Consider the following 52,300-nt stretch of genomic DNA (forward strand, 5'->3'; position numbering starts at 1 on the left):
TGTTCTCCTCCACCAGTCTTACACACTGCTTTTGGATAACTTTATGCTGCTTTACTCCTGGTACAAAAATTCAAGCAGTACAGTTTGGTTTAATGGATTGTGATCATGCATCTTCCTCTTGATTATATTCCAGAGGTTTTACATTTGGTAAAATAAAAAAAACCTCATAATTTTTAAGTCGTCTTATGTGGCTCTTATTTTTTTCCAGAGCTGTATGTTTATATATTATTTAAATAAATTATTTACTTATATGGATATAGGTATTATTTATTAGCCAGTTATATTAATAGTTTTGAAATAATTGTGTAGTAAGAAATGTGTTTAGCAACTGTTTCTCCATGAAAGAAACTGGGGGAAAAAAAAGGAAAGGAAATGCCACAAAATGGCATGTACCAACAAAAGACAGTCCCCAGCTTCAAATAAACCAAACTAAAACACAGCCAAACTCAAAGCAGGCTGAGCACAGCTTAGTTTTCTCTTTTCTTGCTTTCTTTTGAGACCTTTTCTTTACTTTTCTTTTCTTATACCCACTGTTACCGGTCACCCCTCTACAAAGGTGCGACAGAGAGGCCTGGTTTGACTGAGGTCTATATAGAGCACTGCCCATCACGTCTACAATGCAGAACATTTTTAAATTAAATTAAAAACACAGAATTTAAGGCATTGTTGTTGTGTTGGGTTCATTGTTCATGTAAAGACTGATCGAAAGAATGAATAAAAATTTTAGTTTTGTGACGCTGCCTCACCGAACCCCGAGCTCAGGGACACGAAGTCAGCGGGTAGGTAGTGACCAAGGGGAAAAAATGCAGTGAATCCAGTAGTTCAAATGGGGAGCTTTTATTTACAGTGAGTGTGAGAAAACAAAAACTGTGCAAAAACGGAAAATAAACGCTAGTTTCAGTACAGGTAAATAAACCAAGGCCGCAAGGCCATAGGTTCAAAACTCGATACCCAGCTCGACCCGCACCTGTGCCCCCTCTCAGCATCAGGTCAGTCATAACTGAGCCAGCCTCTCCAACCAAAGCTTACCCAGTCCCTCTTAATCAATTAGCCCCGCCCCTAATTTAATGGATCACACCATTTCTAGATATACAGGGGCAAATGGCTAGGCTTCAGAGGTTCCAAACATAACAGACATGAAATTATAACTATTTACATAAGGCCTTAAAAAGAACGATCTTACAAATGTCGACGTAAACATATACCAAGGCTAACATTACTTTTTGATATATAACCTTTAAGGAATTACTCTACCCCTTACCCCTCCCTGAGGTAGCCGAGGGCCCTTCAGCTTGCCCCAGAGACAAAAAAAGGTATAAAAAGGTAAGTATAACAGGTGTTACAAATAGGTATAGCAGGTAAGTAATACAGGTAAGTATCAATAGGTATAAAAAGTAAGTAATACAGGTAAGTATCTACACTGGTGATGAAGACAACTATTGTCTTAATCACAAGTTTCTCTGTAAAAGTTCTCAGATACAGAAACAAAGATTTGAGGGCCCAAGAGCAACAATCAACAGCGAGGATCTAAAATCAGTCCTTAAACTGACCCTCGATCAGCAGGTTTACTCCTGAAACACCATAAATATTAATCTTTATCTCTTTTTTATCATCTCTCTGTAGCGTCAGGGTTACAGCAGACCAACAGAGCACTGAGACACAGTGGAGATCTTCAGAACTCCTGAACTCCAGTACTTCTGAGCTTTTGCTCTGAGAGGAGAAGATTAAAGACAGAATGATGTTTAGCTCAGTATTGGCTTTATTAATACTTCTGAGCCTGCAACCTCAGATCAGGTAAGAGAGATATATCACTTTTATATATTATTATTATATTTTTGCACAATTTATAATACTCAAAAAGAGCCAAACGTAACATATAATACAGTGCAGATACTGGCAAAAACGAACAACAATGATATAGGCCTATATAAGCCTCTATATTAATATTATAACTTTATAGTTGTTAATATTCTAAAAACAAAACTATATAGGAAACATAAATTCATAAAAAAGTCAGTAAACAACTTCAATACACCATATAAAGCATATGAATACATGTGAATGTGAATACATTAAATTCGTTAGATACATTTTAAATACATTGTTTAATATTTCTAAATGTATTTTAGGCAACTGCAGTGAGAGAAAAGAGAAAAAAAAAATTTTTGGCCAATTTCATACTTTTTTTAAAATATATTTTATAAACACATTTTACATATATTTATTTCTTTTCTGTATTTGAGTGATTGAGTTGAGTTTGGTGATTTGTCACCAATTTTGTCAAGAGATTAAACAGAAATTTGTAATAAATAAACTACTATAATCTACTGTTAAATTTAATGATCTTATGATCTTATAATTGCAAATATTGTATGATATATGATTTTCCCATAAATAAATTAATTTTTCTTATATAGTTTTGTTTTTAGAATATTAAGAAATTATAAAGTTATAATATTAATATAGAGGCCTATAGATAAGCCTATATCATTGTTGTTTGTTTTTGCCAGTATCGACACAGTATATTATGTTACTTTTGGCTCTTTTTGAGTATTATAAATTGTGCAAAAATATAATGTTAATAATATATGTGTATGTTTTACATTAAAACATTGCAATGTTTATAAATCTATAAAACATTACAAAAAAAATCAATTGCTTAAAAGATCATTTGAGTAATGTATTTTAGCTGTTTTTTATGTTTATTATGTATTTAATGTATAGACATTCACATGTATCTGAATTTAGATAAGCCTATATCATTGTTGTTTGTTTTTGCCAGTATCTACACAGTATATTATGTTACTTTTGGCTCTTTTTGAGTATTATAACTTGTGCATAAATGTAATGTTAATAATATATGTGTATGTTTTAGTGTGTATACATTAAATACATAATAAATATGAGAAAAGCAGCTAAAATACATTACTCAAATGATCTTTTAAGCAATTGAAATTTTTGTAATGTTTTATACATTTATACATGGGAAACCATATAACATATAATATTTGCAATTATAAAATCTTAAAATCATTCAATTCTACAGTAGATTATAGTAGTTTATTTCTTACAAATTTCTGGTTAATCTCTTGACAAATTGGTGACAAACCACCAAACTCAACTCAATCACTTAAATACAGAACAAAAGAAATATATGTAAAATGTGTTTATGAAATATATATTTAAAAAAAGGTATGAAATTGGCCAAAAAAAGACAATTTCTAATTCACAGCAAAATACATTCAAAATACATTTCGAAATAAGAAACAATATATTTGAAATGTATGTCACGAATAAAGATATGCACACCTTTATATTTCTTTTCTGTATTGGCTGAAAGTTCAATATCTGTCATTTTTGACATTGCAATATTATTTTTGGTGTAATATATTTCTAATAGTGTGAAACATACCTGGTTTACCTAATAATTACGTAACAGCCTCACTGGAGAACAACATACACACTCCAAAGTCTGTAGACACTTTAGATTACAGAGTGTGTGTGTATAGTGTAGTGCTGCTCTTGGAACAAAGCCAAAACAAAACTATCATTTTATTTGTTCATTTGGAAAACACAGTTTTCCTTTACAATATGTCAGCCTTTTAGATGACGTAGCAAAATACATTTTAACAACTATTTTTAAAACCATCTTGAAATTTTTGTTTGTATTTTTATTATTATTATATATTTTTGATTTATTTTTTTGTTTTTTGTTTTTTACAGTGTAAACTCAAAGCATATAAGGCCTATTATGACTGTTATTCTTTTCTAGCAGAATAATAAAATTATTTACTTTTTTACATTAATATATATATATATATATATATATATATATATATATATATATATATATATATATATATATATATAGTGTATATATATTACATTTGTTTAAATTTTAGTTTATTCCAATAGTAATGTTTTGGGGTATTTTTGAATAAAAGTAAAAAAAAAAAACCCAAAAGATTGGAATACCTGACTAATTTTTTTATCAATTTAATTTACACTTTTTACCCCCCTTTTAAATAAAGTCAATCAACTACCTAAAATTTGCTTTTTTGATTTTGTGCTTTATACTGCTAGATGGCATCTAGATGGACAGACAGACAGACAAACAGATAAATAGACAGACAGACAGACAGACAGACAGAAAGATAGATAGATACATAGATACTTATGATTTTATATATAATGTATTTATAAATTCATTTTTAATATATTTCTTTACCGTATGAGCAGAAAAATCATTAAGTATGATATTTTTTGGAATTAAATACTGAATGTTCTTTATTACAGGGCAGTGGAAGGCCTGGATCTACGAGCTTATGACTACACCAAGTACCACACCATGGACGAGGTTATTTATATTATTATTATAATTATTTAATATCTGATCTGTCTCCAGTCTCCTTCACTCCTCTGATTATCTCCTGCTGCAGATCTCAGGCTGGATGCAGCAGATGGAGAAAGATTATCCTGAGGTTGTATCTAGTGTGATATACGGAACCACGTACGAGAAGAGGAACATCACCCTGCTGAAGGTGCAGCAGTTACCCCACATTTACACAACATCAGCAAATAAAGAGTGGGATTGTAATTTATCTTCACAAGGAAGTTCAGGCAGTTTACTGCAAAATTTTACAGACTGGATTTCCGATTTTTTTGACTGGACCTGAAGAGCTTAAGTAATAAAAATAAAAGGATTTTTTTTTTTTTACTTTTCATAGGTGTTGCACTTAAATAAAAAAACTTGTTATTCAACCTATTCAAATTTACTAAGTCATTATTTAGCTTCGACTTAGTTTAGTTTAAAAAAACTTAACAATTGATGTTTTTACAAAGCCAACAAATATTTTTTGTAACATTTTTAGTAACATTAAAGAAATAATAAAATATAATTTCGGGATTTCTCACATAGTTTACCCAGCTGGACAAATACTAATGTTACAGGAATATTAAAGGTAACATTCCCAAAACATAATATTAAAATATTGACACAAAGTGACGTTTCAGCGACATTACCAGAACTTTTTAGAAACATTCTGAGAAACATTAAGAAAACATGACAGATTAAAGGATGTGGTTGTGATTGGTTGGGTTGTGTGTAATTAAGTTGGCTTGGAAAAGCCAACTTATTGTTCTTCGTAATCTTCTTATTCCATTTTATTATTATTATTCTCTTCGCAAAATTTAATCACTATCTCCTCCTAGGGCTTTTAACGTAGAAACTCGAAACTTTACAGGATCGTCGGACCTATACCCGATTAGGTTGCTTGTGCTTTTTGAAGCGATATATCGTACGGTTTTCGTAAAAACTTCGTAAACGTACGCCTTTTTTTCCCATAGGAATGAATGGGGGAGAATTTTGAACGGCCGTGAGCGTCACAATTTTTGAGATACGAAGACGTAATTCGGCTGGTCTATAAAACTTACCGCGTTCTTTCCGAAAATATGCTTTACGAAATGATGCGACGTACGGTTTTCGTACAATTGTCGTACGAAGTTTTCCCATAGAAATGAATGGGGGCCCAGAGTTCCATCTCGCACACGAGCAGCTCTGCGCACGGAACCCCTTCTCTCCCCTGCTCCTCCAGTACTGTGAGTGTATGGAGGAGCTGCTGTATGGAGCAGCTATCAGTCAAAAGTTTGGACACCCCGGCACCCCAGCCAGGGCTTAGCAACCACCTATTAACTGCTTAGCAACCACCTTAGCAACCACCTGGAAAACGTTAGCAACTGCCTAGCAACCACTTAGCAACCACTTTAGAAATTATAGCAACTGCTTAGCAACCAGTTAGCAACACCTTAGCAACCACCAGGAAAATGTTAGAAACTGCCTAGCTACAGCTTAGCAACCACTTTAGAAATGAAAGCAACTGCCTCGCAACCACTTAGCAACCACTTTAGAAATGAAAGCAACTGCCTAGCAACCACCTGGAAAACATTAGCAACTGCCTAGCAACCACTTAGCAACACCTTAGCAACCACCTGGAAAACGTTAGCAACTGCCTAGCAACCACTTAGCAACTGCCTAGCAACCACTTGGAAAACGTTAGCAACTGCCTAGCAACCACTTAGCAACTGCCTAGCAACCACCTGGAAAACGTTAGCAACTGCCTAGCAACCACTTAGCAACCACCTGGAAAACGTTAGCAACTGCCTAGCAACCACTTAGCAACTGCCTAGCAACCACTTAGCAACTGCCTAGCAACCACCTGGAATACGTTAGCAACTGCCTAGCAACCACTTAGCAACCACCTGGAAAACGTTAGCAACTGCCTAGCAACCACTGAGCAACCACCTGGAAAACGTTAGCAACTGCCTAGCAACCACTTAGCAACTGCCTAGCAACCACCTGGAAAACGTTAGCAACTGCCTAGCAACCACTTAGCAACCACCTGGAAAACGTTAGCAACTGCCTAGCAACCACTTAGCAACTGCCTAGCAACCACTTGGAAAACGTTAGCAACTGCCTAGCAACCACTTAGCAACTGCCTAGCAACCACCTGGAAAACGTTAGCAACTGCCTAGCAACCACTTAGCAACCACCTGGAAAACATTAGCAACTGCCTAGCAACCACTTAGCAGCTGCCTAGCAACCACCTGGAATATGTTAGCAACTACCTAGCAACCACTTAGCAACCACCTGGAAAATGTTAGCAACTGCCTAGCAACCACTTAGCAACTGCCTAGCAACCACTTGGAAAACGTTAGCAACTGCCTAGCAACCACTTAGCAACCACTTTAGAAATGATAGCAACTGCCTAGCAACCACTTAGCAACCACTTGGAAAACGTTAGCAACTGCCTAGCAACCACTTTAGAAATGATAGCAACTGCCTAGCAACCACTTAGCAACACCTTAACAACCACTAGGAAAACGTTAGCAACTGCCTAGCAACCACTTAGCAACCACTTTAGAAATGATAGCAACTGCCTAGCAACCACTTAGCAACCACATGGAAAACGTTAGCAACTGCCTAGCAACCACTTTAGAAACGATAGCAACTGCCTAGCAACCACTTAGCAACACCTTAGCAACCACCTGGAAAACGTTAGCAACTGCCTAGCAACCACTTAGCAACACCTTAGCAACCACCTGGAAAACGTTAGCAACTGCCTAGCAACCACTTAGCAACCACTTTATAAATGATAGCAACTGCCTAGCAACCACTTACCAACACCTTAGCAACCATTAGGAAAACGTTAGCAACTGCCTAGCAACCACTTAGCAACTGCCTAGCAACCACCTGGAAAACGTTAGCAACTGCCTAGCAACCACTTAGCAACTGCCTAGCAACCACCTGGAAAACGTTAGCAACTGCCTAGCAACCACTTAGCAACCACCTGGAAAACGTTAGCAACTGCCTAGCAACCACTTAGCAACTGCCTAGCAACCACTTGGAAAACGTTAGCAACTGCCTAGCAACCACTTAGCAACTGCCTAGCAACCACTTGGAAAACGTTAGCAACTGCCTAGCAACCACTTAGCAACTGCCTAGCAACCACCTGGAATACGTTAGCAACTGCCTAGCAACCACTTAGCAACCACCTGGAAAACGTTAGCAACTGCCTACCAACCACTTAGCAACCACCTGGAATACGTTAGCAACTGCCTAGCAACCACTTAGCAACTGCCTAGCAACCACCTGGAATACGTTAGCAACTGCCTAGCAACCACTTAGCAACCACCTGGAAAACGTTAGCAACTGCCTAGCAACCACTTAGCAACTGCCTAGCAACCACCTGGAATATGTTAGCAACTGCCTAGCAACCACTTAGCAACCACCTGGAAAACGTTAGCAACTGCCTAGCAACCACTAAGCAACTGCCTAGCAACCACTTGGAAAACGTTAGCAACTGCCTAGCAACCACTTAGCAACTGCCTAGCAACCACCTGTTATATGTTAGCAATTGCCTAGCAACCAGTTAGCAACAGCTTAGCAACCACCTGGAAAACATTAGCAATTGCCTAGCAACAGCTTAGCAACCTTTTCAGAAATAATAGCAACCGCCTAGCAACACATTAGCAATCAAAAGTTTAACCAAAAGTTTTACGATTTCAGCATTTAAACAAGCGTTTTTAGATTTCAGCGTTTAACCAAACGTTTTTAGATTTCAGCGTTTAATCAAACGTTTTTAGATTTCAGCGTTTAACCAAATGTTTTTAGATTTCAGCGTTTAACCAAACGTTTTTAGATTTCAGCGTTTAATCAAACATTTTTAGATTTCAGCGTTTAACCAAATGTTTTTAGATTTCAGCGTTTAACCAAACGTTTTTAGATTTCAGCGTTTAATCAAACATTTTTAGATTTCAGCGTTTAACCAAATGTTTTTAGATTTCAGCGTTTTTAGCATTTAGCGTTAACAGCAAATCAATGACTCTTCACACTCTTCAGACGGAAAAAGCTTAGCGACCATTTTAACTTTTTAACGTTATTAGCGTTCTTTTCCAAGCCAACTTAAAGTTCGTTCACGAACTTTACCTTTTCTAGTTGGTGTATAATGTTTGTGGTTCTGAGCTGCAGATCGGGTTAAACAGCACAGAGCTGAAGAAGGGGATCTGGATGGATTGTGGGATTCATGGTAATGAATGGATTTCTCCTGCTTTCTGTCAGTATTTCATAAAACAGGTCAGTCTAATCCTTACTACTGATTTAACCCATACTATATGTGTGTATATATATATATATATATATATATATATATATATATATATATATATATATATATATATATACATATATATATACCTCAATTAATGCAAAGAAAACAAGTTCATATTCATTTTCAAGTTTTAATAGTTCAGAGATCAATATTTGGTGGAATAACCCTGGTTTTTAATCACAGTTTTTTCATGCATCTTGGCATCATGTTCTCCTCCACCAGTCTTACACACTGCTTTTGGATAACTTTATGCTGCTTTACTCCTGGTGCAAAAAAAAATTCAAGCAGTTCAGTTTGGTTTGATGGCTTGTGATCAATTATCTTCCTCTTGTTTACATTCCAGAGGTTTTCAATTTGGTAAAATCAAAGAAACTCATCATTTTTAAGTGCTCTCTTATTTTTATTTCCAGAGCTGTATATAAATACTGTATACTACTAAAAACATATTACACACGTTATAGTCAAGTTTCATTGGTAAAGATATAACTGCATCATTTTAAACATATGTTCCCATACTAAAAAGGACCATTTAAAAGTTTGGAAACACCTTTAAATGCAATGCTTTAAATTTAAAAGTGTTAAACAAACTAAAATACTCTGTGAAGCATTTAGGTGCTTTTATCTGGTGGGCTTGCTAACTGGTTAGCTTGAAATTTCTAAGGCCTGTAACAGGAACTTCCTGTGCAACAGAAATAATGGTACTGATGAGTGCCAGTTTCATCATTATAACATTTTTGACGATCCTTGCAGTGACTGCCCTTAAGGATACTTTTAAAGTTATGTTGAAATTGACTGATTCTCTCAAACACTTCATTAAGATAAAAGAAATTCAAGTAATTAACTCTTGATGAGTTCAGCAGAGCTGTTAACTGAAAGCCTGAATTCCAGGAGACTCTACCTCATAAAACTGACTGAGAAAATCCAGCAGAGAATCTAAAATATAAAACATATTCTTGTTTTTTATTTACCATATAATTGTGTGTTTTCCTTATAGTTTAGATGACTTTAATATTAATCTACAGTGCAGAACATTTAAAATGATGAAAAAAAAGCACTGAATTTGTTTTACACACATTTTCATTCATTACTATCTATTGTATATCTAAAATTGAACCTACAGATCCTGAGCTCTTACAAAACTGACCCAAAAATGGGTGAGATATTTAAGAACCTGGATTTCTACATCACTCCAGTTTTGAACAGGGACGGGTACACATACTCCTGGAAAGATAACACGGTGAGTTTAATCCTACATCAGAAATGTTACCACTATGATTGGGAGATTGCTGGTTCAAATTCCGATCATGCAGCTTAGCATCAGCTGCCAAAGCCCTGAGAGAGCACAGTTATAGGCCTTGCTCTCTCTGGGTGGGAACAGTAGAGTAGATGGCGCTCTCTCTTTCCCATCATCACTCTTAGGGTGATGTGGATCAGCAAAAGGCTGCATCTGTGAGCTGATGTATCAGAACCGAGTCGCTGAGTGTTAGCGCTGTGATGCTACTTGGCAATGCTACATCAGCTTCACCCTCCTGGTGTTGGGGCATCACTAGTGATAGGGGGAGTCCTAATGAGTGGTTTGGGCAATTGCTCTTGTACATTTGGGAAAAAATGGGATACAAAAATGTAAATAATGTTACAAAAGAAGGTGTGTTACATGTCATACTGCAACCAGCCAGCAGAGGAGCTAGACCATGTCACTAAAGCTAATAATTCTCCTTATTTTAGACTCGTCAGTGGAGGAAGAACAGGTCCCCAGGTACCGGCAACTGCACATGCTACGGCACCGACATCAACCGCAACTTTAACGTCAACTGGGGAAGTAAGTGTGAGAACGTACGACTTAAAAATTTACTCCTAAATCAGATAATAGTGTATTTGGTGGTAACGCTTTATAATACAGCCCGCGTTTTAAAGGGTAAGTACTGTGTACTTATAGAGTAAGAACAGTAAAATACTTTATACTACATAATACAGCCTGACACTTCCTGTTGTTTCTTGTCATGCCGCCGTGTTCTCCTTCCACACTACCGGATTCCATTTCCCAAAATCCCGTGAACAATGACATCAACAACACCCGCTCACCTTCACCCAATCACGTTACGCTCCGACGCTCTGACTCGCTTGTGTTCTGAGTTGGTTCCGGTTCATTCCCCTCTAGCTTCCTGTATTTAAGGCGGCAGTTTGTAAACAAACACCGTGAGGTATTGTCGACTCATGTTACTTACTAAGCGTTTTCCTGTGTACTGTTTTTGCTTTACGTTACGACCCTGTTTTCGGATTATCGGTTTATGTCTTTTGTTTTGCCCTTTCTGGATTTGATGTATGGTTGGACTGTTTCTCGGTTTCGAACTCGGACTGTATTTTTGACTACGTCTTCTGTTATCGGTGAGATCTTTGTTTGCCTGGTTATTCTGTTAGCAGTATCTGTTAGCCTTCCTGCTAATAAACCTGTTTGTACTTTTAACTCGGCTCGCGTCACATTTCTGAGTAATTACTGAGTAAATACTGTGTACTCATAGAGTAAGAACAGTAAAAATCAGGGAGGTGTGGGTTTATTAACCATTTATATAAAACCTTGTGGTTTCTGTGTATTAATGAATCAATTTTCTCTAAAATCTGTTATTATAAACAGATAAATATTACTGTATTTTAGTCTTGACATTACCAACTATGCTTTCTTTCTACTCTACTCCACCCTGACTGTTTATAGCTGCTCCACCCTCGACACTTTTAAAAGCATAAATCAAATTTTCATCTACTTTTTAAACTCATTAAATTATTAGAATAATAAAATAATTCCCTGGAGTGTGACTGGAATGAAGCAGTCATAACTGCCATGAACAAAAGGAAAAATTCAATTCTATTCTATTCTATTTTATTATTTTATATGAAAATTGCACCACAGGTTTAGGGAAATTGCAGGATCTCCTGTGCTTTATTTGTACCTACATTTCAGTATGAGTAGGACCCCATAAGTATTTTGTATTTTCTGATTTATAGAGAACAGATACACCATAAATGTTGGGTACCCGATAATATCGCCAACATTTTTAAATATCGTGAACTATATTAAACCCCGATATATCGTGCAATGTTACTCACCTCTAATTATCACATCAGGGTACGAGTTTTTTGCTGTTTTTAGCAAAAGAAATCTATCTATCCATCATCTATCTATCCATCTATCCATCCATCCATCCATCTATCTATCATCTATCTATCTATCTACATATCTATCTATCTATCCATCCATCCATCATCTATCCATCCATCCATCCATCCATCCATCCATCATCTATCTATCCATCTATCCATCCATCCATCCATCCATCCATCCATCATCTATCTATCTACCTATCTACATATCTATCTATCTATCTATCTATCTATCTATCTATCTATCTATCTATCTATCTATCTATCTATCTATCTATCTATCTATCTATCCATCCATCCATCTTTAAAAAAAGAAATCAATGTTTTGTCATATCGTCAAGAGTATCATTATCGCAAAAATACAATGAAATATCGTGATATTATTTTAGGTCCATATCGCTCAACCTTAGTACAGGGTAAGTTTTTGAAAGTTACCTAGTTGTTACGCTCTTGTTCCTGGTTGTACTTTATTTATGCCTACAGTTAAAGTACCTGTAGGACTGTAGGTAAGTATTTTGAATGTACTGCTTCATCCAGAGAAGTTACACCATAAGTAAAGGAAACCTACCCTCTAAAACTCAGACTGTATTATAAAGCCTTATCGATTTAGTGTGTTTATATTGAGCACTCTAACTCTATTCTGTTTATACAGCCGTGGGAGTGTCTAAACTGTGCTGCATCGGGATGTATTGCGGTCCGTCCGTCCTCTCAGAGCTGGAGTCCAGAGCCGTCACTGAATTTCTGGAGTCTAATCGGAACAGAATTCTGTTATTTCTGACCGTCCACTCTTTCGGTCAGCTGATTCTACTTCCCTACGGACACTCCAGTGTTTCAGTCCCCAACTATGAAGAACTGGTGAGTGGTTTTAGATCCAAATCAAATCTAACGCTACGTTCAAACAGCAGATAAAAGTGGCCCAAATTCAAATATGTTTATGTTCACATATGGCAAAGTTGAATCCAATATTTTGTCAAAAGTACAATACACAGCCAAATGAGGGCGCTGCTTTAGCCTCAAACCAAAATAAAATGCTTAAAAACGCTTAACAACAGGGCTCTAACTAACTTTTTCCACTGGTTGCACTGGCGCTCCTAACTTTTTTCCTAGGTGCACCAGCACAAATCTGTTACAGGGGTGCTATGATCACTGTCAGTTTCCGCTGCATATTAGTTTGTTTGTTTTTTTTTGTGATCAAAAGAACATAAATACAGTCAATTCCAGTCATGAATAAAGGAAGTTAACCTTTTACTGATGAGGGATGACTGTCTGTTTATTACTGAAGTAAGCATTTAGAGTGATATAGAAATTCAAGTTCCCATTTTTGTTTGGATTATGAAATAAAAAAACTGAAAATACTAGCCTTTATTTGTTTTTTTTTGGTATTATATTGAAAAACAACAATATTTATTGTTTTATTAAATTTCAGATTTTTTTTCTCAATTGAATATCAAATGAACGAATGATATACAGATTTGTCCAAACTGATTGGTTCTGTCTCATGAGTAAGGGGCTTTAAAGAGGAGGGGCTTTAAAGGACACTTTAAAGCCTGCATTAGTACAATAACACCAGATTTTGCTTTGTTATTTGCCACCTCCGGCAATTAAGTAATACGAGTAATACGTTTCTGGAGGAAACTGTTAAGCATGGGGGTGGAGGGATCATGCTTTGCACCATTTTAAAATTGCTTTGCCAACATTTCAATGGTAGATTGAGGAATGGGTTTAGTTTAATGATCTGTAGAACGCAGTTTTTGCAGATCGTTTCTGATGGTTCTGATAGATCTGATTGTGTTGTTGGTAGATGGAGGTGGGTCAGGCTGCAGCAAAGGCCATCAAATCCGTTCACGGAATGGACTACACTGTGGGCGCAGCGTCGGATGTGATGTGTGAGTGCTTTTATTTATATATATTGAGATTATTATGCATTTTTATGTCTGGTGAAATTCTGACTGTTTCACTGGAATCCACCATCTTCTCCTTCTCCAGATCAGACGTCGGGTTCTTCGCGGGATTTCGCTCGTCTGATCGGGATCCCGTTCGTCTTCACCTTCGAGCTCAGAGACAAGGGCGAGTTCGGCTTCAAACTGCCTGAAGATCAGATCCAGCCCACCTGTGAGGAGGCGTACCAGGGGGCGCTGTCCATCATCACCACCGTCCACGACAAGACCTTCACCAGCGCCGCGTTCACCATAACAGCCACACTGTGGACCACGCTGACCGCCGCCTGCCTCTCTACCGCCACCTGGGTGTAATTGCATGGGAAATGACTGTTGCGCTGTAAATTTACAGTGTTCCTTTGCTTTCTTTTTTTTCTGTTAATAAAATAAATAATTTTGCTTGAATTTTATGGTTAGCCCCAAATTATTAAGTCTTGTTACAGATCCTGGTGTGATTGTTGTAGCATGTTTTAGCGTTTTTTAGCAGGCTAAATTGATGTCTAACTAAGCTAGTTCATGCTTAAGTGAGAAGCACAAAACATACAGATTCTTCCCTCAAACAAAGTCTACTGGCTAATCCTGCTGTGCACTGTACAGGGCTTTTAAATAGCTAATGTAGTTAATAAGCAATTGCCCACGTTCTGTTGCATTTTTGAGCAGGCTAACTTGATCTCTTCCTAATAATTTCAGAAGGTAGATTACTTTTAATTTATATTAAAATATGGATTAAATCTCACAACTAACTCTCACTATGTCTTACGCCACTCTCCCCTTCGGCTGAATCAATTAATACAGAGACAATAACATCCAACTATCTGACTCTTATGTAGAATAATGTGTTTAATTTTTCATATTTTGCATTAATATTGTTTGATTTTTGGAAGTTCAATCGGTATTTAAAACGTAGCTCAGAAAGATACAATTGAACTAATATATTTTTTGAATACAAATAAAATGCCATTGTGATCATTTACATACATTTACATACATACAATTATTATTTTATTTTACATTACATTACATTACAAAATCACTCTCACATAAAGATAAAGAGATCTCGCCAGCTCTACAGTATTCTTTTTTTATGCAAATAAGCTGTTGCTGGCCACACCCCCTGTTTCTGCTGAGTGTTTATCACATGCTAATTTTAATTTTAGTTAACTTGTGCTAAATGGCAAAACACAAACTTGCTAACTAAGCTAGTTCTAAGCTAGTTAACTGAGAAGAACAAAACATACAGATTCCTCCCTCAGACAAAGTCTGCTGGCTAATCCTGCTGTGAACTGTCCAAGGATTTTAATTGGCTGTTTATAGTTGTTGATAAGCAATTGCCAAGTGTATTCACAGCAATCAATTTAGGCACTGAATTTAGGATTCAGCAGGCTAATGAAAGTTTTACATCATGTATTATAATTTTACTGTAAACATATTTAAAATATGGTATTACATACATGAAGTAGTTGAAATGTTTAAATGTTACTTAAGTTTATTTAAAATAGTTTCATTTTAGTAAAGTAAAGTACACTTAGCACAATTTAAGTAAGACTTTTGTATTATTTTTATACAATTAAAGTTAAAAAAGTTAAATATACTGATTAATAATAAAGTGGCTACAAGAACACTTTAGTGAAATATAGCATAATAATGCTTAGTATACATTTATTTACTTTTTTAAGTAGGGCATCTTTAGGGTGTTTTTTACATGTTGCTGGTTTTATCTGGACATTCTTTACATTTTGAGGATTGAGGATTTCCATCAGGTTTCCTCGGCGGCTCTGTTCCTGTGGTAGTTTCCTGTAGTGATGGATTCAGGATGTTGAGCTTCATTTATAAAGTGGGGGAATTACAGACCCACATTGTTCAGTAACTGAAGCTTTAATGCCAACTGAGGACATTTTGCTCATATACTGCTAACATCATTATCATCATCATCATCAGCCGGGGCTATAAGGAACATACGGTCAGAACTTCCCTATTCATTTTTCTATTCATGTATATTGTGATATTATATATAATTTCGTGGTTTTAATTCTAGTTTTTAATGAAATGAAGTTTGGGATTCTAATGCTTTATTAAGTAAGAGCATCCAATAGCATCCCACACATTTTCTATAATCAGCAGTGTTGGGCACGTTACTTTGAAAAAGTAATTTGTTATAGTTACTCATTACTTCTCCAAAAAAGTAACTGAGTTACTAACGGAGTTACTCCACTATAAAAGTAACTAGTTACCAGTAAAAGTAACTATCGCGTTACTTTTATTATTCGCCCGTCAAAAAAAAGGAAATTAATTATGTATTTACTATTATTAGAAAAATACCAAACGATAATAAACCCAAAATGTTGATAAAAATATAATCTAACGAATTACAAAAAATAAAAACGAAATTCTTCACAGAACCAAAGAAAATTACTAAAACATATAATACTGAAAAAAAAACAGAAAAAACGGAAAAACGCGTGTGGGGATGGAGTTAAACAAACCAAGCAACACTCAAAAGAAATATGTATATATAAAACAAAATAATGGACAAAAACAACAATCTAATAACCGTTAAAATTGTATTAATATAACAGTTTCACCAAAAGAGAATAGAGCTTAGATTGGGCCCAAAAAATCCGACCCGACCCAGCCGGAGCCCGTGCACGTTCTGCCCAAGCCCGAACCAACCCGAACCATGAACTGTCATTATGAGCCCGAGCCCGAGCCAACCCGAACCATAAACTGTCTGTTATCGGGCTGATTGAATGAGTGAAATATAATCAGAATTATGTTAATTAACACTGAAACATAGCATAAAACTATTATTTAATTTAAATGATTTTTAAGAACAGCTACACACAGTGCTGCAAGTCAAACGCGGAGGCGTTCACGTGCGCCCAGAACTACATGATTACATTTTTCATTTTATTATAGTTTGATTCAGTAAGTTTTAATTTGTTTTTAGGGTGGGCTTGCTAGTTTTTATTAGTTTTCACACATCTCATCAGAGAGATCAATCTAATAAACGTGAGAGAGAGAGAGAGAGAGAGAGAGAGATTTGCTTGTTCTGGAATGAGCTACTCACAGGTAAATGTTCTCACACACTGAATCTCCTGTTTCTCTTTCATCTGCCTTGCGCTCATATTGTAATCCCATATATAGTTCTGCAGTTTTTCAGTGTTTTCTGTCGTATTTTGCGGCTACACCGCCCGCTGTACAACAGCTCTTATAAATAAATTAAACACGAAAATTCAGTAATTTTAGTTTGTTTTAGTTTTATAAACACAAAATACAGTTCGAGATAGTTATGTTTTTTCCTTTTAATTACCGTTTTTATTAGATTCAGTTAACACAAATGTTTTTTCACTTTCAGTTTTCGCTATTTCGTTCGCTTTAGTGAACAATAATAATTGGTTACTTAGCAACATTGTGATTATCACACCAGAGCTTTATATAAAATTAAAATAGGAGCCCGATTTCGGGTCGGTCCTCGGGTAAGGTCGGGTTCGGGCAGAGAATCTAAGCTCTAAAAGAGAAAGCAGCAGCAGCACCACAAAAACCAGAGCAGCTAAAAAGAGCTTAACGTCCTTAATTCGGAACTTGGGTTGTCCACGGCAATCACTGAATTGATTAGAGCAGCAAATCGTCACAATTGTGCCTCACTTCACCACGCCAAACCACAGGCACAGCGGCCAGAAGCTCAAGTTCACCGGAAAGAAGAGGGGTTAACCAGGGCAAACCAAAGTTACAACAAAAAAAAGTTCATAGAGCTGCTAAAGTAACGTGCAGTAACGGGGTGTGGGAAATGGTAACGGCGTTATAGTTACAGTCAGAGTAATTAGTTAGATTACTCGTTACTTAGTTTTAACGCCGTTACTCCCAACACTGATAATCAGGGATACAGTTGCAAGAAAAAGTATGTGAATCCTTTGGGATTATACTTGGATTTCTGCATAAATTGGTCATTAAATATGTTCTGCACTTCATTTAAGTCACAACAATAGACAAATACAGTCTGCTTAAACTAATACCACACCAAAAATATGTGTTTGCTATATTTTATTGAACACATGTTAACATGTTAACATTCACAGCGAGGGGGAAAAGTACGTGAATTGCTAAACTAATGACTTTTCTAAGAGCTAATTGGAGGAGGCAGGATGTGATGAGATGTGATTGGATGTGTTGGTTAAAGCTGCTCTGCACTGCAAAAACAAACACACACCAGTTTTGAGTGTGCTGTTCTAAAGAAGCATTGCTGCTTGATGTGAATCTGAATTTGTGCCTCGAACAAAAGATCAAGCTCTCAGGAGACCTACGTTCAAGAATTGTTGACTTGCATGAAGCTGGAAAGGGTTACAGAAGTATCTCTAAAAGCCCTGATGTTCATGTGACCACGGTAAGACAGGCGCTCTACAAATGGAGAAAGTTCAGCACTGTTGCTACTCTCTCTAGGTGTGGTAAAGTCCTGTAAAGATGACTGCAAGAGCACAGCACATGCAGAATGATCAATGAGGTGAGGAAGAATCCTAGAGTGTCAGCTGAAGACTTACAGAAATCTCTGGCACATGCTAACATTTTTGTTGACAAATCTACAATAAGGAACACTCTCAAGATAGCAGCAGTATGTAGATGAGCACTGTCCTGCTGAATAAGGTCAATCCAGTGGTTACAGGACCTCATTAAAGGTCTCCTTCCGTTAAAATCCTCTTTTTCTTGTTTTTTTTGTGAAATACAGTAGGTCTCTCTGAAGGAGTTGTTTATGATGCTGCACATGATGAAACTCTTCCTCAACCTCATTGTCCTCATTGTCTGCAGCAGCTGGTAAAAGAAAATATTCAGAAAAAAAACGAGTCGATCAGGAAAAACACTGTGTCTACATCAACCTGTGAATTAGTATTCATGGCCCGCCCACCTCAGCTCGGGACCGCCCACAGGCAGAGCTGAAGCCGGGCGGTGACGCCGTCTCGTCAGATAGGAGCTAAATAACAGCACTAGGAACTGCATGCAGTTCATTCCTGTGTTATTTGTGCGAATAACACATCAGTGTTTATATACTTTACCCAGTAATTCAGAGCTAAGGAACAAATGGTTAGAATTAGTCTATGGAGGAAAAACACCACCAGCCAAGTACAATTGTTAATAGTACACTAGTTAAAAGTAAAAATCCACCCCGGGATTTTTTTTAATTGAGCTAAATTGCTGATAAGTCGCAGTTTAATATGATATATTAGCCAGATAATGTATATAAACAAACACTCTCTCTGCTGCTTCATGCTGTTTACACACTAAGAGACCCTAAGTCATTATCTTGAGATACTAAGTCATTATTGTGAGATATTAAGACTGATCCCTAGCGAAAAAAAGAAATTAAAGTATACTAATCATTATTATGCTATAGTGCACTAAAGTGTTCTTGTAGCCACATTATTAATCAGTATATTTAAAGAGTGCTAAAATGAAACAACTTTTTTTTGTACTTATTATACTTTAATTACAGTATAAAAATAGTACAATTCAATTGTGCTAAGTGTACTTAACTGTACTAAAATGGAACTATTTTAAAAATACTTAAGCAACATTTAAACATACTACTTCATGTATGTAACCACCTATTTGTGTAAATATGCTTACAGTATTTAAATTATAATATATTTAATTTAAGTTTTACAACTGTATCACTATTATATTATACACCAGTTATAAATATATATTAGAAATGTACTAAGAATTGATGTTTAATATATGTGATCTATATTTACATTAGAGTAAAGATATGCTTCTTGTTCCCGTCTTTTGTAGGTAGCAAGCTTCTAATATAACTTAGATGGACATACACATATATTTTAATATACTGTACTACAATTTTTTAGCAAATTTATTTAATTTCAATTTTACTTTCAATTTTATACACGTAGTAATTTTAATTTACTTTCTAAAAGTTGCACAATACATTGCACTTTAAGTGAACTACTGTAAGAGTTGTTTTTAACACACTAAAATGCTAAAAATGTACAGAAGTATATTTGGGAAAATGTATTTTAGAAGTATATTGAATAACATTAAACTAAAAGTGGTGATTGTTTTTTATAATACACAATATTGTACATTTTAAAAAGTATGATCAAAGTTTACTTTCAAACATTTGATGAAAGTATAATATTAATGTACTTTTAATATATAAATCTGTTTTATATTTTTTATTAAATATGCTGTTATTTTTTACAGAATATTTATGTTTTAAGTATAATTAAGTATATATTTTCTTCACCAGGCTAAGTATCTCAAAACGATGACTTACTTTCTCAAAATAATAAGATAACTGTTTACTTATTAATAATAAATAAAAGGGAAGGGGATTCCATTCAACACAACTCAACTGAAATTTACTATGCTTTAACTTCATTCTAGGCTTTAATAACTTGAAACATAAAGCTAAAATTAGTTAAACTTCAGTTTAAAACAATTTAATTCTTGATTTTCTGTTGATTATAATAATAAACTGCTGGAACAAAAACTCAGTGTTGATGATGAAAGGCCCGCCCTGACCTTTATTATCAGACGGGTGATTAATAAAAACTCATCATGGAAAGTGAGCAGTGTGAACAGGACGTACGTTATCATCAGCTCACACCCATAAATCCTCAGGAACAGCCGTGTGAGGAAAATAATGAGCAGATATTAATATTAATAACCAGCCCTGATAAATGTGCAGAGTTCACTCCTGAAGCTGAACTGAATCAGACAGTCTGATAACAGCATAACAGCACTGCGCTTATCATCATAACCAGTGACGACGCATCATAAACTAAATATATTTACCATCCGCACCCTTTATCCTTTATCCTCCTCTCACTGAAACTCCACCCCGGTTACATTCTCTGAAGAACAATTACACACAAATAAGCTAAAGTTATACTAAACGTCATTAAATTACAAAAAATTGTCATATATATTGCAGTTTAATGGCATTGTATTATACTGAAAATAGACTGAAATGCTAATTTAATACACTAAATTCTCATTAATTTGCATGGAATTCAATACAGGGCACTCTAAAACTCACTGCTGTCACTAAATAATTTTAAACTTTTAATGTCTACCATATCTAACCACCTTCAGACAGCCTCTACCTGTTTTACTTAATCTTATTTATTCTTAACTTCTCTTAGTTCTTTATTTCCTTATTTTATTTTATTTTTATTTATTTAATATAGTTTTGTACTATTGCTTTTTTACTTATTTCGATTTCCTTTTATTATTACTATTATTATTAATTATTTTTCTTCTTATTATTATTATGTTTATTTTTTTAGTTAAATTTTATTTATTTTGTTTTAATTGATTTATTCATTTGTATTTTTATTGTATTATGTAAAAGTTAGTTTTAGCTTAATTTTAACTGTTTTTTTTTGTTGTATTAATTTTATCTCCTCTTATCTCTTTTGATCACTTTTTTTTATCAATTAAACCAAATTTTAGGATAATACTTATTATTGTTTGTATACAATCCTATTTTTTTCAGCTATTTTTGTTAATTATTGACTGTTATTTTAAAATGATAAAATGTAGTTATTATTTTCTTTTCATGTCAATCCCTGTTTTTATAAATGCTCAGCTACACTGAAAATGAGTGTTGCCCCCATAGGTTACATAGAAATGCCATAACATTACACTACAACTACAATTACACTGAAATGACACATATATTACATTGGTTTTAGTTTTACATAATATTAAGTACCATTTCATTACATAGAAATGTCATTAAATTACATTAAAGTACAATTACTTTGTTATTTAGCATAAATTATACCAAAATGCCATTAAATTCCATTTAAATTGTATTACATTATGCTAAAATGCCATTAAATTTACTGAAAATTAATCACTTTAATTACAATGAAAAACAACTAAATTGCATAATGAATAAAAACTACTTATAAATGCAATTAAATTACAGTGAAATGCCAATACATCACACGCTATGGTATTGTATGACAATGCAATCCTGAAAAAAAATCATTAAAATACATACAGATGGTATTTTATACCTATACTAAAATGCTATTATGTTCTACTGAAAATCTATTACATTACAATAAATAGATATTTCATTATACTGACATGTTATCACATTACACTAAAATACTATTCAATTACAGTAGAATTCAATTACATTATACTGTAATGCCATTACTTTAAAATTAAATGCCATGCATTATGATGCAGTGCCATTAAATGACACCAAAATATCAATGATATATATTAAAATGGAAAAAAATACGCTAAAATGCTAATAAAATGCTCTGAAATTGTTACACATTAAACTGAAATTGTATCAATTTCTACTTAAATGTCATTACTAATCCCATATTGTTATAATGAAACACAGTTAAATTACATTCTATACAAAATGGATCATTAACATACATGAAATTTGTATTACATTATACTGTAATGACATTTAGTAACACTATGGTGGCTTTCAATTACAATGAAAGTGTATTAAATTACAGCAAAACATTATTACATTATACTGACATGCAACACTTACATTACATTACATTACATTACATTACATTAAGATGTCATTAAAGTACATTGAATTGGTATTAAATTATGTTGTAATGACATTTAGTAACACTTAAATTGTATTCAATTACAGTAAAATGCCATTACATTATACTGAAAGGTTACTGAAACGCCAATTTATAAAAATAGTAATACGTTCTATTTATATATAGTACTTATCTCAGCCCCGGGGATTGGGCGGTGGCTGTGTGGGTGGGGCTAAACCTCTGAAAGCTGATTGGGTGATTTGTGATTGTGTTTTATTGATGATTATAATGTATGCAGTGTTTCGTAATCAGTGGGTTTGGTGCGTTATGGCCTTCAGGATCAGTCATTAACCTGCAGTGTGAGGATCATTCAGCGGCTGCAGTAAAAACCCTGATTATAAAAGCCGACACTCAGGAACTTCTCTCAGGAGCTTCTCTCAGAACAGGAACATCTAAACCACCGACCATGCTGAGATCAGTCTTACCCGCACTGCTGCTACTGACCCTGCAAACCCACAACAGGTACCGTATACACTGCAATATTCCTGCTAACTAACTCATTTAACTCATTTAACTCAGTTTAACTCAACTTAACTCAAATTAACTAACGCAACTCAAATAATACTGCCACTACTGACCCTGCAAACCCACAACAGGTACCATTTACACTGCAATATTTGTGCTAACTAACTCATTTAACTCATTTAACTTAATTTAACTCAAATTAACTAACGCAACTCAAATAATACTGCCACTACTGACCCTGCAAACCCACAACAGGTACCATTTACACTGCAATATTTGTGCTAACTAACTCATTTAACTCATTTAACTCATTTAACTTAATTTAACTCAAATTAACTAACGCAACTCAAATAATACTGCCACTACTGACCCTGCAAACCCACAACAGGTACCATTTACACTGCATAATTTGTGCTAACTAACTCATTTAACTTAATTTAACTCAATTTAACTAACGCAACTCAAATAATACTTCTGCTACTGACCCTGCAAAACCACATCAGGTACCGTATACACTAGAGCATTCCTGCTAATTAACTCATTTAACTCATTTAACTAAGTTTAACTCAATTTAAGTAACCTTACTCAAATAATACTGCTGCTACTGACCCTGCAAACGCATAACAGGTACCATTTACACTACAATATTTCTGCTAATTAACTTATTTAACTCAGTTTAACTCAATTTAAGTAACCTAACTCAAATAATACTGCTGCTACTGACCCTGCAAACCCACAGCAGGTACCATTTACACTACAATATTTCTGTTAATTAACTCATTTAACTCAATTTAACTCAATTTAAGTAACCCAACTCAAATAATACTGCTGCTACTGACCCTGCAAACCCACAACAGGTAACATTTACACTACAACATTTCTGCTAATTAACTCATTTAACTCAATTTAACTCAATTTAAGTAACCCAACTCAAATAATACTGCTGCTACTGACCCTGCAAACCCACAACAGGTACCATTTACACTACAATATTTCTGCTAATTAACTCATTTAACTCAATTTAACTCAATTTAAGTAACCCAACTCAAATAATACTGCTGCTACTGACCCTGCAAACCCACAACAGGTACCATTTACACTACAATATTTCTGCTAATTAACTCATTTAACTCAATTTAACTCAAATTAACTAACACAACTCAAATAGTACTGCTGCTACTTACCCTGCAAAACCACAACAGGAACCACTTACTCTACAACATTCCTGTTAATTAACTCATTTAACTCAAATTAACTAAAATTAACTAAAATTAACTAACACAACTCAAATAATACTGCTGCTACGGATCCTGCAAACCCACAACAGGTACATTTTAACTCAAATTAACTAATAAAATGATAATATATCAAAAATTGACTATTTGAACTAATGCAAGAATCAAATTGATCTAAAGTCAACTGAAATCAATGCAACTCAAATTGTTTTAACTTTATTCTTGAGTTTTTTGACTTAAAAAATATATCATATTGGTATTGCCAAAATGTAATAAGTTAAATCGTGTAAATGCAATAATGATGCAATTGAATGTAAACTGTAAATTCATGGATAGAAACAGTTTTAAAAGTACTGCTACAAAAACATCAAAAAGTTTTTTAAAATAGCATGTATTACAGTTTAGAATTATATCAATACATTATACTATTTTAAATTGTACCCTGACTGACCACATTTCAAACTTCAAACATTTTAAACTTCAAAGAATTCAAACTGTCAGATTTAAAAAATTTTAAACTTTCAAAATTTTCAATTTAAAATTCAAGTGTCAAATTTTGCAAAGTATACAAACGTTATTGTATTAGTTAATATTAAACCGCAGGTTCCTCTGATGTTCTTTATGATCCTTCTGTTTTACAGTAATTCAGTTATCATGAATTAAATACTGAATGTTCTTTATTACAGGGCAGTGGAAGGCCTGGATCTACGAGCTTATGACTACACCAAGTACCACACCATGGACGAGGTTATTTACTGATTGATGTTTCTTAGATTTTCAATATATGTATTTTTAGTGTATTTTTAGTGCATTAGTATACTAAAATAGAGGGGTTGTTACCAAGTACTGGTCATAAAGGGTACCCAAACTTCAAAATATCTATGGGGTTCCAACCATTTACCATCTGTAACACCATAGTAACCATCTGGGATACCATATTAACTGGATGTAAGCACCTAGCAACATTACAGCACCAATTTTTTAGCCTCTTGAAAACAGCATAATCAAAAGGGATAACATAGCAACCACCCAGCAACATCACTGTAACCACCTAGAATACCATAACAACCACTTAGGGACACTTTTTCACCGTCTTCATTTACTAAGCACCTGGGGACACCATAACCAAAATGGGTACAACAGAAATCGGAATAACCTTGCAACACCATCTTAGGAACGCCATAGCAACCAAAAGGGATACCTTAGAAATGACATCCACCTAGCAACACTACAACACCAAACACTACAGCACCACAAGGAAAACCGCAGAAATAATCTGGCAATACCATGGCAACCACTTCGCAACACCACTGTAACCACCATAACAACCACTACCATAACAGGATCTACATCCACTAACCATTTGGGAACACCATAATATAAACATTAACTAGCAACACCACAGCAACCACCAAGAAGCAAAAGTGATACCTTAGAAATCACCTAGCAATGCCATAGCAGCCACCTAGAAACATCACTGAAACCGCTCTAGCAACACCAATCTAGTAACCACTGGAAAAGACCAAACCCCAAAAAGGATACCACAGAAGCCACCTAGCAATACCAAAGTAACCACCTAGGATACAATAACAACCACCTAGAAACATTAACATCATCTCCATGTACCACCCAATGGACAACACCATAATCTAAAGAGATAGCATCTAGCGACACCATGACAACCATGCTCAACACCACTGTACCCACACTGCAACACCATCTACATTTGCTAATCACTTTGGAATAAACAAACACACATGGTTCTGAACTTTTGTCAGCACCTGAGATACCATAGAAACCACCTGAAAAACCATAACAATCAAATAGAGACACTACAACACCAATCTACTAATTACTTGGAAACAGCATAACCAAAACAGGGATTGCAACACCACAGCAACCACCTTGCAACACCATTGTAATCACTTATCATACAATAATAAAACCACATTGCAACACTACATCGCACATCTAGCAACCTCTTAGGAACACCATGACAACCAAAACAGATACCTTAGAAATCACATAACAACACCATAGCAACCAAACTCTAGCAACAATATTAATACGGTTATTTAATTTAATTTAGTCCAAAGCAGGTGTTTGATCTGAATTAATCTTTTAACCTCCTCTGTTTTCTATAATCTTCTTCACTCCTCTGATTATCTCCTCCTGCAGATCTCAGCCTGGATGGTGCAGATGGAGACGGATCACCCTGAGGTGGTGTCCAGTATGATATATGGAACAACATACGAGAACAGGAGCATCAGCCTGCTGAAGGTATTCAGATATTTTAAAATATTACTATATACATTAACAATTAAAAGTTTGGGATCACTGTCAAATGTTCTCCAGACCATCATTCTGCCTCCACCATGCTTCACATATGGCATTTACCATTGGTCTTGCATCTTTTTCACTGTTCCTGCACCTCAGAAATGTTCTTCTCCTTTCAATCATCTAGTGTCCAATGTCTTTTCTTGTTGGCCTGTGTAAAATATGGACGAAGTTGTTTTTTCAAAGTTGATGAATTCCAATTAGTGCAACTGTCAGCACACTCTAAAATATTTATCCTCCTGCACAGTTGTGCATCAGGGCCTCCCACTCCTTTTTCTGTCCTTGTTAGAGTCAGTTTGTGCTCTTCTCTGTAGTCTGTAGAGTGTAGTTAACAGCATAGTAAGATTTTTTAAGTTTCTTTGCAAGATCTTGCATTGAGTAGCCTTCCTTTTGATTAACACAGCAATAGACAAGATAGCAATAGCAATAGATATCGGAAGAAAGTTGATGCTGATGCTTCAGAAACTTAACCAACCGAAAATGTTGGGCTTTAACAATTATCTGGTACATTTAAATGAACTGTGTCATGGACAAACATGTTTATGAAGTGCATTAAAATGTTTTTTTCGTTGGAAAAGAGGGAAATATGCAAGTGATCCCAAACATTTTACTGATAGTTTATATTATTATGTGGGAGTTTATTATCATCCAGTCACTGTTAACAGTTAATCCCAATTAATCCCAGTGTTTTTAAAACGGTGTGTTTTAGATCGGTCTGAACAGCACCAGTCCAAAGAAGGCGATATGGATGGACTGTGGGATCCACGCCAGAGAATGGATTGCTCCAGCTTTCTGCCAGTATTTCGTAAAGGAGGTGAGCGCTAATGCTAATAAACCACCTATTGATACTAACTAACTTCTAACGCTAACATCTTTAACTCAGGATAACATAGCATAACTCTAACTACTTTAACATAACAGGTTTTATTCTACTTTCTTAAAAAATGGTTTTATTTAGACTAACCCAAATTAACATGTTAAATTTAGACTGACTTAAATAAACAGGTTATATTCTGACTAATTTAAACTAACAGGTTTTGTTAAGACTAATTTAAAATAGCAAATGTTATTCAAAATAACAGATTTTACTCAAATCAACGCATTTTATTAAAATAATGGGTTTTATTAAAAAAAAATAACAGGTTTTACAAATGAACAGGTTAGGCTATATTTAGACTTACTCTAATTAACAGGTTATATTCAGATTAACTCAAATTAACAGGTTTTATTCAGACTAATTTAAATAACAGGTTTTATTAAAAAACTAAAAGGTTTTACTAAAAAAACAGTTTTAATTCAGACTAACTCAAATTACATTCAGACTAAATTAAACTAACAGCTTTTATTAAGACTAATTTAAAATAGCAGATTTTATTTAAAATAACAGGTCTTACTCAAATCAACACATTTTATTCAGACTACATCAAATTAACATAAAGCATTAAATGGTCTGGCACCCTCTTATATTGCAGATTTGCTTACCTCCTCAGTCTCACAGCGCTCTCTGAGATCATCAGCACAGAATTTGTTGGTCATTCCTAGGGTTCGTTTGAAACTCAAAGGTGATCGTGCATTTTCAGTGTATGCCCCAAGACTTTGGAACAGTCTGCCACTAACTATTCGCCAAGCTACTTCTGTCTCGGTTTTTAAATCAGGTTTAAAGACTTACTTATACAAACTTGCTTTTGATTAGTGAGTTACTGTGGTAATTGAGAGGTCGATTTATCCTTTATATATTGTTGTTGTGCATTTTAGTCTATGTGTATTTTTAGCATTTTTATTTTGTTTATTTTATTTCTGTTTTATGTTGGGTTTCTTATTTTAATATGTTATTTAAGTGATTTCTTTTACCTAATTTTTGGTTGTATGTATGTGTAGTTATTAGACATTTTGTGTACAGCACTTTGGGCAGTGGAAGCTGTGTAAAGAGTGCTTTATAAATAAAGCTTACTTACTTACTTACTAACTTACTCCCTGCTAGCCTTTATCCTCCCAGTGTGAATTTGCATTAAAAGCAGCACACTCTGTAAATAAAGCTCTTCTCTGCTGAATCAGATCCTGGCCTCCTACAAAACAGACACGAAGATGAATGAAATGTTTAAGAACCTGGACTTCTACATCACTCCTGTTCTCAACATGGACGGATACATCTACTCCTGGGTGGACAACACGGTGAGAACCTGGGATTGGGCTACAGGTACAAGTTGCTATGGTTACAGGATGATCAGTGATGGATGTGTGTGTTGTAAACCCGTAGACTCGTCTGTGGAGGAAGTCCCGGTCTCCGGGTTCTGACGGCTGCAGCTGCTACGGCACTGATCTGAACCGGAACTTCTACGCTAACTGGGGAAGTAAGTCCTTATTTTACTGTTAATATTAACTCAAAACCAATTTTTAATAGAAGCTTCTGATTGGCCAGTGGCTAAATGACCTAAATACATCTTATGCATCATTGCACATTCAAATTTAATTACGTTTAAAATCAAATTTTAGATTAAAATTCAATTTCAGTCCAAAATTCTATTTTAGTTAAAAAAAAAAAAGAGTTTCAGCTCAAAACTGAAACTTAGTTCAGAATCAAAATTCACTTTCAGGTTGTTATTTAATTTCAGTTCAAAATTTAATTTCAGATTAAAATTTAATTTTAGTTCAAAATTCAGTTTCAGTTCATAATATTTCAATTTCAGTTCAAAATTCAATTTCAGTTTAAAATATTTCAAGTTTAGTTCAAAGTTCAATTTAAGCTTAAAATTCAATTTTATTTTAAAATAATTCAATTTAATTTTGAAATAATTCAATTTCAGTTCATTTTTAAAATTCACTTTTGGGTCCATTTTGAAATTCAAATAGTTAGATACAAATGTATAGACCCAAAGATACAAATTCAACATTAAAATCCTACTATCTAATATTATTCACATCAAAATTTGACATCAAAATTCAGTTTCAGTTTAAAATACAAATAGGAAGATAAAAAATATGCAGACAAGTTTGAGTTAAAAATCCTTTAGTTTAAGTTTTAATGTATCTGTGTGCTGGTAGATGGAGGTGAGTGTTATCGGCCTGTAGCCTGCTGCTAACCCTGGCTAGCACTGCTGGAGCTGCATTAGCATTACTACTAAACATGCTAAGTGCTGGCACTTTTATTGATAGAGCACCTTATAATCCAGTGCGCCTGGATTGATGAGCTGCGTTCAATGTTTTCTGAATGTTCAGTTAACAATCTTAGAACGTTGAATCTGTCAAGTTTTTTGGATGTTCTAAGAAAGTTTATATGTAATGTTTTAATCGTTTAAAATTGTTACTTTTTGGGAATGTTACTTTTAACATTTCCATAATGTTAATATTCATCTAGCTGGGAATGTTATGTGAGAAACGGTCTAATATTTTGTGATGCAAAACTATTACTATATCTCAGTTTTCTGAATGTTCCCGGTACATTATATTATTTTATTATTTTATTTTATTCACATTAATTATTTTTTAATAATTAATATTTATAGCTGGGACAGCACCCACGTGAGGACTGAAGGATTTAAATAATCTTCATCTTCTAGCAGATGGACGATCATATTGTGGCTTGATCCATTTCTGTTGGTCCATTGGCTCGTTTAACATCATTTTAGAAAGTTTCTATTGGTCCATTCAACATGAAATTCTGACAGAATTTCTATTGGTTGAATTTAGATTTTCCCAATGAACTGACCCATATAAATGCTCCAAAATGGCTTGGAATAAAAGCCTCTGACAGGCTTTCTATTGGTCCATTCATTGAGAAATTCTGATACAAAATTTATCAGTATGGCCAATTCATCAGAATTTCATGGTGAATGAATCAGTGGAATAAAACTCTTTACATTGACCTCCACTGAAAGTTAATTTATTTTAGTCCATTCATCATGAAATTCTGGCACAATGTAAAGAACCACTGACAGGTTTAGATGAATTACAGAATTATATATTAGCTAAATATTAACCCTATTGCTGCTGCTCTGTGCTCTCAGTGGTGGGAATTTCTCGTAACTGCTGTTCGGAGGTGTATAACGGTCAGTCCGCTCTCTCCGAGTCTGAGGCCAGAGCCGTCACCGACTTCCTGAGCTCCAACCGAGACCAGCTGCTCTGTTTCCTCACCATCCACTCCTACGGTCAGCTGATCCTCGTCCCCTATGGACACCCCAACATCTCAGCGCCCAACTACAGCGAACTGGTGAGACCTCAATAAACACAATACACAACCTTAATACACACAATACACACCCTCTACTTAGACGCACAAAAGTGTTGCTCTGTTAAGATACCAACGTGCCAAAGTCAGAGATTACCTGGTTCTTAAAGGGAATATCAACTGCCACACTGCAAAATATAACTGTGAGTTTGTATCCTTACCAAATAAAATAACATTTTAGCTGAATTTTAATTTTTATAATTTGTATAGGAAAAAGGATTTTTTTCTTTGGCAGCATGTGTAGATTCCAAATCGCTTTAAAAGCACTTAATATATTATTAGCACTAACACAATTAGTCTACTGTTAATAGAAAATAACTAACGATTCCAGATCTGAAGTATACAAACAGTTTATCTGTTATAACTGGGTGTACATTACATAAATAAACTATATAAAATATACAAAATGTTTTAGAGGGCTTTTGCTTTTACCTACATACTGTTTTAAAAGCCAATCTTTAGAAATTTCAGCTGTACCTAAAAATATTTATTTTGTAGTTCAAAATTCTATTAATAGTCCAAAATTGAATTTCAGTTCAAAAATTGAATTTCAGTTCAAAATTTAATTCCAGTACAAAATTTTATTTCAGTTCAAAATTCTATTTTCGTTCAAAATTCTATTTCAGTGTTAAATTAAATTTCGATCGAAAATTCTATTTCAGTTCAAAATTCTATTTCAGTTCAAAAGTCTCTTTCGGTCTAAAATTTACTTTCAGTATGAAGTTCAACCACAGTTTCAGTTCAAAATTCTATTTCAGTTCAAAAGTCTCTTTCGGTCTAAAATTTACTTTCAGTATGAAGTTCAACCACAGTTTCAGATCAAAATTAGTTTTAGTTCAGAAATCAATTTCAGAATAAAATCACTTTCAGATTGTTATTTAATTTTTTATGTAAAAAAGTACATTTCAGTTAAAAAAATGTCAAGTTTAGTTCAAAATAAAATTCAATTTCAGTTGTGTTTCAAATTCAAAATTCAAAGAGTTAAATACAAATGTATCGACCCAAAGATGCGAATTCAACATTTAAAGCCTACTTTTAAATATTATTCAAATTTACATCAAAATTCAATGTCAGTTTAAAATGCAAATAAGAAGATAAAAATATGCAAAAAAAATGTATTAACATTGTTTATGTTTCTTGGATGTTGGTAGATGGAGGTGGGTCTGGCTGCAGCGAAGGCCATTAAAGCCGTTCATGGGAAGGAATACGTAGTGGGGACCTCGCCTGACGTGCTGTGTGAGTACAAATAGATTAAATAAATAAGTAAAATACTGTATATGCTGCTTGTGTTTTTAACTGTTGATGTATAAAAATTGTGTATATCGTTGTACATTATATATAGTTGTACATTTTTAATAATTCTATTGTTACTATATTTATAGCTTTTTTTTTATCTTTATAGCTCAATATTATTCTGAACTTTTTTTCTAGATGCGAATTCGGGTTCTTCGCGGGATTTCGCTCGTCTGATCGGGATCCCGTTCTCCTTCACCTTCGAGCTCAGAGACAAGGGCGAGTTCGGCTTCAAACTGCCTGAAGATCAGATCCAGCCCACCTGTGAGGAGGCGTACCAGGGGGCGCTGTCCATCATCACCACCGTCCACGACAAGACCTTTACCAGCGCCGCGTTCACCATAACAGCCACACTGTGGACCACGATGACCGCCGCCTGCCTCTCTACCGCCACCTGGGTGTGAGCTGTAGACAGTGGGTCTTTCGCCAGGAGGGACACACGTTTTATCACAAATACATATGAGAGAGAACTGACCTAAAATGGAGTTTGTCTGCGATTTGAAAGACAAAAGTAAAAAACAAAAAGTTCTAAAATTGTGTAATATGAACCTGTCTTAAAGATCTCAGCTAATTATGAGCTTTTTTTATTATTTTTTTTAAATAATGTTTTATAAATATTTATTAAAACCCAGTCGTTCCATTGAAGCTAAAGGGTTAAACACTCCATATTCATGGTGTAAAGAAAGCAATGTACAAATTTGATCTCAGATCAGGCCTTCATTCGTTTATTTAATTTAATTCAGTGTATGACTGACACTGATGACTTTGTAAACAAAAGTATTTGAATGTTTTTTGCTCAAATTACTAAAAATAAATCTGCTTTTACCTACATTTGCATTGTTGTTCTTAAATCATATTATTTACTGCTTTAATTCACCTGTTTAAATAGAACTGCCCTCTCCCTACAGTCTTCAATATATCGAATCAATATACCAACATCATAGCAACACCTCAGCAACCACCCAGAAACACTTTAGCAACCAACACTGTATACCAGTACACAGTAATAGGTAAGGAGTGTGTGGTTTTGAATGTGTATAAACTACAGTGTAAGAAGAGAGTGATGAATGTATCAGAAGTGCTTTGATGTTTAATGAAGACCCGGATGTAAAGGACTAAACACACGCGCACACACACACTTTCACGGTGTGTGTCTGACCTCTACTGGACATTTACAACAATGCAGGAGAAACTTTCTCTGATCGTCTAGTTGATTTTGCTTGTATCAGAGAACATTTACTGTAAAAGTTAATAAAATATTTAGATAAAACGTAAAAATGTATTAATTTATAAATATATTTATTAATAATGCAATATATAACAATAGTATAATATGTTTATAGTTAATTTTTCAATACTTACTTTAGAGATACGAGATATATACGAGACATAGTATGATGTAAAAAAATGAAAATAGTATTTTAATAATGTAATTTTATGGTTATCTTTTTTAAAAGAAAAATAAAATGTAATTACACTAAAATAGCTGTACTAAATATAAGTATTATATTATTATATAATTATTATTGGTAGTAGTTGTAGTAGTTGTAGTAGTAGTAGTAGTAGTAGTAGTAATAGTCTTCACAACAAACAACAACAACAACAACAACAACAACAATAATAATAATAATAATAATAATTATTATTATTATTATTATTACACAATAAACATTGTTATTGTTGTTGTAATTATTATTATTTTTTGTAGTTAGTATTATATTATCATTTGTACTAAAAAACACAAAATATTTTTGAAAACTCCCTTTAAATCATTATGTAAATTAAATGACATACATCGTAGACAAGCAGAAAGTAAAAAAAATAATAATACGATAAATTAAACCATAAAATAAATAAAATAGTACATAAAATTAGAAAATAAAATAAAAGTTACAGGCAGAAACTTTTATTTTGTAAAGAAAGCGTGACGTACCCCTGTGCACATGCGCAGTGGAGTAGTCGGTGATCAGGGCAGCGGGTCGGTGGTGATTGTGAATTCAGCCCCGAACTAAAGTCTCTAAACCCGGCGAGCCGCGGCGTATTTACCGCTTCCCGGAGCTCCAGCGAGCCGCGACGGATTTATCGCTCCAGCGGGACGCGGGTCTGCTCGGAGCCGAGTAGCAGCGCGGGCAGCCCGGCCAGCACCCGGTCCGTGCAGCGGTGCTGCTGCGAAACAGCGCGGCTAGCAGGGGAAGTAGCTAGCGGGGCTAACGGCGCGGACCCGCCGCCGCAGCAGCCGCGATGGGCCGGTCCCGGAGCCGCAGCTCCTCCCACTCTAAGCGCTCTAAGAGCGGCGGGGGGAAGCACGGCAAGAAGCGCAGCCGCTCCCGCTCCAGAGAGAAGAAGCGCCGCTCCAAGAGCCGCGAGTCCAAGAGGAACCGCCGCCGGGAGTCGCGCTCCCGATCTCGCTCAGAGACCGCGCCATCCCGCCGGGAGAGGGAGCGGGAGAGGGCCGCCTCGCCCCCGGACAGGATCGACATCTTCGGGCGGACCCTGAGCAAGAGGAGCGCCGTGGACGAGAAGCAGAAGAAGGAGGAGGAGGAGAAGCGGGCCGAGCTGGAGCGGCAGAGGAGCATGTGAGTCCAGCGCCAGAAGTGTTAGGACAGGGCATGGGGGTCTAGTACCAGAAGTGTTAGGACAGGGAATTGGTGTCCAGCGCCAGAAGTGTTAGGACAGGGCATGGGGGTCTAGTACCAGAAGTGTTAGGACAGGGAATTGGTGTCCAGCGCCAGAAGTGTTAGGACAGGGAATTGGTGTCCAGCGCCAGAAGTGTTAGGACAGGCCATGAGGGCCCACCACGAGAAGTATTAGGACAGGGAACGGAGGCATGGGGGGCCAGCATCAGAAGTGTTAGGACAAGGAATGGTGGTCCAGCACTAGAAGTGTTAGGACATAGAATTAGAGTCCAGCACCAGAAGTGTTAGGACAGGGAATGAGGCTCCAGCACAAGAAGTGTTAGGACAAGGAATGGGGGTCCAGAGCCAGAAGTGTTAGGACAGAGAACGGAGGCAAGGGGGTTCCAGCAACAGAAGTGTTAGGACAGGGAATGAGGATCCAGCACCAGAAGTGTTAGGACAAGGAATGGGTGTCCAGCACTAGAAGTGTTAGGACAGGGAATGAGGATCCAGCATCAGAAGTGTTAGGGCATGGAACGGGGGTCCAGCACCAAAAGTATTAGGTCAGGAAATGTGGGTCCAGCACCAGAAGTGTTAGGATAGGCTATGGGGGAGGTGGGGTCCAGCACCAGAAGTGTTAGGACAGGGAATGAGGGATTGGGGGTCCATCACTAGAAGTGTTAGGACAGGGATTAGGAGTTACAGCACCAGAAGTGTTAGGACAGGGAATGAGGGTCTATGAAGCATGTTTTGTGAAGCAGACTCAGTATTAGTAAAAGAATGTGTTTTTGATCTTCTCGTTTTTGTCTTGTCAGCCGGCAGCAGGAAATCGAGGAGCGTCTGATTGAGGAGGAGACGGCGCGGCGGGTGGAGGAGCTGGTGGCTAAGCGGGTGGAGGAGGAGCTGGAGAAGAGGAAGGATGAGATCGAGCGGGAGGTGTTGAGGCGGGTGGAGGAGGCCAAGCGCATCATGGAGAAGCAGCTTCTGGAGGAGCTCGAAAGGCAGAGACAGGCCGAGCTGGAGACCCAGAAAGCCCGCGAGGTAAACCGTGCACATACATACAGTACCAATTAAACGATTTTATATTAAAAATGTTCTGCATTGAAGATTAGTACTAAAGTCATCCAAACAAATTAAGAAAAACAAACATTAAAAAAGTGTTAAACAAACCAGAATATGATTTATGTTTTTTGTTCTTCAAAGTAGCTCCTCTTGTTTAGATGATCAGTTTTGAACATCTCTGCTGGATTTTTTTTCAGTCAGTTTTATGAGGTAGAGTCACCTGGAATTCAGGCTTTCAGTTAACAGCTGTGCTGAACTCATCAAGAGTTAATTACTTGAATTTCTTGTCTCTTAATGTTAAAGTTTGAGAGCATCAGTTAAAGTAAAGTAGTGAAGAGGTAGAGTTACAGGTATACAGTGAATAGTGAATATTTGAGTAACGTTATAATCCAGATTATGAGAAGCAACAACTACTTAACTAAATACAGAATAAAAAAATGACTTAAAGAAAAGATGAAGGTCAGTCAATCCGAAAAAAAAGAAGAAATTTAAGAACTTTGAAAGTATCCTTAAGTGCAGTCACTGCAAAGACCATTCAAAACTTTGTGATGATGGAACACATCAGGACCACCTCAGGAAAGAAAGACAAAGTTAGATATGTATAGTATGTAAAGTTATGTATACATTTATTGGAGTTACCAGGATAAAAACTGCACTGCACATATACAGACACCTTTTTCCACAAATGTGGGTCAGGGAATGGGCAAAAGTTTACAAACCCCACCACGACAAGGAGGGGCCATATTTCCTGTCTGACTTCACATGTATCAGAGTTGAGGACGTGGGTAGTGATGAGGAGTTGTAAAGTGTGGGTGGGGTTAAAACTTTTTTTAAAAAATTGAGAAGAAAATGGAATAAAATGAGGTAAAAGTAAAATTTTGCTGAAGGATTCTTATATGAACCCACAATCTGACTGAAATATCCCTGAAGTTGTCTGTTAAATGTCTGTTTTTGTGCTTTAACTGAAACCATCGTCTTTCGCAGGAGGAGGAGAAATCGAAGCGGGAGGAGCTGGAGAAGATTCTGGTGGAGAACAACCGCAAGATCGCAGACGCTCAGGCTAAACTGGTGCGTTTTCTTGTCTTTACACAAGTCTTTACTTTTCTGAAACAGGCTTGTTTGGACTTTGTGAAGCAGTTTAAGTAATGCAGGCTTGGTGATACAGACTTTCTGAATAAAGCTTAGTGAAAAAAACTTCCTCAACCAGACAATCAGCTTTAGTGATGAAGGCTCCTTCAAACAGGGCTCTGTTTTAGCAATCTGTAGCACGTCAGTGAATTGTGCATCACGCAGCTTGATTTAAAACACAAGGGCACAAAAAGCACTTTGTAAAGCACATTCTGAAGCAGATTTAGTGAATCAGAGTTAATGATTTAGGCTTTTTAAAGCTGCATTAACAAAGCATAAATTCCTAAACAGACTTTGTAAAGCAATTTTTTTAAAACACGCTTAGTAAAGCAAGCTTTGTAAAAAAAACGTAATGAACGTAATAAGGTGTTCCTAAAGCACACCTTAGTGATTAAAGGTTTTTAAAGCTGGCTTAATGAAGCAGATTTTGAATCAGGTTAATTGAAGCAGACTTTCTCAAACAGACTTGGTAAAGTGGGGTTTCTAAAGCAGGCTTAGAAAAACAGACTTAGTGATTCATGGTTTCTAAAGCTGGATTAATAAAGCAGACTTTTTTCAAATCAGGCTTTTTAAAGCAGGCTTTCCAAAGCTGGTTAAAATAAAGCAGATTTAAAGGTTTAGTAAAACATGCTTAGTGGAGCAGTCTTTGTTAACAAAACATAAAGCAATCTTAGTTAAACAGGCTTTAGTAAAGCAGATTTAGAAATCTAAAGTTTCTAAACATATTACAATAATATGTTACAATATGTTAATATTAAAGCTGTTATTATTGAAGCCATTACAGTATTAAAATTTACAACTATTACCTCCTTTCTACAGTTAAAAAATAAATTCAGTTCAGTGTGCATTAAAATGATACTTCAAGCTACAGTATTACAGTTTTTCTCAATTGGTTTGGCTCATTTCTTGAAACTGAGATGACATTCCTATAACTAAAAGGTAAATTGGCCAAACAGACTTACAGTTCTTCACAACACTTCAGATAACCAGCAAAATGTCATATGTCTCCCAAAACGTTCATTCTTGCTTCAAAATGAAGTCCCTCTCCCATATAAATAGTCAGTACCTTAAAAATGGCATAGATCCTTCTCAATTGCTTTGGCACATTTTCATTAATTTTGTCCATCTGTCAAAATAAACTGGACGGTGCAGCAAAACTACATGGATCCTCATCACTGCTCATATCGCTCCAAAAACAGTTTACCCACGTGTCAAAACTGATTTCCTTTCTCACACAAATCATCAGTTCCCCCAAAATGCATTGTCCCTTTGGCATTGTGTAAGTACTGCAAGTCAAAATGCTTAGATGTTTTGTCTTTATGGCAGAGGTCTAGCTAAAGGAATACAATGTTCACACCACACACACTGCACTCTTTCTGCTGAGGAAATTGTAACAATTTTTATTTACAAGTACATTTTTACACATTACTGTAGGTAGAAAGAAAAGAAAATACTAAGGAAAATGTATCAAATATACTATGTATACAAATTACAAAAACCTGCAAAAACAAAACAAAATACATTACAGTAGGTAAAAAAATAGTCAAGCATCACAAATGCAATACAGTAACATTCTGACTACTCTGTGTCACTCCCCTCTCTCCATCACCTTCCTGGCCATCCATCCGCTGCAGTCTGTTTGGCCATAAATTCTCATCAACATTGCATCTGATATGTTCTTTAGCAATGCACTGTGGGAAGAATGCCTGAGCCATACTCTACAATGATCGCCACAGGACTATATAATCATTATATAATCACAGGACTATATCATCGTTATATAATCACAGGACTAGCATCAAAGAACTAGCACCAGGCCAAGATGTATACAGTGGATAGAAAAAGTCTACACACCCCTGTTCAAATGGTAGGTTTTTGTGATGTAAAAAAAATTACAATAAGACAAATAATTTCTACCTATAATGTGACCTATAACCTGTACAATGCAATTGAAAAACAAACAGAAATCTTTCAGGGAGGTGAAGTAAAAATAAACAACTGAGATATTGAGGTTGCATAAGTGTGCACACCCTTTTATAACTAGGGTGTTGCTGTGTTCAAATTTAACCAATAACCTTCAAACTCTTAAAAAACTTAAATTGGAGTCAGCACACACCTGTCAACAATTAAAGTGCCTCTGATCAACTCCAAATAAAGTTTAACTGTTCTAGTAGGCTTGTCCTGATATTTTTGTAGCCACATCTTTCAGCACAAGCCATGGTCCACAAAGAGATGCCAGAGCATCAGAGGTATCTCATTATTCATAGATATCAGTCAAGTGAAGGCTACAAAAGTCATTAAATATACCATGGAACACTTTGAAGACTGTCATCATCAAGTGGAGAAAACATGGCACAACAAGACATTACCAAGAACAAGACATTTGACAAAAATTGATGATAAGACAAGAAGAAAATTGGTCAAGGAGGCTGCCAAGAGGCCGACAGCAGCACTGAAGGAGCTGCAAGAATTTCTGGCAAGTACTGGCTGTGTAGTACATGTGACAACAATCTGCCGATTTCTTCATATGTCTGTGCAAAACAAACATCCAGAAAACATCTAAGCTCTACTTAATTTTCCAAAAATTCATCTGATATCTACCAAACGCATGTGGGAAAATGTGTTATGGTTTAATGAAACCAAGGTTAAACGTTTTGGACATAATTCCAAAAGGTATATTAGGCGCAAAAGCAACACTGCTCGTCACCAAAAGAACAGCATACCTACAGTGAAGCATGGTGGTGGCAGCATCATACTTTGGGGCTGTTTTTCTTCAGCTGGAACTGGGGCTTTATTCAGGGTGGACGGAATTTTGAACAGTTCCAAATACCAGTCAGTATTGGCAAAAACCTTCGGCCTCTGGTAGAAAACTGAAGATGAAAAGGAACTTCATCTTTCAGCACAACAATGACACAAAGGACACATCTAAATCAACAAAAGAATGGCTTCAGCGGTATAAGATTAAGGCTTTGGAATGGCCCAACCTGAATCCAGACCTGAATCCCATTGAACATCTGTGGGGTAATCTGAAGAGGGCTGGGCACAGGAGATGCCCTCAGATTTTGTCAGATTTTGAGCAGTTATGCAAAGAAGAGTGGGCAAATTTTGCCACATCAAGATGTGTCACACTGATCACGTGTCACTGTGTCACGGTTCCTACCCAAAAAGACTGAGTGCTGTAATAAATGCAAAAGATGTTGCAACAAAGTATTAGTTATGTGTATTTAACCAGGTGATTTTAAGTTTTTTGTTTTATATTTTTTCGCTGTAAATATTTATGTTTGTTTTTCAATTGCATTGTACAGGTTATAGGTCACATTAAATGTGAAAAAAGTTATGAAATTATTTGTCTTGCTTTAATTTTTTTACAACACAAAAACCTGGCATTTGAACAGGGGTGTGTAGACTTTTTATATCCACTGTATATACAGCAATGCCAGCATTCAAAATAATAGACAACAAACTGATGGATTGGTCACCAGTAATGTGGGAGACTCATTTTCGTCAAAACCTGCTTTCACCTGTTACCTACTCACCTGATTGTAATGAATTTATGAAATGTTCCAAAATATGTGTTCTGTATTGTATTACAATTTCTTAATCCATTTTGAGAATTGAGCAGACTATTCTGCAGATGATGACTTATATGATGAAATTGTGCTGACATGTTTTGAAGAGAACAACCATTACACTGAGAACTAACCAATTAAGATAGATCAACAAGATGCATTCTTTTGGAAAATGTACTAAATGTAGGATGATTGTGTTAAGTGTAGGCTACTTGTACAAAACCATTTGCAAAGATGTACTAAGTGCTTGAGACATGTACAAAGTATTTGAAATGTGATGAAAGCAATGAGAAATGCCATTCTGTTATGAGAAACTGCAAGTTAGTTTGGGAATTTGTCCATGTTATTTTGAGAATGTCATCTCAGTTTCAAGAAATGAGCCAAACCAATGGAGAAAAACTGTAATATATTTAAACAGGGCTATAATTTCTGCCCTTGCAGTTTTTGTGCACCTTGAATCCAGAGTTTAAGAGAGTTTTATCATTTGTCCAAATGATTTTGCATTTAGAGACAGGAGGAACCTTTTCCATTTGTCTCTTCTTTCGAGTGAAGAATGGCTGTTTGCTGGTGTTTTCTATTTTACCTGGATAAAAACGCTTCTACAGTGAGGAACAGCAGCAGGAGCTCCTCAGATAAAATGCTGTTCTCATGTTTCTTCAGGCAGGACAGAGTAAGATGAGCGATTTTTGGCTCCACAGAGCTGAGCTACTTTTAATCCAATGTATGGGGCTTGTTATGTTTAGCGAGCTGTATCTGCTTTTTTGGTAAAAAAAAAAAAAAGTTTTAATTTCCCCTCCAGATGAATCTGTATATTTTAACATGCGCAGGGAGCAGGAAAAACAGTAAAACACAGGACCAGAAGTTGGAACACTTTAAGCATTAAGCAATTTGGATAATTAAGGTGATAATTCTAAAAAAACACACAAAGTCAAAGTTACGTTCTCTCAGCAGGTCAAAACTGTTTATCTGGAATTTAAATGAATGCTGCTTTTATAATGGCATTAAATTAAAATCCTGACGTATTCCTCGTACCAGGTTTGTGATTTTAAGCAATTATGCTGCTAATGTCAGTGTAGCCTTAATGGCATGATGATAAATATTAAAGCCACTGTTTTACATTCAGCAAAACAACAGCAATTTTAAATTTAATCAGCCAGAAACTCAATAATTGGTTAAATTAGTGTTTTTATTAGTCATGCTGGCTTGTTTGGCTTTTAATAAGTTATTTTCTCTGGCTGTGTTTGGGTTTTTTTAAGGCATTTTGAGCAGTCTGAGGGGGTTGCATGTATTGAATAGGATTGTACGGTATGCTCATTCTTTACTTCTTCCTGGTTTTGAAGCATTGCTGTGAGGATTTGATTGTGTGTTCTATTGGCAGTACTTCTCTTCTACAGGAACTAGACAAGCTGTATGTGTGCATTTGCAGGTCTCAGCAGTGCAATTTTAGTCATAAATGTATCTCAGTAGTGCTATATAAATCATATTTGAGTGAAAATTACACAAAGAAAGTCTTTTGGTTAACAAACCAAAAACAAGTACTAAAATATTTATTTTACTTCTTTGCTATTGTTTCTATCCTAACCCTATGTCGTTTGTTTCTTTCACCTGAAAAACAAACAATTTTTAAAGAGGTAGTCAATATCTTGATCATGATATCGAGAGTGTGATGCTGAATGCCTTATATAATTTACTATCAGAGGAAAATGTAAAAATGTACTTAAACATGCAGTTTTTATGGGCTCTGAGTGGTGCACATAATGGTGCTGCCACTGTGAGTAGAAGATTGCTAGTTCGAATCCCAATCATGCAGCTTGTCATCAGCTGCCGGAGTCCTGAGAGAGCACAGTTGGTCTTGCTCTCTCTGGGTGGGTACAGGGTGATGTGGATCAGCACAAGGCTGCATCTGTGAGCTGATGTATCAGAACCAAGTCACTGCAGGAATAAAATAGGAATGAAATAGAAATAAATAAATAAAAACTTGCAGTATTTCAGCTTTCCCTTTAAAAAATCCTAACATAAGAGGAAACACTTATAAATACGACTTATAATAGATCTTATAACATTTTTGATTTTATATATCTGCACTTATTTCATAAGCTGTATTTAAATATCTATACCTATGTAACCGTGATCCTGCTGTCTGGCACCAATAGAAAACAAAAAGATGACCATCCCTTTAATGTGCATCTGATAAGACCTTTTAATAAACCAGAAGATGGGGGTTCATGACGGGTCACTAACCTGCAATAACTGGTTATTTTATAAGCCGTTTCTGCTGAAAAGATATAAAATAAAATCAATGAGCTCATATAGCTTTTCATAGATGTGTCTTTAGATACAGGTTTTATCTTGTTATTTAGCCTTTATCTTTATATATTAAACTTTAATTTACACTGTTTCCTTTTATCCCAGATCTATCTGATTTACCCTGTTCTTCAGTACTCAGAACCCACAGGATAGTAAACCACCACAGAACAGCTATTATTATTATTATTATTATTATTATTATTATTATTATTATTATTATTATTATTATTATTATCTGGGTGGTGGGTGGATATTCTCAGCACCTCAGTGATTACCCGACCCTGATCACCCTCAGCTAAAAGAAGCTGAAAAGCGGCCAAAAGCAGCAGCAGACAAGCAAAGTTTATGTTTATGGTTAATACGCTGGACACTGGACTATTTAAGGTTCTGTATGTTTAATATTTAAGTTAGGGATGGGCGATATGGCTCTAAAATAATATCACGATATTTCAGGGTATTTTTGCGATATCAATATACTTGGCGATATAGGAAAACAAAAAAAAAATATTTAATTTCAGGAATATAGTATAATAGTATAACAGAATAATCATAATGTGGCAAAATAAATAATATCACATAAAATAATATAATTCAGCAAAAAATATTTCAGAATATTTAGTGCATGCATATAAACTGCAAACTAAAACAATTATACAATAAATACACTTAAAGCTTCACAGTAAATAATAGACTACTTTTAAGACAGAACATCTCTATTATCACGATATGGATATTGCCCACCCCTAATTTAAGGATACTTTTTAAAGATGTACAATACATGAAAAAAAAGATTTGAGGATACGGTAAGGAACCTAAAATTATTGTTTTAAATAAATGTTCTATTCTTCCTCATCACATAATTTAAAGCTCCACTAGGTAGGATTGAGATTTTGTGCTCGTGGGCTCCCCCTACAGTTACAGAGTGTAATAAATGTATACAGCACTGTGGTAACCCTTCCCTCCGTCTCCTGGCACTTTTTAATCTACAATACCAACATAACATTGTGGATTATATGTTTTACATATATACAGTAGACTGTTATGTACTACATAAATAGTGGAAAATCCACCTGCATATGTAAGCTGCTTTTTCCATCAGAAAGTAAAAAGCACATTAAAATAATTACAACCATCATCAATTTGTCTCTTTTAGCAGGAAATGTTTACTTTATTGTAATCACGACTGAAACAAGACATTTCTTCTGTGTCTAGAACTGATAAAACAGCGTGTTTACAGAGTAGCACTGTTAGCCCTCACCACCAAACAAGATCAGCATGAAATAATATTAAAACTAAAACACAGTAACGGTAAAATCAGCTTTTACAAGCCCAGACTAAAATGTATATTTCAGTTTGGGGCAATTTACTGCAAGCTAAGCTTACAAACAGCCATATGTTACACTTAACATGATATATTTACACATTTAACCCGATCGCTAATGCTAATCGCGAATGCTAATCGCTGCTAGCTTCCGTCTGCTAGCCTACAGCTTTAGCAGTTAAAACAAACACTTTATCTCAACTTATACCTCACATATTTACACTCTGGTTCTTTTAATAACCTTTTAACTCTCTTATTAACATTTTAAGCTCCTTACAAAACAGAAATACCCACTGATTTACTTATAATCTGTCTTTATCTGGTACTTTCTGAACTCACCGGAGCTTCTGCTCACAATAATACAGCACAGACGAACAACACAATAGATTGGTTCGAATGAACGAATCTTTTGAACGAATCTTTTTAGTGAACGGATTCTAATGATTAATTTCATCTAAAAGTGCTGCTGTGCCCATCACTACTAGTTAGCTTCTGTAAAGAATTAACCAACTCCAAATAGCAGGTTTTTTAGTCCTTGTAGAACTGTTAAAACTACATACAGGTCTGAAAGCAGGTCTTAGTGCTGGAAAGCAGGTCACAGTTCTCGCGAGCGTTGGTCGCGGCCGCTTAGGAAAACTTACAGAGTCTGGTTTGAGTTCAGAGGAGCTCCGGCACAGACACGAGAGCACCGCTATTCCTCCTATTACACCTCAATGCAGCGCTGGAGGGAGTTTGAAGCTGTAATTTCACTTCTTTAAAAAGATCAAAAATCAAGGAAATCCTACCTAGTGTGCCCTTTAAACAAAATTTATAGACTATTCGATTCAAAATATTTTTCCAGAATCGAAAATCCTTTCTGAATCGAATTAAATTGCCAGACACTGAGATTTTCGCACCCCTTTCGCACCCCTGCTAACCCTTTAGCTTGTATTGACGATGCTGTTTGTTTTGTGTTGTGTGTTTCTCAGGCGGAGGAGCAGCTCCGGATCGTGGAGGAGCAGCGTAAGATCCACGAGGAGAGGATGAAGCTGGAGCAGGAGAGACAGAGGCAGCAGAAGGAGGAGCAGAGGATCATCCTGGGGAAGGGCAAGTCCCGACCCAAACTGTCCTTCTCATTGAAAGCTACGGAATGACCAACAGGGGGCAGTCTACCGCCTCTACGGACTCTGGAGCCCGTCCATCTCTCTTTCTCTCTCTCCCTTTATCTCTCTTTTTCTCTCTCTCTTTTATTCCCTCTCTCCTGGGCTCTCTCTCTCCACAGGCACCAGCCATTCAGCACAGATCCAGCGTGAGACGCGTATAAAACGTTTTTATGGTTGTATCTCTTGTTTTTAGCGAGTGGAGTTGAAGCTCCTCCCTGTTTTACAGCCTCGGTTTTTGTATTACTGACTGTTGCGTAGGAATCTGTCGCCTACCTCCCTCTCGTCTCCCTGTCTCTCGTCTCCCTGTCTCACGTCTCCCTGTCTCACTGTCTCAGAGGTGTGGGGAGAGAAACTCAAACGCACGGGATAATAAAATATGAACAATATGGAGGAGAAGAAGAGAGCGGCGCTGAACTGGGAGCTCCAAGCTACTGTGGGGCGAATGATAGCGGCGTGTTATTTTATTGTTTTGTTGTTTAATTGTTTTATTTTGTAATTTATTCATGGATTAAACAAACCAGGACGAGTTCGGTGCTTGACCTTCAGCTCTCGGGTTCTTCAGGATGATCCTCCACCAGTTCTACACTCCAGTGAGAAGAAATACAGTGACATCCAGGATTTTATTAATGCGTTTTAGATCTCAAAATACTGTGTGGTTTTAAAGTCACGTTTTTAATTTCTGCTTAATTCAGCGATTGGGATGTAGAGAGCCATTCAGAGTCGGGGTTTGGAGTGAAGTTGTGGTTAATTTTACCCAAGTTTTTATTATGTACAGTACAGGCCAAAAGTTTGGACACACCTTCTCTTTTTCAATGCGTTTTCTTTATTTTCACGACTATTTACATTGTAGATTCTCACTGAAGCATCAAAACTATGAATGAACACATGTGGAGTTTTATGTACTTAACAAATAAAGTTGAAATAACTGAAAACATGTTTTATATTCTAGTTTCTTCCAAATAGCCACCCTTTGCTCTGATTACTGCTTTGCACACTCTTGGCATCATTCTCTCAATGAGCTTCAAGAGGTGGCCACCTGAAATGGTTTTATTTCAACAGTCTTGAAGGAAGGAGTTCCCAGAGGTCTTAATTAGCACTTGTTGGCTCTTTATCTTCTTCACTCTGTGGTCCAGCTCACCCCCAACCATCTGGATTGGGTTCAGGTCCGGTGACTGTGGAGGACAGATCATTTTTTGTTAAGTGTATGGTATATAAAACTCCACATGTGTTCATTTATAGTTTTGATGCTTCAGTGAGCATCTACAATGTAAACAGTCATGAAAATAAAGAAAACGCATTGAAAAAGAGAAGGTGTGTCCAAACTTTTGGCCTGTACTGTGTATTCTGCTTTAAAATTTTATGAAAAGTCTTAGAAATTGCATTAAATTAATGTTTAATATACAGCTCTGGAAAAAAATAAGACATCAATTTCTCTGATTTTGCTATTTATAGGTTTATGTTTGAGTAAAATAAACATTGTTGTTTTATTCTATAAACTACAGACAACATTTCTCCCAAATCCCAAATAAAAATATTGTCATTTAGAGCATTTATTTGCAGACAATGAGAAACGGCTGAAATAACAAAAAAGATTCAGAGCTTTCAGACCTCAAATAATGCAAAAAAAAAAACAAGTTCATATTCATGAAGTTTTAAGAGTTCATGCATCTTGGCATCATGTTCTCCTCCACCAGTCTTACACACTGATTTTGGATACCTTTATGCTGCTTTACTCCTGGTGCAAAAATTCAAGCAGTTCAGTTTGGTTTGATGGCTTGTGATCATCCATCTTCCTCTTGATTATATTCCAGAAGTTTTCAATTTGGTAAAATCAAAGAAACTCATCATTTTTACGTGCTCTCTTATTTTTTTTCCAGAGCTGTATATAAAGACACAAAGCCACAGTAAATCACAGAAGCGAATGGAATATACACAGAGAAAAAGATATCTCTGCTAATATTACTATCCTAGTCCTGTACAGCTCGTATCTTCCAGCTGTGCTCCTCAAAACCTGCGGAGCTTGGCTGCTGTCAGTTTTAGCATCATAGCTAACCTAGTTTATGAAGAGGTAGAGGCAGTAGTAAACTGATATTAAGTGTGCTAAGTGATGCTGAATGCTATTTTTTGTTTCATTTATGCCCATACATCACAAAAGCTATCAGGGAGCAGTGGCAATACTGTGCTCCAGCTGGGTAAAAAACCCACTTTTTTTTTTTTTGGGTAAATCTGTGAATAAATGTCTTTTTTTTTTTTTTTTTTTTTTTTTTTTTTTTTTGCAGCACAGCATACCATAACGCATGTGTGCCTCTTTTAAAGCGATATTTAAATTAAAGCAGAGGATTTTGGTATATACTTGCCTCTCTAGTGGGAATGTGTAATTGCACAGAGCATGCAGAAGAGTACTTTTAAAATGTGCATTGTGGATCAGTCCCCTTTCTATGAAAGCTCACTTCCACCAGCAAAAAATAAAATAAGGGTCCTCCAGTAATAATGCGATACTAAGTTATGACTTACTATCGCATAAAGATGACTGTCTCATAATTATGATTTTGTATCTCATAATAATGGCTTAATATCTCATAATTGTGACTTAGTAGCACATAATAATGACTCTCACAATTTTGAAGAAAGACTTGGTGTATCATAATTATGACATCTCATACTAATGACTTAGTATTTCACAATTATGACTTGCTATTTCATAATATTGACTCTCTCAATAATGACTCATAATTATGATTTTGTATCTCATAATAACGGCTTACTATCTCATAATGACTTATATATTCATATATCAGATGATGACCTGATATCTTAATGACTTAAGATCTCATAATAATGAATCTCAAAATTATGATTTTGTATCTCATAATAAAGACTTAGTATGTCCTTATTATGTCTCATTTGGCTCAATTAATAATTATGACTTATAACTTATAGTATATATAGTATCACAAACTAATGACTAATGTATTTCATAATTATGTCTTGGTATCTCAATAACTATCATAATTTTGATCTCTCTTATAATTATGATTTACTCTCATAATCACTTACTATCTCAATGGCTTAAAATCACACAATTTTGACCTGGTATCTCACAATAATGGCCAATTATCTCATTATAATGACATACTTATATGTTAGTATCTCATACTGATGACTTATTATTTCATAATTATGACTTGGTATCTCCTAATTTTGACTTAGTTTCTCACAATGGCTAAATGATGTATAATTGTGATTTAATATATCATATAATGATTTGCTATCTTAATGACTTGATGTCATATTAATGACTTAGTATCTCATAATTATGACTTGCTGTCTCTTAATTGTGACTGGCCAAGTATCTCATAATTGACTTATCTCATAATAATGAGTTAGTACCTCAGTAATGATTTGCTATCTTATAATTATGACTTACTGGAGGACTGTTACTTTTTCTAAGTGGTGTAAATGGGCTTCCACACCCTTTAGATTGGATGAATCTGTTTAAGGTGGCACGGTGAATCAGCTCCCCGACCCAGAACATAAAGAAGATGGATGGATGGATGAATCTGATGGGATCAGTCAGAACCTGGTGAAGGAAAGTTCTTCAGCAGATGGAGGAGATTTATAGAGATACTGTGGTTTGTTTTTGTCAGTATAAGAACTTTGTTTAGGTTTTATTTTACTATTTAAGTGCAGATAACACTGTCTACAGAAAAAACACACATCAATGAATCAGTGATTTTTTTATTAAGGGTGAAATGTTTTTATTTTCTAATGCAGGTCAATGTAAATAAATTTACATGTGAAAATCTGTGTTTTGAGCATATTGTTTTGTTCATTTTATTAAAATATTCCTTATGAAGTGCTGTACAGAACAGGATTTTGCTATATTTCACATTTATATGACTATACTCGACCGAGAAGAAGTCAGAATCCCGCAGCACTCCTGCATCTTTGCAAAATGTGACCTTGTGTTGGTTTGACATCACCAGGTCACATTTTACACAATAGATTTATTCTTTACTTACTTTGCCTGTTAATTCTCCTATAGTCCCTAAAGCTTAGGTAAAGTAAAGGTCATGAAATGTTTTAATACAAAAAGCAGGCCTGCTGCAACAAAGCTGACCTGAGACCCCCCAGACGACAACCAGTAATGAAATTAATGCAACAACAAACTGGGTGAGCTTCCCTTTAAATTATTTGGATATCAATGAAGGAAGATAAAACAGTGTTATCAGAATTCCCCTCAAGGGGGCGCCTCACACTAGTTACTGAAAGTAGCCAGACAGCCAGGTTTGTCATTTCTGCAGCCGGCAAAATATCAGAATATGAAATATGTTTTCACGGTCTAGCTGTTCAACATCTGTTACTTATTACACCAGTGATGACTTTCTTCTTTAGAACGTTCCATACAGTTCCATGCTTATGGCTAATGCTTGAGCAATGGCTCTGATTGATTTTCTATCTTCTCTCTTATGACTAAATGCTCAGTCTGACTCTGTACAGGCAAAACCTAATTCTAAATCTGAATGTAGATATTCATTGGTAATGTATTTATTATTTGATTAATTAATCTACCAGGGCACATTGTGCCAACAAAACAGATCTGAGAGTCACATGTTACATGTTACCAACACTTTCTATCTATCTTTTAATGTCAAGTTTAAATATGTTCAGTCTACAGCAGAAATAAATAGACTGGCCTCACTGTTACAATACTCTTCCATACTCAGTATATTGATTTCTATTTTAAATATACAGCAATTTGTCTAATTAAACTGGACTAGTCACACTGTTGTGGGTTTTGGTTCATCCATGTGGTCTAGAGAGCTAGGCGGTCTAAAATTACTTACAACTAAGAAATTTCTAACAATAAATGTACAAATGTGTCCCAACCTTTACTGTATGTTTTTGGTTTAAGTTTCTAGAAGGTGAAGTTACAGTATGAGTTACAGTGCAAGAGCCAGTTTAATGTTTACAAATTATATTTACCCTTATGCTGGCCATAAATTGAGACAGTGCTGCTAAAAGCAATAAAACAGTTTTTACTGCCATCTAAAATCATTTACCAGCAGAATTTTAAATTTAGAGCTGGATTGTTTTAAGCAGGTTGTAGTGTACCTCGTGTGTCCTGCAGTGGGCAGCATTCATCGGTAAATTCATCGTTTAGCAGCTCAGAGTATTGTCCACCCAGGACCACCCCTGTGGAATACACTGGGTTTGGGGGGTCTGAGTTGTAAATTTGTGGCGTTTGAAGGGTCTGGGTTCTACATTTTGGGGTTTTAGATGATCTGGTTTCTAAATTTGGAGGGTTTGGATTTTGAATTTGGAGGTTTTGGGAGGTTTGGAGGGTCTGGGTTCTAAATTTGGTGAGTATGGAGGGTTTGGGTTCTGAATTTGTGGAGTTTGAAAGGTCTGGGTTCTGAATTTGGATTGTTTGGTTGGCTTGGATGATCTGGGTTCTAAATTTGGGAGGTATGGAGGTTCTGGGTTCTACATTTGGGGAGTTTGGAAGGTGTGGATTCTGAATTTGGGGGGTTTTAAGGGTTTGGATGGTCTAGATTCTGAATTTGAGGGGTTTTAAGGGTTTGGAGGGTCTGAGTTCTGAATTTGGAAGATCTGGTGTGTCTGTTGGAATTGGGTTTGGGGAGCGTTTGGGTCTGGTGGGTCTGTGGGGGCTTTGAAGGTCTGGGAGATAATGAAGAGCTTCCTTTTCTGCTCCTAATGAATCATTTGCTTTACAGCGCGGTGCGATCAGACACGCGCCTCCGCTAAATACACACGCGCAGGTGACGGTCGGGGGTGTTGATTGATGCCGGGTGTGTGTGTGTTGGGGGGTATAGGTGTTGCTCTGAAGGTCGAGGCTGGATGGAGGTGTGAAGATGCTCTCACCTCTGCGCTGCTTGTCTTCCAATTATCTCTTACCTGTCAGAGTGTCGCTTTGAAGACCACAGCATCCATCGTCAACACCATCAACACCCCCAATACACCAAATACACCCAATAAACACAGTATACAAACAGCTGCCCAACAGCACCGCCACCAACAAACCCCTACAGAACATTTGGTGGTGTGGTGTGAGAGGTCTGTCTCAGAAATGTGGATTTGTGTTTCTTCAGGAAGAGGAAAAGGCGATTAGCCAAAACATTAAGACCACCTTTATGGGTTAATCTCAATATAATGTGTGTTTCAATAGATTTATTCTGAGTTTTAATACAGTTTTCTTTAATGTAGTTGTGAGTTTTCTGCCTGTATATCCACAGCGCACCCTGTTTATAAGTTAACAATTATTTTTATTGGGTAAAAAACATTTTATCAAGCTATTTAAACATATCCAGCCTGTATCCTTGGTTAAGATAACCCCGCCCCTTTAAGAAAGTAACAATTGGATCATCATTGGCATCTCAAGGCATCAAGAGGTAAAAGTGCAGCTTAAGTTGTGGTACACCCTGTTGTGTTAATTTAAATAATAATAATAAAAAAAATCAAAAACTAAAAAAAAATGCTATTATTTTTTATGTTTATTATTTATCTTATATCATTATACTGTTATATAGTCTATGTCTCTTTAGTTTTTTTTGCTTTTTGATTATTATTCCTTGCTCTTATTGTAAGTGTGCTGCTAATAATGCCTGTAAAGACTTTCCCCCTGGGATTAATAAAGTCCTAAAGAGACTCTTACCAAGATTTTGTATAAAATAATTACACAATAAAAGTAACAAAGTGTAACAAAAATAGCGCAACAACTAAAATTAACCAAAAAACTAAAGTGCAGCATGTTTAATACATGCATATAAGCAGCAAAAAAACAAACAAATACAAAATAGGCTACGCTAGGAATATCGCAATCTATCTATCTATCTATCTATCTATCTATCTATCTATCTATCTATCTATCTATCTATCTATCTATCTATCTATCTATCTATCTATCTATCTATCTATCTAACAGGGTGGATGCATGCACGCATGACAGGAAATATAAAAGTGAAAATATAATGTGATTAAGCTGTAAAAATATGATTTCTGTGAAGTTCTGAGAGGGTTAAAGGCATATTATTTTAATAATGACCCATACACTATGTTGGTTAAAAGCCAGTTAATCAGTGTAGGGTATTTTTTGTATGTTTTTGCCTGGATGAGCAGCATTTCAACCACCTTGACCTTTGAAAAACAGCTCAAACCAGATCTTGTAGTTGTTGTGAGGTGTGGTAGGACCTCCATGAGTGTCAATAAGCCTTGGGC

General features: G+C 35.7%; 3 protein-coding genes across 3 annotated transcripts; all 3 read left to right on the top strand.

Annotated features, from left to right (window-relative positions):
* The first annotated feature begins 1,185 nt into the window (after positions 1-1,185).
* LOC103046391 (carboxypeptidase O-like) lies at positions 1,186-14,164 on the top strand. The gene is made up of 9 exons (XM_049473025.1): positions 1,186-1,193; positions 4,297-4,357; positions 4,440-4,541; positions 8,528-8,632; positions 9,787-9,903; positions 10,392-10,485; positions 12,475-12,677; positions 13,624-13,708; positions 13,809-14,164. Exons 1-9 carry the CDS (start codon positions 1,186-1,188, stop codon positions 14,072-14,074), a joined length of 1,041 nt encoding a protein of 346 aa, XP_049328982.1. The 3' UTR covers positions 14,075-14,164.
* An 8,501-nt stretch (positions 14,165-22,665) lies between these two features.
* Positions 22,666-32,748, top strand: LOC125789965 (carboxypeptidase O-like). Its single transcript, XM_049473081.1, has 9 exons — positions 22,666-22,824; positions 24,749-24,809; positions 26,241-26,342; positions 27,109-27,213; positions 28,455-28,571; positions 28,657-28,750; positions 30,404-30,606; positions 31,776-31,860; positions 32,056-32,748. The coding sequence occupies exons 1-9, from the start codon at positions 22,769-22,771 to the stop codon at positions 32,319-32,321; spliced, it is 1,089 nt and encodes a 362-aa protein (XP_049329038.1). The 5' UTR covers positions 22,666-22,768; the 3' UTR covers positions 32,322-32,748.
* A 1,126-nt stretch (positions 32,749-33,874) lies between these two features.
* arglu1b (arginine and glutamate rich 1b) lies at positions 33,875-45,588 on the top strand. Its single transcript, XM_022674943.2, has 4 exons — positions 33,875-34,493; positions 35,348-35,573; positions 36,579-36,662; positions 44,888-45,588. Exons 1-4 carry the CDS (start codon positions 34,159-34,161, stop codon positions 45,050-45,052), a joined length of 810 nt encoding a protein of 269 aa, XP_022530664.2. The 5' UTR covers positions 33,875-34,158; the 3' UTR covers positions 45,053-45,588.
* Positions 45,589-52,300: the final 6,712 nt, after the last annotated feature.

This window comes from Astyanax mexicanus, unplaced genomic scaffold (genome assembly GCF_023375975.1).
Source record: "Astyanax mexicanus isolate ESR-SI-001 unplaced genomic scaffold, AstMex3_surface scaffold_33, whole genome shotgun sequence".
Taxonomy (NCBI): Eukaryota; Metazoa; Chordata; class Actinopteri; order Characiformes; family Acestrorhamphidae; genus Astyanax; species Astyanax mexicanus.

What these genes read in the sequence shown, in the direction of transcription:
- LOC103046391 (XM_049473025.1), top strand. An exon ending in CTTTAACGTCAACTGGGGAA is followed by an intron (nt 10,486 to 12,474) that starts GTAAGTGTGAGA and finishes CTGTTTATACAG; the next exon opens with CCGTGGGAGTGTCTAAACTG. An exon ending in CGCAGCGTCGGATGTGATGT is followed by an intron (nt 13,709 to 13,808) that starts GTGAGTGCTTTT and finishes CTCCTTCTCCAG; the next exon opens with ATCAGACGTCGGGTTCTTCG.
- LOC125789965 (XM_049473081.1), top strand. Translation starts at nt 22,769, where the DNA reads ATGCTGAGATCAGTCTTACCCGCACTGCTGCTACTGACCCTGCAAACC. An exon ending in CGCCCAACTACAGCGAACTG is followed by an intron (nt 30,607 to 31,775) that starts GTGAGACCTCAA and finishes GGATGTTGGTAG; the next exon opens with ATGGAGGTGGGTCTGGCTGC. An exon ending in GACCTCGCCTGACGTGCTGT is followed by an intron (nt 31,861 to 32,055) that starts GTGAGTACAAAT and finishes CTTTTTTTCTAG; the next exon opens with ATGCGAATTCGGGTTCTTCG.
- arglu1b (XM_022674943.2), top strand. Translation starts at nt 34,159, where the DNA reads ATGGGCCGGTCCCGGAGCCGCAGCTCCTCCCACTCTAAGCGCTCTAAG. An exon ending in CTGGAGCGGCAGAGGAGCAT is followed by an intron (nt 34,494 to 35,347) that starts GTGAGTCCAGCG and finishes TTGTCTTGTCAG; the next exon opens with CCGGCAGCAGGAAATCGAGG. An exon ending in CAGACGCTCAGGCTAAACTG is followed by an intron (nt 36,663 to 44,887) that starts GTGCGTTTTCTT and finishes TGTGTTTCTCAG; the next exon opens with GCGGAGGAGCAGCTCCGGAT.